This window comes from Nicotiana tomentosiformis, chromosome 6 (genome assembly GCF_000390325.3).
Source record: "Nicotiana tomentosiformis chromosome 6, ASM39032v3, whole genome shotgun sequence".
Taxonomy (NCBI): domain Eukaryota; kingdom Viridiplantae; phylum Streptophyta; class Magnoliopsida; order Solanales; family Solanaceae; genus Nicotiana; species Nicotiana tomentosiformis.
Window position 1 is genome coordinate 102,557,035 of NC_090817.1, and position 72,089 is coordinate 102,629,123.

At 37.8% G+C, this 72,089-nt stretch overlaps 4 protein-coding genes across 5 annotated transcripts; 3 read left to right on the forward strand and 1 right to left on the reverse strand.

Moving 5' to 3' along the window:
* The first annotated feature begins 1,219 nt into the window (after window positions 1-1,219).
* LOC104111618 (uncharacterized) lies at window positions 1,220-2,092 on the forward strand. The gene has a single exon (XM_009621355.4). The coding sequence runs from the start codon at window positions 1,470-1,472 to the stop codon at window positions 1,839-1,841; it is 372 nt and encodes a 123-aa protein (XP_009619650.1). The 5' UTR covers window positions 1,220-1,469; the 3' UTR covers window positions 1,842-2,092.
* Window positions 2,093-7,572: 5,480 nt separating this feature from the next.
* LOC104111619 (uncharacterized) lies at window positions 7,573-18,499 on the forward strand. Of its 2 annotated transcripts, XR_011408773.1 has the most exons (7): window positions 7,601-7,780; window positions 8,067-8,172; window positions 15,128-15,172; window positions 15,871-15,979; window positions 17,534-17,564; window positions 17,695-17,777; window positions 18,125-18,204. XR_011408773.1 is itself a non-coding variant. In XM_009621357.4 (6 exons), exons 1-6 carry the CDS (start codon window positions 7,730-7,732, stop codon window positions 18,314-18,316), a joined length of 747 nt encoding a protein of 248 aa, XP_009619652.1. In that variant the 5' UTR covers window positions 7,573-7,729; the 3' UTR covers window positions 18,317-18,499. The 2 variants fall into 2 exon arrangements, 1 of the variants encoding a protein (XP_009619652.1); XM_009621357.4 differs by having other exon boundaries at window positions 7,573-7,780; window positions 17,534-17,777; window positions 18,125-18,499.
* Window positions 18,500-47,114: 28,615 nt separating this feature from the next.
* Window positions 47,115-47,832, reverse strand: LOC138894507 (uncharacterized). Its single transcript, XM_070179208.1, has 2 exons — window positions 47,601-47,832; window positions 47,115-47,515 (listed from the first exon to the last, which is right to left on the reverse strand). The coding sequence occupies exons 1-2, from the start codon at window positions 47,830-47,832 to the stop codon at window positions 47,115-47,117; spliced, it is 633 nt and encodes a 210-aa protein (XP_070035309.1).
* A 20,045-nt stretch (window positions 47,833-67,877) lies between these two features.
* Window positions 67,878-68,564, forward strand: LOC117280400 (secreted RxLR effector protein 161-like). Its single transcript, XM_033660117.1, has one exon. The coding sequence runs from the start codon at window positions 67,878-67,880 to the stop codon at window positions 68,562-68,564; it is 687 nt and encodes a 228-aa protein (XP_033516008.1).
* Window positions 68,565-72,089: the final 3,525 nt, after the last annotated feature.

Genomic DNA, 72,089 nt, shown 5'->3' on the forward strand with positions numbered 1-72,089 from the left:
TCAACACGTTAAATATAAGTTAAAGAATTGAGTAGAGCGTACCTGTTTCAAAATTTAATTACAAAATATATATTCATGCATTTTGATTTGGTTCATAAATAGATCCCTTGAAGGATAGCCAAACGATAACTAAAAATTCATATCAGACGTCAAGAAAGAATAAGCAAAAACTATACTGGCCAATGCAGGGCTCACACACTTTCAAGCTATAATAAAATGGAAATAAAATACTGAAAGCTTATTGTGAGTTATCATGGCAAAATAGAAAAATTTTGAGATTAGTGGAAGATAAAAATAAAAATATGAATAAGCTAGAAAGATGAAAACTTATCTTTTATTAGTATCCAGTCCATTGGTTTCTATCTTTATTTTGTTTGATAGCCACAAAATTGTTGGTATAAGGATAGCAAACACAAAGCACAGTCTATGCCTATATGGAGGTGTACGAAAATGGGAGCATAGTCGTGCTGATAACGTGTTATGAAATAAAAGCAATTTAGTAAATCATGAACAAGACATGTTGTTATGAAATAAAAGCAATTTAGTAAAACATGAACAAGAAATAGAGATAGAGAGAAGGAAGAGATTTTCTTCTTCAATTGTGTGTATTTTCGTATCTATTACAAGGCCTTTATATAGACATGAAAAGTGAAGAAAAATATGTCATTGAATATGTCACTAAGCACAGAAATATGTCATTGAATATGTCATTAAGCATTTGAGAAGATCATGGAGGAAGAGTAGACATCCACCATAATTTGATTTTTCTTATAACAATTCTAAATATTTTTCTTAAAAATATTTTTCAAGAAAATACTTTTGAAAAGAATTTATTTCATTTTGCTTTTCAAAAACTGTTTCTGCTTTTATTCAGAAGTATTTTTTTCCTTCTAAAAGCTTGACTAAACACCTTAACTTTGAAGAAAAAAACTTTTGGCGAGAAAGAAGCTTGGCCAAACAGCTATAAATTGAATTTACTTCGATGCAAAAATTATACTGCACAAATAGACCAAGCAAATTCTTTATATATAGAAAAGTTATTAAATCCCCTTTACTTGAGGAAAGTTTGCAGTGCAGTTGCAAATATTATTCAAAAGAGCTTGAGATTGTAGGATTGAATCTCTTTATTTGAACTTGAGCTTGAAATAGAAGAAAATGACAAGGGCAAGTAGAAAATTATATTTGCTGTTGTTTTTTAATGTTAGAAAGGGCCACAACTTAGGGACCCTCCTAGACCAAATTGTCTCATTTTTCCACTGCCGTATGTCCCTTAGAACATGGAGTAAATTATGGCACCTTTTCCTTACTACTATAAGTTCTCTACTTCCTCCCTCTTCTTTCCCACTAACCCTTTTCTCTTCCTTAATTTGCCACAAATTAGCATTTCAAGAAAAACACATAGTAACAAATCCTAAAAGGGATCAAAACTTATAATAATCCTAGAAAGAAAGTCAGGTTTGATTCAAGATATGGAAATCGAGTTGGTAAAGTGCGATTGTTGTGGGCTGAAAGAAGATTGCACAAAAGACTACATTAGTGAAGTGAAGGGGAATTTTGAGGGAAAATGGCTATGTGGATTGTGCTCAGAAGCTGTTAGATATGAAGTTAACAGAGGGAATTATAAGAAGCAATTTCTTGGGATGGAAGAAGCTGTAAAAGCTCATATGTCATTTTGTGGGAAATATAAGTCTAATAATCCTGCAGTTCATGTAGCTGATGGGATGAGGCAGATGCTAAGAAGAAGGTCAGGCGATTTGTCAACAACTTCTCCTTCTAAGAAGTATACAAGATCAATAAGCACATCCCAAGTTAGAGATGAATCTTCTTTCACCTATTATTAGTTAGACAAGGAAAAAACACAAAAGAAGCTTAACCTCAACTTATATTTGAACGGAGAAACTTATAGTAGGGAGCGTTTCCTTTTGTCCCATGAGTACAAAGTCGGATTAATCGCGCCAATAAATTTCGGATAATCTCAATCACATCTTTATCTTGTACAGAGAATGTTATTAATTTCAGTGGAGGCTACTTCAGATAGTTTTGTTTTATCTTTTGATATATATGCGGATATGTGAAGTTATTTTCCATTTCAGTCACTGAACTATAATATATCGTCTAGGGGAAAAGTATATCGTCGATTTTCCCCCATGGTAATGAAGTTTTTAATTAGCCTAATGGTCCATTAACATAATATACATTCAGAATAATGTTGCATCTTTCTTTGTGTAAAAGGATATTTTCTCTGGACTTCTTGCTTTACCGCTCAAGAGCCTAGTGCCAGATCGTGCTCTTTAAAATATGAGAATATGTATAGTCAACTTTCCGCTAAAGCTGCAGAAATATACTTTTAGAAGCATGATACATGCATATTACTAATAAGATGAATTAGTAACACTTATTTACAAGATGTGAAAAAGTTTAAAATATTATACTTCCACCATTTTAAAGTCTGGTTCAAGAGATTAAGCTTAGCTCTATATATTCTGATATATCAAACGACGACTTGGATGACTCATCACAACACTTTCTGCTGTAAAATATAATTAGTTCACCAACTTTGTTAAAAATCTACAAAATGGTCTATGCGACTCAACTAGCTCACCACTATGATTACATGATTTCAGCAACTATAAATTAATCAATTTAATACGATTTTTCTTGCTCGAACCTGAGACGAACCTTGGTGATGTTTTGGTTCCTTATGTACAACACAAATAAAAAAGTTCTAGAGGTGTGTGATCAACAACAACAATCCAGTATAATCTCACTAGTGGGGTCTGGAGAGAGTAGTGTGTACACAGACTTTACCTCTATCCTGGGATAGAGAGGCTGTTTCCGATAGAAACTCGGCCCCCTCCCTCCAAGAACTCCCCACCTTGTTCTTGGGGTGACTCGAACTCATAACCTTTTGGTTGAAAGTGGAGGGGGTTTACCACTAGAGCAACCCACTCTTGTCTAGAAGTGTTTGATCAGTTGATCCAAAATGAAGTATGAAGGCAATCATTGGTTGACAGTTTGCAGAGTCTAATTTTTGGACCTAAGATAATCTATCTATATCTATCTATACTATATTAAAATCACAAGACTCTTAGCGAAATATCGTTCGTCTTTTTTACCCTTTTAAAATAGAGTTAACACGCGACAAAATGATCATTTGATTATTTTTCTAATTTTTAGGAGTTTATAAAATTAACTCAAATTTTACTTCTTAAGTATTTCCTTATTTGACTAAGTAATAAATCATTTAATTTTGGACTTTAATTCATTAAAAAATTCACCTTATATACATTTTACAATTAAACTATAAGTGTATTAGCGTATAGAACAATTGTATAGTATTGCAATTGTGACGATGCAAAGATATAATGTATCCGTCCTCTTTTAGGTTTGGCCAAGCTTTAGTTTAGATATCTCAACGTTCGAGTTCCTAAACTAACAAAATATAAATATAAATCAACCAAGATGCTAATAAAAAAATTAAAAATAGAAGATACTTAAGCAAATTTGTGGGGAAAAAAAACACAATTTCAAACTAAAAAAGTTATCTTGAATATTGCATAGTCTTAGGGTCGCGTGATGCTTGTGTATCAGTTTATTGATGAGCATAAACTTCTAAAAATATCATACAAATAATATTGAAAAATATTTTTGAGTTATAAAATAAAACCTATAAAGAAGTAAATCGTAAGTTTCTGAAAATGATAAATATTGAATTGATGATCATGTTTAGCTAACTCCTTAAAGAAAGAAACCATGCCTTACAAAATTATGCAACATTTTTGGGTTGTAAATATTAATGAAAATACGAAAAACAAATCAAACAAAATATACATTAGCACGTCAACCAAGGTCACCTAAGCCACCCTTTTTAAATAGGAGCGTTATGAGATTCACCTGAAATATTAATTAAGTATTTGAATTAAATAATGAGCAGAATAGTTCAATTTTATCTTTTCGAATTCATCATACATATAAAATTACTTTTCAAGTTTACATAAATTTTAGAGTACATAATTTTTTATCCATAAAAGGGAAGAAATCAGAAAATAGAACAAAATCGATTATAGTATAACATTAAGAATTAAATTAGTTAAACTGTAAAGTTGGAGAAATACGGATGAAATAATAGAAGACAAAATATATTCATTAAGAGATGTGAGGTAAGATACAACTTAAAATATTTGTATCTCATATTATAAAATATGTATAATTTCAAAATATTATACACCTAATTTAACTAAATCATCATTTTTGCATTCAAAAGATATTGAATTCAACTACTATGTCATTGTAATAATATTTACTTTCATCATTTATATAAATACTAATATATATATATATATATATATATATATATATATATATATTCCAATCGATTGACGCTACACACACGTTCATCGACAAGACTAGTAACTTATATATGTACATAAGCTATTATCAACTATCATATTTAATTAATATTTATTTTCACTTTATTTTTTATCACTAGTCATAATAAATTAATGTAATTTAATATAAATAATAAGTGGGGTAAGTTTTCTTTCTTATCATATCGCATGGCGATACCATATCGCTAGAGTACACAACTTCACACGTTCCACCAATTTGTTTTGGAATTGCCTATATAATATTTGAAATTGCTCATTTTGTGCAGCTCATTTTGAAATTGGTGGCCTAAAGCAAATCTTAAAAAAAGACTTTAACTTTAATTACTTTGATTTCTGTTCTTTTCGTTTTGTAAAAATGGTGTGGGGAACCATTTTATACATGTCTTAACTATGCACTTGGCTTCTTACTAGCAACTATCTTCAAATGTATCTAATAACTCTATTTATTAAAGTTTCGGCAAATCTTAAAAATCATTTAATATACTTTTTTTTAAGTTCTCATCATTTAATGATCTTAATTTTGTATTACTAAGTAGATGTTAAAATAATTTCATATATTTGGAATAGTTTAAGTATATTTTGAATTGAAAAAGTTGCTTTGATCCATTCTTTATAAGAAATAATCAACTCTAAAAGATACTATAAGAGACTTTATTTTATTTTTTATTATCAATATCGTCATCAAATTAATCTTTTTTTTACATATAGTGCGTTTATTATAAAATTCAAGTATTTATCTAAATAGCCTTTCTTTTTAACTAACCTCTATCACATTTCAAACCGAAGCATAAATTTAGTATTTTTTTTCAAATAATAATAATAATTGTACAATCTATGCAATACTACATAAGATAAATTTGGGACCTCTAATTTGGGGCCTAAAGCAATTGCCTTAGTAACCTTCCCCTATAGCCATTACTTGTTTGACTTTTGGATTATTCATATCCTTTTTCTAGCAAATCGTCTCGTATTTGCCCTTGTCATCAAAAAACTCTTACGTGAAATAGGTAAACTCTATGTAGTCAAATTGAAAATATTCAAATTTTCTTTAACTTTATCTGGCTTAAAATTATCCTCAGGATAAAATTTCATTAGGGATTAAGGACAAAAAAGAAGACTTTTACCTTACTCAATTTAAATTTACGAAAAAGGTCCAAATTGTCCTTGTATTATACAAACTAGTCTTTGTGTACGCGCGTTGCACGTGTACCTCGCGTCAATAAATATTAAATTTTATTTTTGACTTATAAAATAAATATTAGTAAAGAAGAAAGTATAAGTTCTAAGAAGTATGAGTGTTGATCTCATTTAGTTTGATCTCATTTAGTTAGCTCAATAAGGAAAGGAATCACGCCAAAAAAATTCTTATAATTCTTATATACTTTATAGTGATTTCTGAGGATTTCTGCATGAATATCTTATGCAAATTATTTTTATTTTTATGACTTAATATCAGAACAAATAAATATTATAATTTTTTTTTATCAACAAGTAAATAAAACAAATTAAAAAATTCAATCTTTTGGTCTTTTGGAAAGAAGAGGGTTTGCCTTATAGCTCATAGACAAAAATTAATAAGTAACAATATAAAGTTTAAAAATGACTAATGTTGAGTTAATATTTTACAACAAATAACTTAACATATATAGATATAGGGAGTTGTCGTTTGTTAGAACAAATGCAAATACTATTACTAATAATAATAATTAATGACAAGTCATATAAAATATATATTTTCTTCTACTGTTTTATCCTTATCACTTCAAATTTACGTTTTTAACAATTTGACTATTAATACTATATTATAAATAATTTTGCTCTATTTATTTTAATTTATGTCACAATCAATGCTCTTTCTATGTAGACAAATAATGTATCCTAAGAGTTTTGTCGGCCTGAAAAATAACGTTACTTATATGATGAATTTGAAAACTAATTAAATTAAACTCTTCTATTACTTAGTTAATTCAAATTAATTATTTGTTCTCAACATTAAAGAAAATAGTTTATTATTTTTCATTCAAATTCTTCATAAATTAGTTCATCCGTATTTTTAGTATATTTAACTTTAATTATAATTTTATCCAACAAGAACTGCATTCTGAAAGGATAAAATATTGACATAATATTTTACTTTTGGATCTTTATATGTATATTTACTATTGGGTAAAATATCAGTGTCATTGACTCTTGTCAACCACTTTTCATTTGCACTTTATTTTTTGTATTCTTAAATATATTTTCAGTAATTTTTTTTAAACTAATGGTGTACTTTTAAAAATTATATAAAGGAGATATCTAAGAAACTAAAACTTGATAGGGATTAGAATTTCAAAAGTAGGTATGATGTGTATTCTCGTTGAATAGCATAAGGAATTATAAAATGCTAATTCATTAGCGTTATATTCGTTAGCTTTGTTAGGTTTTCATGCTCAATATCCTTAAAAAAATGCATATATTTAACACTAATTGTAATTACAATATTAATTGTTGGTCTTCCTGTTTTTTGCCTCATACTTTTGTAATAGTGAGTAGAATAGATTAGTTGAATACGAATATTTTCTTCCAAAATTAGGACATAAACAAAACCTTAAGTTTTTTTTCCTCAGAAAAGGAAATTGTTACGATATATCATGTTATAGCTTGCGTGTAGGACTCATTATATAGAAGTTCAACTAGGGAGATATTATTTATGTAAAATTTTAGTTGATTTCAAATTTCTAAATATCAGAAAAATAATATTAAAATTTAGCTAATTTAAAACTTTTAATATTAGGAAAATAATTAAATAATTATTTTATCCAGTGTGAAATTTATTTTTAAAAGATATAAAAGGCGAGTAATATTTCGCTAAGGGCCTTCACAATTTTATATTTTTTAAATTAAATTAAGTAAATGTAATATCCAATTCAAAGTCTTTTTTTAATTCTTTTTTGCTGTTAAATTTATTGAAGGATATCTATCAATTGAAGTTTAGCTTTGCTTTGGATGATAAAATATCCACGTTACAGCTGAGGTATTAGGACTTTTTACATAACCCAAAGAAGGAAAGCTATAATAAGTACAATTTTAGTTGATTTCAAAATACTAAAAGTTATGAAAATAATTAAATAATTATTTTGTCTAATTTAAAATTATTGTTTTTAAGAATATAAAAGGCTAACTATACTTCGCTATAAAAGGTACTGTTTTGCCTTTGTACTTTTAATATTATACCCTCCTTTTTTCTTTTTTCTTTTTTTTCCTATAGAAAGATAGCTGTTGATCACCGGACTCTGGTTCAGAAGCCGTCTATATGCCGCTTCTGCAAAAGGATCTATGATTCGGGGCACAGCTGAATAATGGCGGCGGAAGCTCTTTTGGAGCTGCAAGAAATTCTCACCTCCAGAAAGGTAGTGGAGTAGTTTTTTTTCTTTAGCTGTACATTCCCACTAATTTCAAATGGGCTTTCTTCTTTACCCTAAATTCCCACTTCTTTTGTAGCTGTACATTTGATCCTTTTTTCTTTCCTCTGTTTAGTTAGGTAGTAGTAATTTATCATACTCTTATTCTATTTTCTCTTTCAATTTCGGAATTTTTATTTCCGTTAATCAGGGTGCATTTTCTTTTCAAATTTATTGCGTTTTGATTTTTATTTGCTGGTGTATTTAACTTTTGTGTAATGATGTATATTTGTAGGAGCCTCTGACAAGAGAAGAAGCTAAACTAGTTAATTCATTACAGCAAGATGCTGTGAGAAATTTTGGAATTGGGGCCACCGGTGCTTCCATTGCCACTTGGTTTGGTACATTTCCTCACAAACTTATACTATTACATTTTCAATATGATTGTGTTTGGCTGGATAATAGTGTTTTAGTTAAAATTAGTTTGATAGAGAAAATATAACATTAAAGTTTATAATTGAACAGCTAAATGGATTTCGAATGCTATTAGAGGAGTGTTGTCAAACATTTGGGACGTGCCGAAATAAAATGACATAATACAAAATGGGATGAAAAAAGGAGTAATATGGGAGTTTCACTGAAGCTTTTCTGTGAATTTAGTTTTGATGGAGAAGGTTCCCTCTTCTACTTGTCATGCTTCCTGAAATTATTTATTAGAAGCTGAGATCATAAGGTGCATACTGTGAGTAGAAAATGGAATTAATGCAGTGGATTTGAAAGTATCGAACTTCTCTGTTGGAAAAAATAATATCCCGTCCAGGAATAATATTCACGATAAATAACAATAACACAAGAGAGTAACAAAGACACCAAATCTTTTAACGGGGTAAAATACAATACCCGAGTGAGCAATATTACCACTATAATATTACAACTTAGTAGTGTCAAGAGACTACTACAACTTCGAAAGAAATAACACTTTTTATTTTAAACACCTCACTACAATATTACTCATACTCACTATTTATCTCACATACTACAATCTGTGGATTACTCTCTCTAATTTCAGTTGCTTCTCTCTCGTTTTGGTGTACCGAAATGAAAAATGAAGACTTCTATTTATAGTAAAAGCTGCCGTCCAAATAGCCAATGAAATTGGCTTGTTGCCGATTTGGTTATGCAATTGCTTTGCAATTTGCTTACAAGTTGTCACGAAGTCAGGCGCCCACAATTGTCTTTCCCTCGCCCAATCACTTTTTTTTTTTTTTTAAATTTTATTTTATTCAATATGGTCCCCACAAATCTCTCCCTTAATTTTGATTTTTCCTCTTCATTCCAAGATATGATCTCAATATCTGGAAATCTTCAAACTTGAGAGGCTTTGTGAAGATATCTGCAACTTGATCATGAGACTTCACATATTTGAGCTCGACTTCCTTCTTGGCAATGCATTCTCTGATGAAGTGATACCTTGTATCAATATGCTTGCTTCGATCATGATACACTGGATTCTTCGCGAGTGCCTGTGCTGATTTGTTGTCAATACAAATCTCTGTAGCTTCAATTTGTGGTAAATTGAGCTCATTCAACAATCTTCTCAGCCAAATAGCATGACATGTACATGATGTTGCTGCTATATATTCAGCTTCACAAGTCGAGAGAGTGACAATGTATTCTTTCTTTGAACTCCAAGAAATAACAGAATCACCCAAGAAAAATACAAAGCTAGTTGTACTTTTTCTATTATCAATATCTCCCGCATAATCACTATCACAAAATCCCACAAGGTTGAAATCATTAGAAGAAGAATAAAATAGCCCAAAGTCAATTATACCTTTTTGGTAACGAAGAATTCTTCTAGCAACTTTCAAATGAGTGGAGGTAGGAGTTTCCATGAAGCGACTTACTACTCCAATTGCAAAGAGTATATCTAGCCTGGTACAAGTCAAGTACCTAAAACTTCCCACAAGACTTTTGAAAAATGTGGGATCCACTTTTTTTCCTTCATCAAACTTGAACAATTTTGTCCCACACTCCATCGGTGTGTTCACGGGGTTGCAATCGAGCATGTTGAATTTCTTTAAGATCTCCTTCGTATAGCTTTCTTGAGAGATGAAAATTCCATCTTCCGTCTGCTTCACTTCTAGGCCCAAGTAGTATGACATGAGCCCTATGTCCGTCATCTCGAACTCACGAGACATATCTTTCTTAAAAGCTTCAAACAAATTTGGGTTATTACCCGTGAAAATAAGATCATCAACATAAAGACAAATGAGGAAGATATCTCCATTAGTATGAACTTTAAGGTAAAGAGCATATTCATGGAGATAATGAGTAAACCAATTTTCTTGAAAATACTTGTCGATGCAACTATTCCATGCCCGTGGGATTGCTTTAACCCATATAAAGCTTTGTTCAACTTCAACACTTTATCTTTATGGTTTTTGACCACGAAGCCCAATGGTTGTTCAACATAGACTTCTTTTTCAAGATAGCCATTCAAGAAGGCTGACTTGACGTCTAGTTAATGGATCTTCTACTTCATTTGCGCCGCCAAAGAGATCAACAAACGAATCGTCTCCATGCGGGCAACAGGTGCATAGACTTCTTCATAGTCAATGCCTTGCCTTTGCTTGTAGCCTTTAGCCACAAGTCGTGCCTTGTATCTCTCCACATCTCCATCAACATTCTTCTTTGTCTTGTATACCCATTTTACTCCTATTGCGCGATAACCCTCGGGAAGAGTTGTTAACTCCCAAGTGTGTTCTTCTCTATTGACTCGATCTCCTCTTCCATGGCTTGTCTCCACCTTTTGTCCGTAACAGCTTCATCAAAGTTCATTGGTTCACTATCAGCAAAGAGACAATATAAAAAATCAAAATTAGTAACTTCTTCCGTGCTATCATAGAGCTCTTGAATGCTCCTTGTCCTTTGCGGTTGCTCATTTGAACTTTGTTGAGAAGAAAGAGATGCAACATTGGTTGGAGAAGAGGTGGAGTTGTATCTTGCACAAGTTCCACGGTCTCTGGTTCTTCTTCATCACAAAAGTATGGGAGAAAATCATATCAAGTTTCTTCCTGAGCTTCCCAATTCCATGCCTATTCTTCATCAAATTCAACATCACGACTCACCACCACCTTGCCGCTACTTGGGTTGTATAGCTTGTAGCCTTTTGAACTCGTATCATAGCCAACAAACACATGCTTGACACTTCGATCGTCAAGCTTCGCTCTCCCTTGATGTGGCACATGAGCATAGGCTATGCTCCCAAAGATTCTCAAGTGCTTGGTTTTCTTCCACTCCATGATTCTTGAGGGGTTTGATCTCTAACATTCCTTGTTGGAGACCTATTGTTCAAATAAACTGCATAAGAATCAGCTTCGGCCCAAAATTCCTTTGGCATACTTTTAGCTTTCAACATACATGTAGCCATATTAAGAATTCTCTATGCAACTCCATTTTGTTGGGGTGAATAAGGTACCGTTAGAGGGCGACGAATTCCATGAGACTGACAGAAGTCATTAAATTCTTTTGAAGTAAATTCGCCTTCTCTATCGGACCTTAAAGCTTTTATTTCATAGCCACTTTCTTTCTCCACAAGTACTTTGAAATTTTTAAAAGCAGCAAAAATTTCAGATTTTTGGTTCAAAAAATAAATCCAAGTCTTTCTACTAAAGTCATCAATGAAGAGAAGAAAGTATTTACTTTTACCAAAGGAAGGTGGATTGATTGGCCCACACACATCAGTGTGAACAAGTTGGAGTGTCATGGTTGCTCTTGACATGGACTCCTTCAGAAAACTCCTCCTTGCATGTTTTCCAAGAAGACAAGCTTCACACAATTGATTGGGATGGTTGATTGATGGTATCCCATGCACCATGTTCTTTTCTCCCATTGATTTGAGCGCTTCAAAATTCAAGTGCCCAAATCGCATGATTCATCTTGCACATTAGCCTTCAAACACTTTGCATCAATTGTTTTAAGATTCAGAGAAAATAATTTATTCTTTACCATATGCACTTTAGCAATTAGAGTTCCACTTGAATCTCTAAGCCAAAGATGCATATTTTTCATGTGGATGTCATATTCCTTTTCAAGAAGTTGGCCCAAACTCAAAATATTAATTTTTAATTTTGGCACATAATAAACATCTTGAATTAACTTGTGGCCAACATTTTTACAGGAGATTAAAATCGTACCTATCCCTTCGATTTGAATCTTTGAGGTATCTCCAAAAGACACATTACCTCTCACTGACTTATTGATCTCTGCAAACTTGTCTTTGCATCCACATATATGATTGCTTGCTCCATTGTCCAAATACCACGAGCTACAATCATCCCTATCTTCTTCTTTGAGTGCCAACATCAATGTTGACTCATCTTCTTCTTTCTTGTCGTCAACAAGGTTAGCTTTCTCTTCAACATTACTACGACATTCCCAAGAGTAATGGTCAAATTTATGACAATTATAATACTCAATTTTTGATTTGTCATATCTTTGTCCATTATTTTCTTGGTAGTAGCCACGTCCTCTTCCTCCTCTTTGTCCACGACCACGACCTCTGAATGTTTGGTGGATTTTAACTTCATTGTTGAAGTTGTTACCATTACTTCTTCCTCTTCCATGACCGCCACGACCTCGTCTTCATCCATTCCCTCGATAGCTCTTTTCACCTCCATAATCCTTAAAGGATGCCTTTTTAAGAAGTTGCTCTAATTGCACTTCTTGTCTCCTCTTGATTTTTTCTTCATGGGCCTGTAAAGAACCCTCCGATTGCTCTACCATCATAGAGTCTAAATCTTTAGACTCCTCAATAGCACACACCACAAAATCAAATTTAAGTGTTAAAGTGCGAAATTTTTTTTCTACCATACGGACATCTTATATGTCCTCCCCGTATCTTCTCAATTGATTTACAACAGCCTTCACTTTTGAACAATAATCCGAAATGCATTCGGATTCTTTCATTTTTAAAACTTCAAAATCAGCCCTTAGAGTTTGAAGTTTTACCTTTCTCACCTTGTCAACTCCTTGGAGAGAATTTTGTAAAATCTCCCAAGCTTCCTTTGAGGTGGTAGCATCTGCCACCTTCTCAAACATGGTATCATCCAAACATTGGTGGATGAGCGTGAGGGCTTGATGATCCTTCTTCCTTGTCTTTGCCAAAACATCTTTTTCATTTTGAGGCAGAGCTTCCTCATTATCAGGTTTTGCATACCCTTTGTCTACGATTTCCCACACATCCTGAGAGTCAAAAATGACTTTCATACGTAGACACCATTTGTCATAATTTTTTTTTGTTAGATGGGGTACTGAAAAGACAACGGACCATTGTTCGCCATGGCTCTGATACCACGTTGTTGGAAAAAATAATATCCCGCCCAGTATTGAGAAGAGCGTTAAGCGAGGAAAAGTGACAACCCCCATTTCGCTTAAAGCGAGAAGCGAAAAGCGAAGCGCTCGCTTTTTTGAAGTGAAGCGGAATTTAAAAAATAATAAATTAAAATCAATACTGCATAGGCAACACATGTAATTGTAAGCAAATGTTCAATACTTCAATGTAAAAACTAAAGAGTAGCATCAATTAAAGCACAAAATGAGCATCCTATTCTTCTACAAGATTGTCAAATTCTTGTATTTCACTATCATTATTATATTGCTCGTCATCTTCTTCAACTTCTTCTTCTTCATCAACTAGGGACAAAGTAGCTGCTTCTTTTCCCTTCCTTTGTGAACTTGAAGTTGAGGTACTCCCCCTCAAACAATAAATCCTCTCTCCAATTCCACACGCCTCCGCAACATCACCCCAAGTGAAATCAGAAGTTTCCTCAAGTATTTATTCATCTGCATGATCTTCCGGGACTCCAGTTAGCCATTCATTAGCATCATCGATGTTGTCCAAACTAATTGGATCAATTACATTGCGAGCGTTGTAACGACGCCTCAATGTTCTATTGTACTTAATGAATACTAGATCATTGAGAGGCAATAAGAACTAAGAATAAAGAATATAAAAATAAGAGGAAGGGCAGTATGATTCTGTTAAAAACTGGGCAGCATAAAAACAATGAAAGAAAAACTGGGCAGCATTTTAACGAAGAGGAGAAGACTGAGAAAGAAGAACCGAAGGTAAAAAAAAAATTCGCCAGCATTTCGCTGTTATTTGGACGTTGAAACAGTGAAAGAAAAAGAAAAAGAACCCTAGTCTTCTCCTGTTGCTGCTGAATCTCTGTTGAAGACTTGAAATTGAAGAACCCTAGTCGCCTCTTTAGACTTTCAGATGCTCTGCTGGTCGTGTTTAATAAAAGAACACTGAAAATGCTTCTTTTTTAATTAAATAGCCTGGCAGCTCTTTAAAACAAAGAAGCGCTCGCTTGCATCGCTTCGCTTCGCTTGGTCGCTTCTCGCTTTTTAGTGGGAAGCGCTCGCTTTTTTCTACCTGAGTTGTTTCACATGGAAGAAGTGGGTAAAGGGTCGCTTCGCTTCTCGCTTTAAGCGAGGAAACGACCGCTTTTTACAACACTGATCCCGCCCAGGAATAATATCCACGATAAATAACAATAATACAAGAGAGTAACAAAGACACCAAATCTTTTAACGAGGTAAAATACAATACCCGAGCGGAGCAATATTACCACTATAATATTATAACTTAGTAGTGTCAAGAGACTACTACAACTTCGAAAGAAATAACACTCTTTATTTTAAACACCTCACTACAATATTACTCATATTCACTATTTATCTCACATACTACAATCTGTGGATTAGTCTCTCTAACTTCAGTTGCTTCTCTCTCGTTTTGGTGTACTGATATGAAGAATGGAGACTTCTATTTATAGCAAAGCTGCCGTCCAAATAGCCAATAAAATTGGCTTGTTGCCGATTTGGTTATGCAATTGCTTTGCAATTTGCTTACAAGTTGTCACCAAGTCTGGCGCCCACAATTGTCTTTCCCTCGCCCAATCACTTTTTTTCTTTTTCTTTTATTTATTTTATTCAATATGGTCCCCACATTCTCTTGTTTGAAAAGATGAAGCACATTGAAAACGGTATTAGCCTTATTAAATAATAGAAAAATTTAGCAGAAATATGTAAAATACCCTCCTAGAAAGATCATTGCCGAATAAATGGGCAATGGTTAGAAGAGGTGCTCCAGCGGCTAGAAGAAATAAGGTTATTTGATAAACCAGAAAACCGGCTATATCCAGACATGCGTGAAGCGGTAAAGGTGGTGTTCTGTATTACATCCATTCTGCTTGCATAAAATTATATGTTTTGTTTCTTTATTCTTGTTTTCTTCGATATTTAATTGAACATCTAATAAAGTTCTCTCAATCTGTTTCTTTGCAGTGACCAGAAGGCTGAATAACCTAATGCGCATCAATCTCACAGCAGGTAAGGTCTAGCTGCAATATCATTGTAAATCTTTTTTGAGATTGAGTGAGATTGTTCTTCATGTTTTCCATTTCCACCTATATGTTTGTCACCCTTGATTCCCTATCTGGTTTCTGTCCAGTAAATTTGTGGATCTGGTCGATAGTGATGTATTTTAGGATGCCTTTCGTCGACTCGAGTTCAAGTTCACAGTAAGTTTGTTTTTAAACATTTATGATAAGGGAGTAAAAACTGAAGCGAGTCAATTTCAAGGGACTAAAATATTAAGCAGGTCATGTTAATTTCTTTGTTGCCTCACATTATCTTGTAGTTTGAACGAAGGATGTTGATAAAATTATACAGTAAATTGTATGATGGCAAACTTAAGTTGACAATTTCTTCTTTGCCCTTTTCTCGAAAGTTGTTAATTATTGGATTTTAATGGTGAAAAAGCTATTTTGGTATTTCAAGCTAATATGCACGTTCCTGTCACGTGCTCACCTGCTTGATATTCAGCAAGTCATTGTTGTTTAAGAGACTTGTAATCTCTCTTCAGCTGTATTTTACCATTCTTGTAATGGTGCACAATGTTCAAAAAACTCATATGGAGCTCAAAGTTTTTATAGAAGAAATATCGAATTTTATACCAAAACAGAGAACATTTTGGTTTACTTTTGATAACTCTATTACTTTAGTCTTTTGAACTTTCCTCCTTCCAGGTGTTGGTTTCTTTTACGGTGTCAGAAGAGTTGGCAAGTTTTTGGATTCAAGAGCTGAACATATTCTCTCTCAGCATGAGACTCGTCTGCAGAGCGAGTTGGCAGAAATGTAGGTTATTGACCACATTAAACTTTTTGATTTTTGCAAAATACATTAGTTGAGTTGTTACTCCTTAGAGGTCGTTTGGTAGAGTGCATTAGAGAAAATAATGCATGCATTACCTTTGTGTATTAGTAAAACCTTGTTTGGTACACTTTTTCAACATATGTATAACTAATACAAGCATTAGTTATACACCCTATTTGGTATTATCCTAATTATAGCTAATGCATAACAAACCATGGCATTAGCAATATCAAAACTATTAATGCATGCATTAGCATGGTTAAAGGCAAAATTATCCTTAAAGTTCCTCAAAGCTAAATAATATTGAGGGCATTTTTGTAAACAGACAATTTTTTAAAAAATTATGCAATGAATTTTAATTTTTAATACATCACACCAAACAATGGATAAGAAATGATATCTGCATAGCTAATGCTTGCTTTACATGCATTACTAATACACCTTATTCATCATTATTCTTATATACTCTACCAAACGACCCCTTAGAGTTAAGGCGCTGCACAGGCACATGTACACATGAACTTAGTAAAAATAACCTTGGGCTCTTGTATTCTCGTTCTCCATCTTATATTAATTGCTCTACTTCCCTCTTGATTCTAAAAGATTCGGGAACTTATCCAAACTGAAAATATACCATTCATTATATAATTTCGACAAGAGTGGGTTGCTCTAGTGGTAAACACCCTTCACTTTCAACCAAGAGGTTGTGAGTTCGAGTCACCCCAATAGCAAGGTGGGGAGTTCTTGAAGGGAGGGAGCCGAGGGTCTATCGGAAACAGCTTCTCTACCTCAGGGTAGGGGTAAGGTCTGCGTACACACTACCCTCCCCAGACCCCACAAGTGGGATTATACTGGGTTGTTGTATTATATAATTTCCTTTAATATCTTATTCTTAAGAAGATAATAAATGACCCACTTTTTGCACAAAAAAGTTCTTCAAAGAGTTTATCCTACTCCCAGTTTTGGACCCAATTCTAGTTTAATGCACCAAGTTCAACCCTTGTCGGATTGTGCAACAAAGTATGATACCTAAGTTACGCTGAGGTTGTTGAAAGAATTTGCGAGAAAAGTAACGCTTTTCTTTTGGATATAGGTTCTATTCCATGTACAATAATTTATGAATTAGTTCTATCAAAGCACTAATATTTTTTGTTCAGTATACATGCTAAGTTTGTAACTTAAGGAAAAAAAAACCATTTGTTTCCTTACTTTCTGCAATGAGTCAGACTGATAATCTCTCCTCTTGATTTTTCTTCAACTTGCATGAACTCAAGAGTAGACAATTGTTAACTTGAAACCTGTTGCTATCATTGAGGGAATATATCTTGTTGAGAATTAAAGAAAAACAAATTGAAGGAAGGAGGTTGTGGGGGTTGCTCAACAATTGTTAAATTGAACATAGTTAGATTTAATAATTATTTTGGAATGATTTGGGCCCGATTTGCCGAGAGGGTAACAGAGAACTCATATAATTGTTACAGCTCTGTTTTCTTCCCCAACATTAATTACGTACTGATATATATTTTTACATGATAGAATGTTGAAGAAGTATCAGCAACATCCACAGGTATTGCAACGCGTCTCGAAATATTTTTTCTGTGAAAATGTTTATGATGATGATTCAGCAGACCGGCCAAAACCAAGGTGGCGCTTTCGGAATCTCTACAAGGAAGATTTAACCTCTGCTCATATGAAAGGTGATGACGACTCTTACAGTAAGAAAATAAATTCAGAGAAAACTGATCGGAGGAAGACTGATATACAGCGCAAGCAAATTAATGTGAGTATACAACTCTGCCTTTAAATAAATTTGAATAAGAATCAGAAAACACTGGGGATGTGGGAAATCTGTTATACAAGGATTTACTTGCTATGCCAAGATGATCAAATTTCATTCCCACTACCGTACAAATTAGTAGTAAAAAGTATAGTATAGTGATAATATATATCATGTAATCGTGCAAGCTACCCACTCCATAGCACTGTGTAGTGTTCACTGGGGCTTTCTTCTGCCTAAATGAGAAGGGAGGAAGCAAAATCCTTTCTTTCAATCCTCGCTGTGTTATAGCTGAATATGCAACTTTCTTAAAGTTATATATTAACTAGACTGTTTGCTTATAAATGTAGACAAGTGCAGCAGCTGTTGTTCTGGAGGCTATTGGAGACCCATTTGACTGCATATTCGGGCCTCCAAAAAGTGTCGAAAATACTCATCGCCCTGATGCATTTAGCACACCACCTAGAAGGCGTAGCCATAACCAGAAAAGGTCTCATCGCAGGCACAGGATGCGTCACAAGGAGAACATGGATCGCAGATGACCCTCTCACGTAGTAAATTTACTATCTATTTCAAAAAGTATTACTACTATTCAGGTGCCCTTCTTTGATGTTGCTCTCTCCTTGAGACACACAATCTTACATCTCTAGATGGAACTGATGTTACCTCCAAACTGTTTGTATAAATTGTTGGAAAATATGAAGAACACTAGTTTAGCCTTGAAATACGTTTGATATGCTTAACGAAAAGCGATATTTGTTCTCCCACCTTCGCGAAATTACTAAGGGGTTATGAGAAAGCATTTGAATTTCTACACTAAGCAAATAGTGGAGAAATTCTATTAGGACAGCAAGAACTAGACCTTGATCTGTCGAATGTGGAAGAAATAGTCTGGAGTAACATATAAGTGAAGGAAAAGTTGTTGTAGAGTAACGTTCAGGATGATGTTAAATTCAAAAACAATGCTACTTGTAGTTTTACATTGGCAAAAGAAGTTACTAATAATGAAGGGAACACCCTTTCATTTAAAGACTTCTTCTCGTTTATCAACATTTTTATTTATTTATTTATTTATTTATTTATTATATTTAAACATAATTTCTAACGAGAATTATGGTTTCATCTGCTTATTAATTATTCAGGCGTGATGTCTCAATTTAAGCATAAGCTAGTTTACATAAATTCTGGTAAACTATTAATCATGCTGCGAGTTCTTTTCCAAAAATAAAAAAAAACTCCTTAAAATGAATTTTTTTCCAGCTCCTTAAAATGATATGGCAAAATGTTTTACTTTCCCAATTCACCCTGCGAGCTATCCTAGGAAGGTCCTGTTGTATTTAATTTCAAATGGCCATCTTAAATCACCAATGAAGTAAATATATGTTGCTATAGCCAAATTATTCTCGATACAGTAAAAAAACCTTGATCCCTGAGATCCTATCAACTCTCAAGCAAGAGTTGGTTAAATAACGATTTTAACGAAGCTGTCTGAAAATGATATTCAGAACCAACCAATTTAATCTGAAAGGCACATCATACAACGGACCTACAATTGAAATAACATTTCGCAAAGGATGTTGAAGACACAACATTTCAACATGGTATTATAGTCACACATTTCAACATTGTATCATAGCAGACAAATGTGTTGTTCAAATCTCACTACCATCCATTATTGAAATGAATTTTCACGTGGCTGACCCATGGAAAAAAATTAGTATCACACGTGAGGGGGCATTTTGGAGATAAAAGTTAAGTGAATAAAAGTGTGCTCTCTGTAACAACTTAAACTTTTGAATAAGTTGGTCACACAATTTAATAAATTAAAGAATACCTCAAGACGAGAATTAAAACGTTATTTTAGAACAAACATATCCCATTCATTGTTTATTTTGCACTACGTTAGCTGTATAGGCCAAAATCTGCCCTAAGGATATTTAGCATAATACGACATTAAGGAAAGAGTTGGTCGAGCTCGACCAGGAAGGAACAAGATACGTGGCCGAGATGTCAACCATAACCGAGGTCGAGCATCATGTAAAGAACAGTAACCACTAGTTTTCAAAATAAGATATTAGAGTGAATATTCTCTGCATTTGTACTATTAGGGTTATCTAAGGATATGTGTCAAAGATATAAGTGAAAAAGAAAAGGGAATAGGGGCATGTAATATTCATTTGATAAGAACACTTTTAAGAAGAAGATTCTCTCTCTTGTAAGAATACAAAGATTACATTTTTATCAAGATTCTTGCTCATATTATTCCATACCTTTCCACCAGATCCGAGGATTGATCAAGCAAATCTTGGATCTATCTGTCATTCATCATTGTCAGGAGAAACATTCGTCCAATCCATCCATTATGGGGTGAATCATTCCTCCTATTTACTTAAATGTCATTTATTGTTATTTATTGCTAGTTACACCTCAATTATTACTCACACTTTAAGAATATTTTGTACTTATTATCATCAACCTTTTTACGACAAGAGGGGTTGCTCTGATGGTAAGCAACCTCCACTTCCAACCAAGAGGTTGTGAGTTCGAGTCACCCCAAGAGCAAGGTGGGGAGTTCTTGGAGGGAAGGATGCCGATGGTCTATTGGAAATAACCTTTCTATTTCATGGTAGGGGTAAGGTCTGCATACACACTACCCTCCCCAGACCCCATAGTTTAGCTAAAAGTTAATACTTTTTGGTCAAATAGTAACAATCTTCACCATGGGGTTCATTTTCCGGATAAGATCTCTGAACAAACTTATTGCTTCACCCGAAAGCAAGTCAAGATATGCATCCTCAAGCTTTTGGGTGTTTTGTTCAAAGAATTTGTCGAAATTTTTTGCTTCAAACTTCTTATAAATCATTACCTCAGTTATGGCCTTATGTACACTGATGCATCTTCTGCAATTAAACCATTGGCTCGATCTTGATGTTTCCTTTGGCAGAATCTCCAGTTTTTCTATGCTGAACTTCCTATTCTTCTAGTAGCTTCTTCTACTTTAGAGGGAAATGTGATGTACAATGGTATATTAAAATGAATCCACATTTCATATCTTCGTCAATATCATCCTTCAAATCTTCTACGATCGTGTTTATCTCAATGAATCTCTTCATATTGTCAACTGCTCTTAGAGTCTCCGTTTCCTTTCAAGAGTTCCAAGCGAGATTGAACACAAATTCACTTGCTTGGAACAAAGGAAACTATATAATCACATGCTAAGAAAGGGGTAATTAGGGAATATTCAAGACAATATGAGAAAGATATGGACTCGTTCTCGAACACTAGGGTACAAGAGCTAGTTTCTTGAGGGTTAGTGTTTATCACTGTTAAGGGTGTCAAATGGGCAGATTGGACTGATTTTGGGTTGGATCAAAATGACCCGCCCAAAACTAACTAGTTGGCTAAAATTTTGGTCAAAGTCTAAATCGCCCAACTATTACCAAACTTTAATTAATGTGTAATGTTTTCTTATAAATTATTTAATTATCAAATAAAACTTCTTTTCTTTTGTTATGGTCATACGTAAGATATAAAGCCAAAAAAATACTCTCTGTTTCAATTTATGTGAACTTATTTCCTTTTTAGTCCGTGCCAAAAAGAATGACCTTTTTCCTTATTTGGAAATAATTTACCTTTATGCCATGATTTATAGCCACACAAAATATATGTGATTCATTCTATACCACAAGTTAAAAAGTCTTCTCTCTTTTCTTAAACTCCGTGCCCAGTCAAATGGGTTCACATAAATTGAAACAGAGGGAGTATTATTTTAAATAATAGTAAAGTTACTCATAAATCAATTTGAACTAAAAATCAGTTTAACTTTACATGGACCGAAACGAGTTGAATCAAGATGAGCTGAGTTCAACAAATGGACGGGTCAATGACCAGTCCAACCTTGAATGGATTGGACAGGTCAAATAGATTTGGGCTCAAATTGACACCCCTAATCGCTGTCATAGCTAAGAATGAGGGGTTCCATCTGGACAAGGAGGGATAGCAATACACACAAACCCACCCGAAACTAGCTCTTATAAGTTATACCCTAGGGTTCAAGAAGGGATCCATATCTTTCTCATATTGTCTTGAACATCCTAATCACCTCTTCCTTAACATGTGAATAGTGTCCTTTTGTTCAAAGCAAAATGAACTTTTTACTTTTGTCTTCAACCTCACTTGGAGCACTGGAAAGGAAATAAAGACCATAAGTGCAGCTGACAATACGGAGAAATTCTTTGAGAAAAACACAATCGTAGAAAGATCCCATAGCAGCAACTACAACACAATAGTGACTTATTTGCTGGGAGAGGTGTAAAACGGGTATTGAAATCATTATAGAGGTGGTCATAAAAGAACACGAATTTTAGGTATTTCAGTATCACTTGTCATTTTTGCACAATACTAGTAACTGAAATTAATGTGTTAATTAGGTTCAATTGAACAACTCATATATTAGTGATATTGAAGATTTCCCGTTGTGTACTATAAGGTTTTCTGTCTTGAAGATTGTCCACCATCACTGAATGCATGAGCAGCTTGGTAGCATAAACAACACGCAGAAATATCATTATAATTACAATCAAAATTAACTAATGTATTGATAATATAATTTTTTTTTCACCAAGTACAATATAATTTGTTCTCATCGGCTTGTAAATATGCCTTATTTTGCATGTATTATTAATACATGCTTCTACAGTACAGTCAACCCTCTCTATAACAGTTTCGCTTGTTCCGATATTGTTTGGTTTTAAAATGAATGGCTGTTATACATCTATAATATAATTTGACGTTTAAATATTTTTTGGCTGTTATAGATAATAATTATCCAAAAATTAATGATGTTTTCTTTTTTTAATGTTACATATAAAAGATAAGAAAACTATTCAAATTTAAAATCTCAAAAGATATGCATATTTCACTAGTTAAATATTGAAATAAACTAAATATTAATAAATTCATAACTAAACCTATACATATTTAAACTCTAAGACAGACATTTTAAAGCTACCTAGAAAAATAAATTCTTTCAAGATTGATGGAAAAACTTTGTAATTGTAGCTTGTTTTGTAGATTTCATTCTCTTAGTAATATAGCACTTGAATTGGCGAAGGTTCGTGTCTAAATTTTCAGCAAAAAGGTATCCAATTATTTTTTCTTGAAGACAATCTAAGAGCTTAACAATTCAATTTTCTATCTAATATATTTTTTGGAATTTGTCCAATGGAAAAGATATCAAATGCAAATCTTCAAATCTTTTATAATATGCAAGATAAAAACTTTGTTTAATGGAAAAGATTGTGTACATAATAGTAATCTCAAAGATTCTATATGACTGTTATAGATGAGTAATTTTACAAAGAGCGTTCTGTTATAAATATGGTCCTTGAATGAAAATAAAGCTGTCTGACAGAAATACACAGCTAAAATAAAGTAGATGGGGATTTCAGAGCTGCGAATGCCGTGCAACTATATATACCTCAAGTCTCATGTGGATAGCTGAATCCGAGCAAATCTATTGTACGCCGCTGGGACCAACTCCGGTATCTGCACAAGAAGTGCAGAGTATAGTATGAGTACAACCGATCCCATATACCCAGTAAGTGCCGAGCCTAACCTCGACGAAGTAGTGACGAGGCTAAGGCAGGTCACTTACATTAACATGTACGCAATAATAATCATATCAACAATCAAGCCAACTCGGCAGTCATAATCAATTATTACTTAAATCACTTTCCGTTACGGCGTGCAACCCGATCCCATGATATATTCATGTTCAATTCCGTTGCTGCGTGCAACCCGATCCCACGATATATGCATTTTCATTTAATTCTGTTGTGGCGTGCAACCCGATCCTCAATATATCTTTTTAATCAATTCTGTTGCGGCGTGCAACCTGCTCCTCCAATATATTCACTTTCAATCAATTCTATTGCGGCGTGCAACCCGTTCCTCCAATATATTCACTTTTATTTCTGTTGCGGCGTACAACCTGCTCCTCAATAATATAATTTACCAATTCTTATAAAAGAAATTATTTCAATAAATGCAACAATTAATATGAAATTGTAAGACAACATGCATATAATAATTATGATTTATTTAGAAACAAGTGATGACAAATAGCAATTAATTGTGGAAATTAAGGAAAAAATAGGCAATTTAGTATTTAGTATGCTAAATGTCAAGTAATAATTAAGTTACATAAATGAAATAAAGAAGTAGCAAATATAGCATGGATTCAAGGCATAATATTGATTAAGGAATATGAGAGAAATAATTAATATAATAATTAATTCATGATTTAAAATAATTTATGATTTCCAGATAAATGTGCAAACAATCAATTTGACGATGTATAGGCACTCGTCGCCTCGCTTATACGTAGTTACACATGAAATTCACGTAACAATAATTCAAGGGTTCTATTCCCTCAAGTCAAGGTTAACCACGATACTTACCTCGCTTCGCAACCAAATTCAAGATTCCAATAAACCTTTGCCTCGCGAATTGATGTCTGAAAGCTTCAAATCTAGTCACAAATAATTCAACATTCTCAACACGAATCGTAGGAATTAATTTCATATGAAATTACTATTTTTTCGGATTAAATCCGAAATTCATTTTAAAAACCGACAGTGGGACCCATGTCTCGAATCCCAGAAAAACTCAAGAAATCTGAACACCCATTCCGATATGAGTTCAACCATACAAAAATTATCGAATTCTGACATCGGATTAGCTTTTAAATGTTAAATTTTCGTTTTTTGGAAGATTTTATAAAAATCTAATTTTCTTCCATAAATTCACGGATACGTGATGTAAATGAGTATGGAATCATGAAATATAACTAATTTCGGATAAAGAATACTTACCCAACTCAAACTCGTGAAAAATGCCTTTGAAATCGCCCAAAACGGAGGTCTAAAACTCTAAAAATGAACAAAACTGTCTGGCTCCAGACATATATATTCTGTCCAGGAAAGTCGCATCTGTGAGATGCGACTTGTCTCAAAATTTTCAAGCCAAAAATTACAGTACTAGCCTTCAGTTAATCGATCATAACTTTCTGTACAAATGTCCAAATGATAAATGGTTTATCTTTCTGGAAACTAGAATCTAAGAGTTACAACTTTCATGTTTTGATAAATTTTAGTTTCCTTATATATTGTGAGATATAAGCTTCTAAAGCCAGCCCTATGCATCAGAAATTTTTGGCGATGCACACTGCCAAGCAAACAAAAACTGCATTACTAGCCTTCGGTCAATCGATCATAACTTCCTGTACAAATGTCCAAATGATGAATGTTTTATTTTTATGGAAACAGAATCAAAGGGCTATAACTTTCATGTTTTGATAATTTCTATATTCCTTATAGATTGCGAGATATAAGCTTCCAACGTCAGTTGTGCGCATCAGAAATTTCGCACACTACTGTCAAAAACTAGTAGTTAAAAATGATCTGAAACCACTCCAAAACTCACCCGAGCCCTCGGGACCCGTCTGAATACACCAACAAGTCTAAAAACATATTATGGACCTACTCGAGGTCTCAAATCACACATAACAATGGCAAAACTACAAATCGCGCGTCTATTCACACTTATGAGTTTATGAAATTTTCAATTCTGTAACTCGCGCCAAAACATGCCAAATCAATTCGGAATGAACTCAAATTTAGCATGCAAGTCATAAATGACATAATGGAACTGTTTCAATTTTAAGAATCAAATTTTGACCCCGATATCAATAAAGTCAACTCCCGGTCAAACTTTCTAAATATCTTCTATTTTTCAACTTTCGCCAAAATGTGCCGAATTGTCCTACGGACTTCCAAATCCAAATACGAACATGCGCCTAAGTTCGAAATCACCATACGAAGTTATTGGAATCATCAAAATTCCATTACAGGGTCGTTTGCTCAAAAGTCAAATCTCCGGTCAAACATTAGAAATTCAAGCTTTATAAAATCAAATATTTTATTTTTTTCAAAAACTAATGGAAACGTGCCTACGTACCTCGGAATAACTTTAATTTTTTTACATAAGTCATAAATATTGTTATGAAGATGATCGAACTCTCGGAATCTAAATCGGGACCCGGTATCAACAAAAACCCAATTATGATCAAATTTAGGAATTCTTAAACCTTTAAATTTTTAGTTTCCGTTAAATGCCGATAATTTGAGCTAGGGACCTTCGAATTCGATTTCGGGCATACGCCCAAGTCCCAAATCACGATACGGACCTACCAGAACTGTCAAAATACTGATCAGGGTCCGTTGGCTCAAAACGTTGACCGAAGTCAACTCAATTAAGTTTTAAAGCTCTATTTCACATTTTAATCAATTTTTCATATAAACACTTTTCGAAAAAATGTAAGTCGAGGAATGCTGAATAGTTCTTTTCGATGTCTCAGAACACAGAAATGAATATTTAAAATTAAAGATGACATATTGGGTCATCACATTCTCCACCTCTAAAACAAACGTTTGTCCTCGAACGGAGTTAGAAAAATACCTGAGCTGGTGAACAGGTGGGGATATCTAATCCGCATGTCCGACTTGGACTCCCATGTAGCTGCCTCAATTGGCTGACCTCTCCATTGCACCCAAACTGAGGGATAACTTTTAGACCTCAAATGTCAGAACTGCCGGGCTAGGATAGCTACCGGCTTCTCCTTATAAGTCAAATCTTTGTCCAATTGGACTGAGCTGAAATCTAACACATGAGACGGATCACGATGATATTTTCGTAGCATAGATACACGGAACACCGGATGAACTGTTGATAAACTAGGCGGTAGTGCAAGCTTGTAGATTACTTCACCCACCCTTTCAAGAATTTCAAAGGGCCCGATATACCTAGGGCTTAACTTGCCCTTATTTCCGAATCTCATTACATATTTCATAGGTGAAACCCGGAGCAATACTCTTTCTCCAGTCATGAATGCAACATCACGAACCTTACGGTCGGCATAACTCTTTTGCGTAGACTGAGTTGTGCGAAGTCGATCCTGGATAACCTTGACCTTATCCAAGGCATCCTGTACCAAATCAGTACCCAACAACCGAGCCTCTCCCGGTTCAAACCAGCCAACTGGAGAACGACATCGCCTCCCGTATAATGCTTCATACGGAGCCATTTGAATGCTCGATTGGTAGCTTTTATTATAGGCAAACTCTGTAAGTGGCAAGAACTGATCCCAAGAACCTCCAAAATCTATAATACAAGCGCGAAGCATATCTTCCAATATCTGAATAGTGCACTCTGATTGTCCGTATGTCTGTGGATGAAATATTGTACTCAGCCCAACTCGCGTGCCTAACTCACGCTGTACAGCCCTCCAGAAGTGCTAGGTGAACTGCGTACCTCAATCTGAAATAATAGACACGGGCACACTGTGAAGGCGGACAATCTCACGAATGTAAATTTCAGCTAACTGCTCTGAAGAATAGGTAATTGCTACTAGAATGAAATGTGCTAACTTGGTCAACCTGTCCACAATGACCTATACTGCGTTGAACTTCTTCTGAGTCCGTGGGAGTCCAACAACAACATCCATAGTGATACGCTCCCACTTCCGCTCAGGAATTTCTAATTTCTGAAGTAAACCACCAGATCTCTAATGCTCATACTTAACTTTCTGACAATTCAAACACCTAGCTACATATGCAACTATATCCATTTTCATTCTTCTCTACCAATGATGTTTTCGCAAATCTTGATACATTTTGGCGGCAACCGTATGAATAAAATACCGGGAACTGTGGGCCTCTTCAAGAATTAATTCACGAAGCCCATCCACATTAGGAACAAAAATACGACCCTGCATCCACAGAACTCCATCATCTCCCACAGCAACCTGCTTGGCACCACCGTGCCGCACCGTGTCCTTAAGGACAAGCAAATGAGGATCATCATATTGTCGCTCTCTGATGCACTCATATAAAGAAGACCGAGCGATTGTGCAAGCTAGAACCCGATTGGGCTCCGAAACATCTAACCTCACAAACTGATTGGCCAAAGTATGAACATATGCAGCTAGCGGCCTCTCACCAACTGGAATATACACAAGGCTGCCCATATTCACAGCCTTTCTACTCAAAGCATCGGCCACCACATTGGCCTTTCCCGGGTGATATAAAATGGTGATATCTTAGTCTTTCAACAGCTCCAACCATTTTCTTTGTCTCAAATTGAGATCTTTTTATTTGAATAGATACTGTAGACTACGATGATATGTGAATACTTCACATGACACGCCATAAATTTAGTGCCTCCAAATCTTCAGCGGATAAATAATGACTGCCAATTCTAAGTCATGAACATGATAATTCTTCTCGTGAACTTTCAACTACCGCGATGCATATGCAATCACCCCTGCCATCTTGTATCAATACTGCACCGAGTCCAATATGAAATGCATCACAATACATCGTGTACGATCCTGAACCTGTGGACAACACCAACATTGGCGCCGTAGTCAAAGCAGTCTTGAGCATCTGAAAGCTCAACTTACGCTCGTCTGACCATCTGAATGGAGGACCTTTCTGGGTCAGTCTGGTTAATGGGTTTGCTATAGATGAAAACCCTTCCACGAGCCGGCGATAATAACCTACCGGACCTAGAAAACTCCGAATCTCTGTAGTTGAAGTAGGTCTAGGCCAGTTCTGAACTGCCTCAATCTTCTTAGGGTCTACTTTTATGCCTTCTGGCGATACAACATGCCCCAAAAGGCAACTGAGTCTAACCAAAACTCGCATTTTAAAAATTTGGCAAATAATTGATTATCCTTCAAAGTCTAAAGCACAATCCGAAGATGTTGCTCATGCGCCTCTCGACTGCTGGGGGTAAATCAAGATGTCATCAATGAATACAACCACAAAAAAATTCAGATAGGGCTTGAACACCCGGTTCATCAAGTCCATAAATGATGCTAGGGCATTTATCAGCCCAAATGTCATCACTAGAAATTCATAATGCATATACCGAGTCTGAAAAGCTATCTTAGGGACATCAAATGCCCTAATCTTCAACTGATGATAGCCAGACCTCAAGTCAATCTTCGAAAATACCTTGGCACCCTATAGCTGATCGAATAAGTCGTCAATTCTTGGCAACAAATACTTGTTCTTGATAGTAGCCTTGTTCAACTGCCGATAATCTATACACATCCGAATTGAACCATCTTTCTTCTTCACAAACAACACTGGTGCACCCCAGGGCGAGACACTAGGTCTAATGAATCCCTGATCAAGCAAGTCTTGTAACTGCTCCTTCAATTCTTTTAACTCCGGCAGGGCCATACAATATGGTGGAATAGAAATGGGCTGAGTGCCCAGAGCCAAATCAATACAGATGTCAATATCTCTGTCGGGTGGCATCCCCAATAAATCTACAGGAAATACTTCTGAAAATTCACGAACAACTGGTACTGAGTCCATAGAAGGAACATCCACACTGGGATCGCAAATATAAGCCAAATAGGCTAGACACCCCTTCTCGACCATACGCCGAGCCTTCATATAAGAAATAACCCTGCTGGTAGAATGATCAAGAGTTTCTTTCCACTCTAATCGAGGTAACCTCGGCATGGCTAAGGTTACCATCTTGGCATGATAATCCAATATAGCATGATAAGGTGACAGCCAATCCATACACAGTATGACATCAAAATCTACCATGTCGAGAAGTAGAAGATCCACACTAGTCTCTAGGGGTGGGCATATTTCGGTCCGAACCAAAAAAATCGACCGAACCGAAAATATTTTTATTTCGGTTTTGGTTATTCGGTTTTTTCAGTCGGTTTCAGTTAAAATTTTTAAAATTTCAATTTTTCGGTTCGGTTTTCGGTTATTAGTTTATTTGGTTCGGTTAACCGAAAAACCAAATTATTAGCAAACCAACAAATTTTTGGTTGGTTTCAGTCTAATTTACCGAAATTTTGAAAGAAAACCAACAAATTCATCAGTCCAATTATTACATAGAGAGAGCCCAATATGATAATGGTCAAACCGAAAACCAAACCGAAATAAACCGAACCGAATTTCTTAAACCAAACTGAACCGAACTTATTTCAGTTCGGTTTCGGTTACTACTTTTACAAAACCGAAAACCAAATAACCGAACCGAATTTCTTAAAACCGAACCGAACCGGCCGAACGCCCACCCCTACTAGTCTCAAGACTCCTAATAGTAACTACACACGAACGATAGACATGATCTAGCATAACAGAATCTCCCACCGATGTGGACACATATACAGACACACTTAGAGAATCACGAGGCATAACCATATATGAAGCAAAGTAGGAGGACACATAGGAGTAAGAAGATCCTTGATCAAATAGAACTGAGGCATCTCTATGGCAAACTGGAACAATACCTGTGATCATGACGTCAGATGACTTAGCCTCAGGCCTAGCTAGGAAAGCATAGAATCGGGGATGGGCCCCACCAATCTAAACTACATCTCTGGGATAGGCCATAGCTCGCTGGCCTCCACCTCTAACAGTCTGACCTTCACCTCTAACAGTCTAACCCCTACCCCTAGCTGGTCGGACGGGCGTTGGAGCAACCGGTGTCGGTATGATGGCTGGAGAATTCTGCTGAGATCTATTGCCTAACAACCTAGGGCAATGCCTCCTGATGTGACCAATGTTCCCATACTCATAACACCTATCCTGCTGTCATGGCTGCTGAAGCTGAAGCTGACCCGAACAGGTCGGATAGCTACCATAGTGACTCTAGAGTGGTGGTGCACTAATAAGAGCTGAATGTGCATTGAATGCTGGTTGTCCAGGGTAAGGAACATAAGGACCTTGACTCCCTGAAGCACCGTGACAAGTCTGAAGTGCTAAATAAAATGGCCTGGGAGGATGACCCCTACCATAAGTACTTTTGCCTCCAGATGAGTCGCCTCTGAAATTGCCGGAATGACGGGGCCTCTTATCTGACACTGGCCCTCTCTCATGTGAAAGAACCATCTCGATCTGCCTGGCGACATTAGAAGCCGTCTGAAATAAAATCTCACTCCCGGTCTCCTTGGCCATCTGTAGCTTGATAGGTTAAACGAGTCCATCAATGAACCTCCTCACCCTCTCTCCCTCGGTAGGAAGCAGAAGAAGAGCATGACAAGCTAGATCCACAAAACGGGTCTTATAGTGACAGACTGACATACTGCCCTGCTGGAGACGCTCAAACTACTTGCGGTAATTCTCCCTCAGTATGATAGGAAAGAACTTCTCCAGAAATAGCTGCGAGAACTGCTCCCAGGTAAGTGTAGGCGAACCAACTTGTCTAGTAAATACATAATCTCTCCACCACCTCTTGGTGGAACCAGTCATCTGAAACACAGCAAAATCAACCCTATTGCTTTCGACTATCCCCATGTTCTGCAATATTTCATAGCAGCGGTCAAGAAAATGTGGGTCCTTAGAATGTGTACCAATGAAATAGATTGGAAATAGCTTGGTAAACTTGTCCAACCTCAACAAAGCCTCAGAAGACAAAGCAGGCCGGTCGGCCTGTGCTGCAACAACTGGTTGAACTACCCCAACTGGATGGGCTACTGGAGCCTGATACTGGGGAGTTGTCTGCCCCGGAGCGAGAGTAGTGGGAGTTTGTGCTCCTTCCCCCGCCTGTGAAACGGTTGGTGCCACTGGAAATGTACCATTTTTGGCCACACCCTCCATAAGACTCACCAAACGGACTAGAGCGTTCTGAAGTACTGGAGTAGCTATGAATCCTTCCGGAACCTGAACTGGTCTAACAGGTACCGTCTGAGCTGGAACCTCCGCTTCTAAATCCACCTGAGGTTCTACAACAAGTGTTGCTGCTCGAGCTCTAGATTGAGCTCTGGCTCTGCCTCTACCTCTACCTCGGCCTCTGGCATGACCTCGGCCTCTGCCCCTAGTCGTAGTTGTCACTGGGGGCTCTAGCTCCTGTACGGTTGTAGACGCAATGCGTGTTCTTGCCATCTGCGAGAGGACACGAATAGAAGAGTTCAATCGTCAATGATAGAATAAAATCGCACGACAGAGTAGAATAGAAGTGAAATTGTTCCTAAACTCCATAGCCTCTGAAAGATAAGTACAGACGTCTCCGTACCGATCCTTCAGACTCTACTAAGCTTGCTCGTGAGTCGTGAGACCTATGTAACCTAGTGCTCTGATACCAACTTGTCACGACCAAAAATTCTCAACTTCGGGACCGTGATGACGCCTAACATTTCACTTGCTAGGCAAGCCAACATTAGAATAATTGTAACCATTTTTTTTTAACAAATTTAATTTAATTAATAATAAAGAAACTAATAACTGAAATAAAATCAGAACTAAAGTGAGTAAACCATAATAATAGTGATGTCTAAATAGCATCCCATAACTGGCATCACAAATGCACGAGCTACTAGAATAATACAAATAAGGGTCTGAATGAAAATAAAGTTGTCTGACAGAAATATACAGCTAAAATAAAGTAAATGGGGACTTCACAGCTGCGAACACCGTGCAGATATACCTCAAGTCTCCTGTGGATAGCTGAATCCGAGCAAATCTACTGTACGCCGTTGGGACCAACTCTGGTATCTGCACAAGAAGTGCCGAGTGTAGTATGAGTACAACCAATCCCATATACCCAGTAAGTGTCGAGCCTAACCTCGACGAATTAGTGACGAGGCTAAGGCATGTCACTTACATTAACCTGTACGCAATAATAATAATAATAATAATAATATATATATAATAATAATAATAATAATAATAATAATAATAATAATAATAATAATAATAATAATAATAATAATAATAATAATAATAATAATAATAATAATAATAATAATAATAATAATAATAATAATAATAATAATAATAATAATAATAATAATAATAATAATAATAATAATAATAATAATAATAATAATAATAATAATAATAATAATAATAATAATAATAATAATAATAATAATAATAATAATAATAATAATAATAATAATAATAATAATAATAATAATAATAATAATAATAATAATAATAATAATAATAATAATAATAATAATAATAATAATAATAATAATAATAATAATAATAATAATAATAATAATAATAATAATAATAATAATAATAACAACAACAACAATATAGGAGAACATGAATAGAAATTAAACCGGTAAATCATATTAACAATCAAGCCAACTCGACAGTCATAACCAATTATTACTTAAATCACTTTCCGTTGCGGCGTGCAACCCGATCCCACAATATATTCATATTCAATTTCATTGCTGCGTGCAACTCGATCCCACAATATATTTATTTTCATTTAATTCCGTTGCGGCGTGCAACCCGATCCTCAATATATCTTTTCAATCAATTCTGTTGCGGCGTGCAACCCGCTCCTCCAATATATTCACTTTCAATCAATTTTGTTACGGCGTGCAATCCGCTCTTCTAATATATTCACTTTCATTTCTGTTGCGGCGTGTAACCCGCTCCTCAATAATATAATTTACCAATTCTTATAAAAGAAATTATTCCAATAAATTCAATAATTAATATGAAATTGTAAGACAACATGTATATAATAATTATGATTTATTTAGAAACAAGTGATGATAAGTAGCAATTAATTGTGAAAATTAAGGAGGAAATAGGCAATTTAATATTCAGTACGCTAAATGTCAAGTAGCAATTAAGAGAAATAATTGAGCAAATATAGCAAATATTGAGCAATAACATAAATCAAATAAAGATGTAGCAAATATAGCATGGATTTAAGGCATAATACTAAGCAAGAAATATGAGAGAAATAATTAATATAGTAATTAATTCATGATTTAAAATAATTTATGATTTCCAGATAAATGTCCAAACAATCAATTTGACGACGTATAGGCACTCGTCACCTCGCCTATACGTCGTTACACATGAAATTCACGTAACAATAATTCAAGGGTTCTATTCCCTCAAGTCAAGGTTAACCACGACACTTACCATGCTTAGCAATCAAATTCAAGATTTCAATAAACCTTTGCCTCGCGAATCGATGTCCGAAAGCTTCAAATCTAGCTATAAACAATTCAATATTCTCAACACGAATCGTAGGAATTAATTCCATATGAAATTACTAATTTTTTGGATTAAAATCCGAAATTCATTTCAAAAATCGACAGTGGGACCTACGTCTCGAATCCCAAAAAAACTCACAAAATCCGAACACCCGTTCCGATACGAGTTCAACCATACAAATATTATCGAATTCCGACATCAGATTAGCTTTCAAATCTTAAATTTTTATTTTTGAAAGATTTTATAAAAATCTGATTTTTCTTCCATAAATTCACGGATTCATGATGTAAATGAGTATAAAATCATGAAATATAACTAATTTCAGATATAGAATACTTACCCAACTCAAACTCGTAAAACATGCCTCTGAAATCGCCCAAAATCGAGGTCTAAAACTCTAAAAACGAACAAAAATGTCGAACTCTAGACATATATATTCTGTCCAGGCAAGTCACATCTGTGAGATACGACTTGTCAAAATTTTCAAGCCATAAATTGCGGTACCAGCCTTCAGTTAATCGATCATAACTTTCTGTACAAATGTCCAAATGATGAATGGTTTATCTTTTTGGAAACCAGAATCAAAGGATACAACTTTCATGTTTTGATAATTTTCATATTCCTTATAGATTGCGAGATATAAGCTTCCAACGTCAACTCTGTGCATAAGAAATTTTGCACATTGCTGTCAAAAACCAGTAGTTAAAAATGACCTAAAAACGGTCCGATACCACTTTGAAACTCACCCGAGCCCCTCGGGACCCCGCCCGAACACACCAACAAGTCTCAAAACATATTATGGACCTACTCGAGGTCTCAAATCACACACAACAACGGCGAAACTACAAATCACGCGTTGATTCAGACTTATGAGTTTATGAAATTTTCAATTCTATAATTCGTGCTGAAATATGACAAATCAATTCGGAATAAATTCAAATTTTGCATGAAAGTCATAAATGACATAATGGAGCTGTTCCAATTTCAAGAATCGAATTTTAACCCTATATCAATAAAGTCAACTCCCGGTCAAACTTTCCAAAAATCTTCTTTTTTCCAACTTTCGCCAAAATGCGCCGCATTGTCCTACGAACTTCCAAATTCAAATTCGAACATGCTCCTAAGTCCGAAATCACCATGCGAAACTATTGGAATCATCAATATTTTATTCCGGGGTCGTTTGCTCAAAAGTCAAATCTCCGATCAAACTTTAGAAATTCAAGCTTTATAAAATCAAACCTTTTATTTTTTTCAAAAACTAACAGAAAACGTGCCTACGTACCTCGGAATAACTTCAAATTTTGTACATAAGTCATAAATATTATTACGAAACTGATCGAACTCTCAGAATCTAAATCGGGGCCCGGTATCAACAAAAACCCAATTATGACCAAATTTAGGAATTCTTAAACCTTTAAATTTCTAGTTTCTGTTAAATGCCGATAATTTGAGGTAGGGACCTTCGAATTCGATTTCGGGCATACGCCTAAGTCCCAAATCACGATACGGACCTACCGAAACTATCAAAATACTGATCCGGGTCCGTTGGCTCAAAACGTTGACCGAAGTCAACTCAATTGAGTTTTAAAGCTCTATTTCACATTTTAATCAATTTTTCATATAAATACTTTCCGAAAAAATTTACGTACTACGCACGCAAGTCGAGAAATATTGAATAGTGCTTTTCGAGGTATCAGAACACATTAATTAATATCTAAAATTAAAGATGACATCGAGTCATCACAGAAAGAAAACAAGATATGCAGAATTTATTCCGTAACTGAAACGGCTTGCTCCACTAGCCATTTGAAATTCATGAGAACTGGAGCCATTCATTTTGACAGCCATTTCCAAACCCTTGACTTAAAAGAATAAATTATATATGGTGTGTGATTATGCACGAATTTTAAAAAGTAAGATTTTTCAATTTAGAATCTAAAATAAATCATATATCTTTGTATAATTATTGATTATCTCATTAGAAAAAGTATAAAACTAAAAAGAAAAAAAATTAACGTATGGAACTGAGGGAGTAAATGAATGGTGTGCGTTTGTGTGTGATGAATGGCTTGGCGATGGTCACTATTTATAGCACATAGATGTGTAGTTTTTAGTACCCCTTTCGCGCAAGTTGCTTTAATTATTTAATCGAATGTAAAAGGTTCTTGTATTAAATTTGTAAAATAATGTCTACTAACCACGTTTAAATAACAGAATGGCTAAAGGTTCTTGTTTAACCATGTGTGCTTTTTGTTTTTTTTGTTCATCACTTGCATGCGTAACTTTACCCGTGAGAGAAATAAGCTAAACGGTATAGATACATAACCATGTGGAAGAATCTTCGTGGAAGAAGAAGGAGAAGTGGTTCACCATCCACTAAATCCGTAGATTTCACGAAATCACTAAAAGATAGCTCACATATCTTTCGGGCCTAGTTATTTAATAATCACTATAACCTTTTCATACTTTTGAGTTTGGACGTCTACTCATCTTGCTTGGAGTATTAAAATACAGTAAAAATAGAATATATATATATATATATATATATATATATATATATATATATATATATATATTCATACTTGATTTGGTTCAATTTTTTTAATTATTTTTTGCTGAAAATAAAAGATCAAGCCAAATTTTATCGATTTTAGAATTCAAAACCAAATCAAATTTAAAAAGTATGGATTATTTTATCAAATCAAATCAAAACTGATACTTAAATCAAATAAAAAATTGAATAAAGTCAAATCAAATAAAAAATGATTCGAAAATCAAAACTGAAGATACAATCATTAGTATATTGCAATTCTTGGCCCGTTTTTCTTATATCTCAGTCCCTGTTGGCTTTCAAATTTTGATTTATTTACCCTCAAAATCATATAACAATTAAATTTGTAAGTGATTTTAAAGATACACGGATTTATTTGATACAAAGAGATAAATTAAGTCAAATTTGAACAAACAAAGATAAAATGGATTCAAACCACACAAGGAGGATAGTTTCAGCCTTAATGAAGTATTCGCCTTCGATCCGGGCTCACTACGGCCAGCACTGATGAACAAGAGAAAGAGCTAATAATAGAGAAAACAATAATATATTGCTCTAGAATGCGTGTTACAGTGTGTCCTTTGAATAAAAATTATCTCCTTTCTATAGTAGGAGAGTTTCATCCCTAGTACAATTCTAAAAAAGGTAAAAATCTTCATTTTCGTTAATCATTGATCTGCTGCCGATACGGGCCGAGATCCGTGCCGTGAAATCTGGTCGGGCGCTGATATCACGGTCCTTCAATAGTTGTGTGCAGCCAATTGGTAAGGCATTTTCGAGGTCTTGGAGCTTGAACCGAATCCGGGGGCATGGTCTCAATGGCTCTGGTGGTAAGCGATCTATTCGAGCCTTGGCACGAGAGGTATATCTGTCCGGTCCAGGACATAACGAACCTTCATTAGACGTGCTTGATTGCCCGACAATGTTCTTCGAAGTCTTTCAAGGCTAGGACCGATTTCGAACCATGACTCGAAGAGACTCTTTGCCCCAATTTCGGCCCCCTGTCATTACGTCTCGAGCTTGGCTTATTTTGTTTGAGACCGGGGTGTACCATGAGTCCGATTTTAACCGTATACAGATAGTCTCCTCATTTCTCGGAGAGTAAATGACAAGATACGACATGAGCTTCCGATTCTTACTTCGACGCATCGCAGCAGAAATGACAAAACATATGAAACGTCTCGTCAGTCATGTCATAATGGCATTATATGTATGTCAGTCGCCGGTCGGCCGTTCCTGGACGCGAAACGTTGCGAAATTCCTATAAATACCCCTCTCTTATACATTTTTCACTTTGCACCAAATCTTCTACCCTCGTACCTTCAAGATTTCAATATTCTCTAGCGTTTTTACCCTCGTTACCCAAGGTTCTTCAGTAATTTGCGAAAATATTTACTTATCTTTTACCCAAGCCAACAAGTCTGATCTTTCAACTTTCACTCTTTCTCCCATCTTTTCCAAGCTTTTTCTTCCATAACAATGGCAAAAACCTCAAAATTTGTTCCTCAGAAGGATGCTCTTTCTTCCTCGCGACCAACCACTGAGGTCAAGGAGACCGTCCCCGAAATGATTTTTGATGAACCGGCGGAAGAGCCTCCCTTGAAGATGTTCATTCCCGGTGGCTGTTCGGTCACCGACGACTTTAAGGTTGAGAAGCCTTCTTCTGTACATGGTCGGTATGAGGAGGCCTCGAGATACATCTGCTTAATTATCGAAGAGGTCCTCCCCACGGTCCGTAAAGACTGCAACTGGGACGACAAAGACATAGTGGTCCCCGACCCCGAAGAGGCCATTACCACCCATGTCGAAGGATATCTAAGTGTTTACACTTATGCCTTTACATTGGGCCTGGTAGAACCGGTCATTTTAGACTTCTGCAAGAGGTACAACGTGTGCCCAGGCAAGATTCATCCATCACTGTGGAGGATTGTGATCCTCCTCTGATTTTTTGTGAACAAAATCGATGGGTGCTCGTTCACTATCGATTATCTACTGTGCTTATACGGTCCCAAAATCTTCCGGGGGGGACTGATAAAGCTAGTACGCCAGGCCAACAAAGCCCCGTTCTCGAGCATTGACGAGGATCAGTATCGGGGTTGGGAAGGACTATTTGTTCGAGTGAGGACCGTCGACTTGGTACCTGCCGAGTGGAGGTCGTTCCCCGAAAGGTGGAATGCATCATGTAAGTATTCCCTTTAGTAGTCGATTTTATGACTTATCTTCCCTTTTCTTATCGGTTCTTGTTATGTTGTAGCCCTTGCTCGTGTTCCGAATGCTATCCCTCGACTCAAGGAGTAGATCGAGGGCATCGTATCATAGATGCCCTACTCCGAGCGCTCATGGCGCAAACTTTCAAAAGGCCGTTAGGAGGCCCGTTCCCATGGTAAGGTTCTTTTCCCGAACAAGTCGTAGTGAATCATTTTCTTCTAACATCACGTCCTTATCTCCTTTACTTTCCTTTACAGGTTTGCCTAAGAACTCGATCTTAGGCCTTTGATTTGGGACGAGGGCTTACCTGTTGAGTCTCCTTCTCTGGGGTAAGACGAAGAGAAGAAAAGGAGGAGGGCTCCGAATTCCCCGAGCTCGGAGAAAAAGAAAAAAAGGAGAAGGCTGGTAGGCAAGCCAAAGGAAAACACCAGCTCCCAAGTACCAACTTCAGACTTACTTTATCGGCTAAGGGACAAGCCCGATGAGGAAGAGCCTTTTGTTTTTGTGACCCGCGAGCCATCATCCCTCGAAGAACAGGGGGATGTCGTCCCTCGAAGAGTAGGGGCTGTCGAAACAGAGACCCGTGAGGCCGATCTGTCTCAGGTCACGGAGGCTGATGAGGAGGCCGATCTGCCTCAAGCTAGGAGGCCAATGAGGAGGCCGGGGCTGAGGCTTCCCGGGATGCAGGTAGTGCCCCAAAGGAGACACTTGGCATGATAGACATCACCGAGTCACCCTCATTTACCGAGTCTATGTACAACGAGGCCTAAACTGCGAAAGAACGACACAACAAGGGGGCCCACGAAGCGGACGATCCCCTTCGTTGTTTTTTTTCATGGCTTGGATTCCACCTCCACGGAGGACGTCACCTGGTTGGGTGACTTAGAGGTCTAGAGAAAATGTCCATCCTCGGGGACGGGGAAAATTAAGGAGCTCCAATCTCAACTGATCTCGGCTATTGCCGATCGAGAAACCCTCACCAAGTAGCTTAAAGTAGCCAAGTCAGTGGTTGAAATAGCCAAGGCCGATGTCGTTGAGATGATGCCCCAGTACAAAGCCGATGCTGAGGCTGCTCAGGAGCGCGTAAAGGCCATAGTCGATCATGCAAAGTGGCAGTCCCGGAGGGAGGCTCTTGAAGAGGTTCATACCCGGGTGTTTGATTTATCTACCGAGCTTGAAAATGTTAAGAGACTCGAGGCCGAGGCCAAGAAGTCGGCATACCCCGAGGATGAGCAAGATTCCGAGGGTTCGAACAGATCCGAGGACGGGGAGGATTCTGACGGACCTGGTGATGAGGCGGGCTCTGGTAAGGATTAGGCTTTTTAGGTGCCTTTTAATTTTTTGCTTTTGTACCTTTGTATTTTGTTGAGGCCGTCTGGCCTTTGTAAAAATTTGCTATATATATATATATATATATATATATATATATATATATATATATATATATATATATATATATATATATATAAGGATTGTTTTCCTTCTGCAATTTTCAAGCTTGTTTCTTTTTTACTTTTTCTTTATGATTGCAAATATTTCGGATGCCTTAGCATGTAATAATTAGGTCTTATTCAGAGGTTCGAACATTGTTCATTTTCAATACTATTTTGCTTAAGGCTGGTGGGGAGAGGGCTCAGTATGACCGGAAGCTTTCCCCGAAATGTTCACTTAAGATTTATTATAATTTTGCCGAGTGTAAATGATCTCGCCCAAATCACACCTCAGTTTGGGGTTGTGAAGCAATCGATTGCAATAATAATACCCAACTAGGAGTCGGGATCGAATCCACAGGGAGCGTAGATGGGATTAGGTATATATTCGGACTAAGCACGTAAAGTGTCTAAGATGCACTTACACAAACTGTGTTTTGATTCTACTTTTAAATTATGCTACGGTTTGCAAATGTAAAGCTAGAGAATAATATTTTTGGTGTTGTTTTGCAAGTATGTAAAAGATCTAGGGCTGTGACATCCACCTAGGTGTTTGCCTAACGGGGTGTGGGCTTTATATCGGGTTTTATTGGTCGGGGTGTATTATAGTAATCAACACACAATTACCCACTCAATACCTCTCGGTAATTGAGTGGTTTTGCCCAATTTGGCTTTCTCAAGTCCAAATGGGTAATGCATAAAACAATTGATAGATGCTCAAGTCGGGTTTTACTATCTCTAGATTCAACCCTTTAATTGGGACTATTAATTTCTTGAGTTCATCCCAATTTCTTGTTGGCCAAGTTTTCCTAGACTAAGTCTCTCTTTCTCAAGTAGAGCCTAAGTCAAATAGGCTTGAATCAATGTTTGCAATCATTAATTCTACAATTATAACAAGAACTAGGCTAAATATTACACACCCAACCATAAACAAGCCCTAAATCAAACACCCATTAGGTACCCACACTAGGGTTGGGTCACAACCCTCGCCAGCGTCTAGGAGACTCGCAGCGCAGAGAGTGGATTAGTTGAGGAGGAAGGCACTGATACCGATGCTGATGGCCTTGAAGACGGAGGTGGTGGCATGGCAGTTGTCTCAGTGGAAGGCCCGGCTGTTGTGGAAGGCATGGAAGCTGTAGAAAGCACAGAAGCAGAATCTGCAACTACCGCCGATAGCTCATCAGACTGGCCTACGGTAGTAGTTGACTTACCCTTATTTTTCGGGTTACTTGGGTCCTTCAGATAGTACCAGGAGAAGGGTTGCTTCACCCTTACCTTCGTATCAAAGCTCTTGGGCTCCACCCCTGCATCCGTGAGATACTCCGTGATAGTGTTGGGATATGGATAGGAGCTTTTACCCTGCCTGACAACCAGAGACATGTTGGCCGACAGGATGGCACCCACATTAATTGGGTACCCGACCATGATAGATGCAACTAAGACTGCCCGGGGGATTGGAAGGTTGTTTTCATTCCGGCTTAGGTCTATGCGACTGCATACAAATGTTTGCCACCCATTTTCTCCAAAGTTGAGGGTGTTCCGCAGAATAGGAACCACTGCTGTGATCCATGGTGGTGGTGGTCCTGGAGCTGCCAGTATCTCAGCTAGCCAAGGGCGAGCTGCGTCACCAAGTGCGAACTTCTGTAAATACTACACCGGCTCCATATCCTCGAACCCCAAATAAGTATTTAGGGTGCTCTAATCAAATCGTACTTTCAAATTCCGCACCTTAGTCCCCTTCTTGATGTGCGCCACATTGGCGTAGAACTCCCGGACTAAGTGCTACTTGGCATCCAATATGCTTTTCGTGAACCATTTCCACCCTTTTCTTTCCTAAAATTGTCTTAACACATTCTGGTTGTATCTATCCAGATCTTTCAACACAAACTGTCGCTCAAGAGTGAGCGATCTCTGTGGCCACCACTCTCGGAACCTATTGAATGCAGTTAGGCTCACAAACCTATCTTCCCAAACTTCCTTATTCTTTGACCTCTCCAGGCCTGCAACTCTGGTATCACCCCCCCCACCCCGACCGTTATCCGGAATATCATCATCAATTGTGACTGGTACGGCGAAGTCATGAGTAGATGAGGGCTCCGTAGCCTGACTGCTCTCGTCCGATCTCTCAGAATTACTCTCAGAAGAGGTAGGCTCGTCTCTCAGTCGGTATCTGTCTTGGGGCATCTGTGGCTGTGATGGCACAGCAGGCTGCCGTTGCACTGAGTCGCCCTCTGATGTAACCCTAGACAGGGCATATGAACTTGACTCGGAGGGCTCTGGCTGTCTACCTCGGCCTATGGTTTATTTCTTACTAATCACTCTTTGCACCGAGAGTGGTAGGGTACCCCTGCCTCGGCCTCAGGAGGGTTCACCCCTCCCTTTGGAAGTATCACCACGTCCTCTTGATCTCACCATTTTCTGCAATACATAGCAACACGAGTCAGTTAAAGTTCAAACACATACTATAAAATAGTTGCAGATAAAACAATGGGCAAGAGGGGGAAGTGTGGTCCGCACAATTTTGAGTGTGACCACAGACTGCCTTGTGCGGACCGCGCAATTTTGAAGTGCGGCCGCATAGTTTTGAGTGTGCTCGCACAATTCCATATCCAGTAAAACCAGTTCTCTGAAGTTTGGATCTGTAGTCGCATAAATTTTTCTGCGGCCGCAGATCATTTTCTGCATGAATGCATAGACTTACCCTAAAACTAAGGATCTGCGGACCGTACAATTTCATGTGCGGACGCAGACTTCAAAATTAGACGGCACTGGACTTAGGTTTTTCAATTGTTTTGCACAATTTAGACATGGTATTGGCAAAGTAGACATGATACATGATTTAGCCAACCCCCAATGAGTACATATGAAATTACCCACACAATTTTAAGCACACATGATGAATCATCTGACATTTAGACCTAAAAATAACTATACTAATTAAGAACAAAAACTAAGAAAATTTGGAAAATTTTAAACACGAATTGAACATACCAGTGATGAAGGATGCAAGGTAGAATCTAGGATGATGAAATGAGTGTGATGTTTGAAATAATTTTTGTGCACTGTTCTTGCTTTGGTGTTACGACTTCTAAGTGTATAAAGTTTGGAACAGTGAGAGGAAGGTCTATTTATAGGTGCAGTTGAGTGCGGCCGCACAATTTTGTGTGCGGTCCGCACTCTTTACCTGGTCCTTCTGAAGATCTACGGTCCGCACAAAATTGGGTGTGGATGCAGATATTTGTGCGGACCGCACAATTTCAAGTGCGGCCGCAGATTGGCCAATTCTCTACAATTTCAAAATTCAAAGAGTTGCATTTTTGGGTCTCCAGTTGTGCGGCCGCAGACTACTTTCTGCTGTGGCATGCAAGATTATGCGGTCCGTACAATAAGTGTGCGGTCCACACTTTTTCAACACTTAGCCATTTTTTCGAGCATAGTTCCTACAAAGCAAACTCATTCTTGTAATTCACTTTAAAACCAGTTAGCACAAAACAAAACCTATCTAAAAAAAAGAAAAGGAGAAATAAAAAGAAACATGGGTTGCCTCCCAAGAAGCGCCTGATTTAACGTCGCGGCACGACGAAGATTACCATCAATCACTTGAAATGAATTAATGCCACGAACGTGGCCATCATCAACTTTTCCAAGATAATGCTTCACCCGGTGACCATTGACTCTAAACACTTCATCATTTTTATTCTTCAAGTCGAATGCACCAAAGGGTGTCACCTTCACAACCTCAAACGGACCACTCTACTTAGACTTCAACTTTCCCGAAAACATCCGTAACCGAGAATTGAACAATAACACAAGATCACCTTCTTTGAACTCCTTGTTTCGGATGTACTTGTCATGGAGGTACTTCATCTTCTCCTTGTATAAGGAAGAAATTGTATATGCATGGTACAGGAATTCATCAAGCTCATTCAATTGTGCCACCCTCAGGTTAGCGGCAGCATCCCACTGAAGATTAAGCTTCTTCAATGCCCACATAGCCTTGTGCTCAAGTTCCATCGGAAGGTGACAAGCTTTTCTGAACACCAATCGGTATGGAGACATCCCAATCGGTGTTTTGTAAGCCATCCTATAAGCCCATAGAGCATCATCAAGTTTCTTCGACCAATCCGTCCGGTTGGCATTCACGGTCTTTGAAAAAATACTCTTGATCTCCCGGTTAGAGACTTATACTTGTCCGCTTGCTTGAGGATGATAGGGGGTCGAGACTTTGTGAGTGACACCATACTTGGGGAGTAAGGTATCATAAGCTTTGTTGCAAAAGTGTGATCCCCCATAACTTATAATGGCCCTTGGAGTGCCAAATCTTGTAAAGACATTCTTTTTCAAAAATGCCACGACACTTCGAGCTTCATTGTTGGGAAGAGCAACAGCCTCAACCCACTTTGACACATAGTCCACAACTACCAAAATATATGTGTTCCCATAGGAGCTTACGAACGGTCCCATGAAATCAATCCCTCACACATCAAAAATGTCAATTTTCAAGATGGTGGTGAGGGGCATCTTATTTTTCTTAGAAATCCCACCATCCCTTTGACATTCATCACAACACTTGACTGGATCACTAGCATCCTTGTAGAGGGTAGGCCAACAGAATCCATAACTCAACACTTTCGGTGTCATTCTCGCTCCAACATGGTGACCACCATATGGTGAAAAGTGGTAAGCCTTAAGAATTTCCACTTGTTCTTCCTCGGGCATACATCGTTGAATCACACCATCGGTACAAATCTGGAAGAGATACGGTTCATCCCAATAATAGTCAAGGCAATCCCGTTTGAGCTTCTTCCTTTGGTTTGAAGAGAACTCATTCGGTATAATACCAGTCATAAGATAATTTGCTAAGTCGGCGAACCATGGCATCTCAGTCATTGAAATGGCTAGAAGTTGCTCGTCGGGGAAGGGGTCATTAATCTCAAGGCCGTCATGTGGCCTCCCCTCCTCCTCCAAGCGAGACAAGTGGTCTGCCACTTGGTTTTCACTGCCTTTGCAGTCTTGGATTTCGAGATCGAACTCTTGCAATAAAAGCACCCACCGCATTAACCTCGCCTTTGAATCCTTTTTTCTCATTAGGTACCAAAGCGCCGCATGATCGGTGTTGACAATCACCTTTGTACCCATCAAGTACGGACGAAACTTCTCCATATCAAAGACAATAGCAATGAGCTCTTTTTCTGTCACCGTGTAATTGACTTGGGTATCATTCATGGTCTTACTAGCATAGTAGATCAGATGGAAGATTTTAATGATACGTTGCCCCAAAACTGCTCCGACCGCCACATCACTTGCGTCACACATGAGCTCAAAGGCAAGATCCAATCAGGTGCGGTGATAATAGAAGTAGTAGTCAATTTGAACTTGAACAATTCGAATGCCTTCATGCAATCCTTGTTGAAATGGAATGTGGAATCCTTCTCCCAAAGCTTATACAAGGGGTTCACCACTTTGGAAAAATTCTTGATGAAACGGCGATAGAACCCCGCATGACCCAAGAAGCTCCTCACTCCCTTCACGGATGTAGGGGGTGGGAGTTTAGAAATCACCTCTATTTTAGCCTTGTCGGCCTCAATACCATTCTTTGAAATTTTGTGGCCAAGGACAATGCCTTCCTCGACCATGAAGTGACATTTCTCCCAATTGAGCACCAAGTTTGTCTCCTCATATCTTTCCAAGACCTTATCCAAGTTTGTCAAGCAGTCATTAAAGGAATTCCTAACCACAGAAAAATCATCCATGAAGACCTCAAGAAAATCCTCCACCATGTCGGTGGAGATAACCATCATACACTGTTGAAAACTCATCGGTGCATTACACAACCCAAATGGCATCCGCGAGAATGCGAAAGTACCATAGGGAGATGTGAAAGTAGTTTTCTCTTGGTCCTCCGGAGCAATAAGAATTTGATTATAGCCGGAATATCCATCAAGGAAATAATTGAAAGCACGGCCGGCCAACCTATCGAGCATCTGATCAAGGAAGGGAAGTGGGAAATGATCTTTCCTTGTAACTTTGTTGAGCTTGCGATAGTCCATACACACTCTCCACCCGGTCACCGTTCTTGAAGGAATCAACTCATTCTTGTCATTGGTGACCACAGTCATGCCCCCTTTCTTTGGGGCACATTGCACCGGAGAGGTTCATGAGCTATCGGAAATGGGGTAAACAACCCCGGCATCCAACCACTTTATGATCTCTTTCTTCACCACCTCTTGTATTGCTTCATTTAGTCTTCTTTGATGTTCCACGGAGGGTTTGGCATCCTCCTCCAAAATAATCTTGTGCACGCAAAATGCGGGGCTTATACCCCGAATATCCGCCAATGTCCATCCGATAGCTTTCTTTCTCTTTTGTAGCACCGCCAAAGTAGAGTCTACTTGCACGTTAGTTAAATAAGAGGAAAGAATAACCGGTAAAGTAGAACATGGGCCAAATAATTCATACCTTAGATGTGGAGGCAATGGCTTTAACTCCAAAGTGGGAGGCTTTTCGATTGAGGGCTTTGTTGGAGGAGTCTTTCAGTTTTCAAGATCTAAGGACAATTTGCGGGGTTCATATGTGTACAACCTCATTCCTTGCAATGCATTCACACATTCCACATAGACATCCTTCTCATCATCATCATGATTAAGCAATACGACCTCTAAAGTATCATCAATATTCATCATGGCAATAGCATCATCAACAATCACCTCAGTCACTAAGTCCACAAACTAACAAACTTCATTGCTATTCGGTTGCCTCATAGATTTGCACATATGGAAAACCACCTTTTCATCACCCACTCGGAAGGTGAGCTCACCGGCTTCCATATCAACAAGTGCCTTCTCCGTAGCAAGGAAAGGTCTACCCAAAATAATAAGCACCTCATAGTCCACTTCACAATCAAGAATCACAAAGTTCGACGGGAGGATAAACTCATCAACTCGAACCAACACATCATCAATAATACCTAATGGTTTCTTTATAGTATGATCCGCCATTTGTAGCCTCATAGAAGTGGGTCTTGGTTTCCCAATCCCCAACATTTTGAAAACTAAGTAGGGCATCAAGTTGATACTCACCCCTAGGTCACAAAGAGCTTTGGAAAAGTCGGCGCTTCCATTGAGTGCACAATTGCGCTCACTAGATGTGTCATCTTTATAGTCTCATAATTCATCGACCTCTTCTTTGTCACCAAATCCTTCATGAACTTTGCATATCTGGGCATTTGTTCCAAAGCCTCAACCAATGGCATATTAATAGATAAGCTCTTTATCATGTTAATGAACATTTTGAATTGGTTCTCGCCATTTTGCTTGGCAAGCCTTTGAGGGTATGGAGGAGGAGGCCTTGGCATTAGTGCCTTAGCCTTTGGCACTATCAGTTTTGGTATGTCAACAATGTGTTCCCTAGATGGGTTCACTTCTTCTTGAGTCTCCTCCACATTTTCATCAATATCAATTCTCCCTTCGTCATTTGCTTTATCTACACTGTTTGAAATCTCATCTTCTTGAATCACTTGTTCATCATCCACAATTTTTTTTTTGACTTGAGGTGGTTACATCCCCACCTTTTCCACTCCTTGTAGTCACGGCTATGACATGTCCCGTGTAGTTCCCACCCTTTGGGTTCACCACCGTGTCACTTGGTAGTGCTCCCTTAGGACGAGTGTTTAAATCTTGTGAGATTTGCCACAATTGAACTTCCAAATTGCAAATTGAAGTGTTGTGAGAAGATAGTTGAGAATCGGAGTCGGCATTCTTCTCCATCATTTGTTTAAACATGTTCTCAACTTGCCCCATCTCATTGTTGGAAGAGCTAGGACCATGGGAAGGATAAGGAGGCGAGTTGCTTGGTTGTTGATACATCGGGGGCCTTTGAAAACCCGACCCCCGATTCCCTTGATTATTGTCCCATCCCCCTTGGTTGTTGCCTCCCCAACATCTTTGACTATTGCCATCCCAATTGCTTTGGTTGTTTTGATTGTTCCAATACCATTGATTGTTTTGACCATTCCAATTACCTTGGTTGTTTTGATTGTTCCAACTCCCTTGATTACCTTGAGATTGCCATTGTTGTTAATTCGGGCCTTGAGAGTTGTTTCTTTGCCCTTGGAAGTTGTTCACATATTGTACTTCCTCCTCTTGTTCATTGTAATATTCATCTTGGTCAAACCCACTATCTTCTTGCACATATTGTTCCGCACGGTTTTGCACTTGTTGACCATTTTGCCTTCACTTGTTCACCATCATATTTACTCCTTCCCTTGCATTTACTTGCTTGGGACCTTGAACTTATTGAAGTTGAGCTTTGGCTAATTGATTCATTGTGGTGGTCAACTCGGCAATTGCTTGCCCATGATCGTATAATTCTTTATGTAGTTAAATCACATTTGGATCACCTTGAGGAACATTTGCTCTACTTTGCCATGCCGATGAAGTATTCACCATTTCATCTAAGATCTCACAAGCTTCGGCATATGGGGTTGTCATGAAATTTCCACCGGCAAGTTGGTTGACCACGCATTGGTTGGTAGTATTGATCCCTCTATAGAAAGTTTGTTGAATCATAGCCTCAGTCATGTCATTGTTCGGGCACTCTTTCACCATAGTTCGGTACCTCTCCCATATCTCATGCAAAGGCTCATTGGATTCTTGTTTGAATGCTAGAATCTCATCTCTAAGAGTAGCCATATGCCCGGGAGAAAAGAACTTGGAAATACATTTCTCTGCCAATTCATCCCATGTATGGATGGAATGGTTTGGCAACCTTTCTAACCAATCCAAGGCTTTCCCTCGTAGTGAAAAGGGAAATAGCCTCAACCTTAAAGCATCCTCGGAGACGTTTGTCTATTTACTCCCCCAGCAAGTGTCCATAAATCCTTTCAAGTGTTTGTACGCATTTTGATTCGGAGCCCTAGTGAAGAATCCTCGCTGCTCTAGCAATGTGAGCATAACATTTGTGATTTGAATGTTGCCCACCCTAATGCAGGGTGGGACTATGGCACTTGCATACCCTTCACTCGGAAACACCCGGTGTGGATCCGCTATTGGTGGAGGTGGGGGTGGAACGGGAATGTTGTCTAAATGCGGTCGGCCTGGTCTATTTGCTTGAGGTTCAGGAGGAACCTTTTCAAATTGTCATATTCCACGTCCACGTCCACGTCCCCCAAAGGCATGTTTCCGAGAGGATCATTGTTGTTGAGAGCCATTATTTTACCTACAATTATTTCACCAGAACGATTAGTAACACGGAAGAAAAAGAAGACAATTCACAAACAAAATCAAATATATAGCTAAATCCGTCTTTTATGCTCCCCGGCAATGGCGCCAAAAATTGATCTCGCCCAAATCACACCTCAATTTGGGGTTGTGAAGTGCTCGATTGCAATAATAATACCCAACTAAGAATTGGGATCGAATCCACAGGGAGCGTAGAAGAGATTAGGTATATATTCGGACTAAGCACGTGAAGTGTCTAAGATGCACTTCCACAAACTGTGTTTTGATTCTACTTCTAAATTATGTTACGGTTTGCAAATGTAAATCTAGAGAATAATATTTTTGGTGTTGTTTTTCAAGTATGTAAAATATCTAGGGTTGTGACTTCCACCTAGGTGTTTGCCTAACGGGGTGTGGGCTTTAGAGCGGGTTTTGTTGGTCGGGGTGTATTATAGCAATCAACACATAATTACCCATTCAATACCTCTCGGTAATAGAGTGGTTTTGCCCAATTTGGCTTTCTCAAGTCCAAATGGGTAATGCACAAAACAGTTGATAGATGCTCAAGTCGGGTTTTACTATCTCTAAATTCAACCCTTTAATTGGGACTATCAATTTCTTGAGTTCATCCCAATTTATTGTTGGCCAAGTTTTCCTACACTAAGTATCTCTTTCTCAAGTAGAAACTAAGTTAAATAGGCTTGAAACAATGTTTGCAATCATTAATTCTAAAATTATAACAAGAACTAGGCTAAATATTACACACCCAATCATAAACAAGCTCTAAATCAAATACCCATTAGGTACCCACACTAGGGATGGGTCACAACCCTAGCTAGAAATTAAGCTACTCATAGCGGGTGATGAAGAAAATAAAGAAGAAAAGATGATTAATGATAAATAGATGAAAATCCAATGTAAAATTTACAAACTATGATAAAGTTTCCTAAAACAGTAAAGAAAAACGGCTCCCAACTTTCAAATATTCAAAACTTAACCTAATTTCGTGAAAGTAGTCTATTTATACAAAGCTGGAATTTTCGAACAAAATTGCCTTTTATGAGATTTTGCGGCCGCACAATTTTGTGTGCAGACCACACTTTGCTGCAGCTCTTGACAAGAGTGGTCTCTGCGGCCGCACTTCTTGAGTTCTGCGGACCACACAATTCTGGGTGCGGCCGCACATCTTGAGTTATGCGGACCGCACAATTCTGGGTGCGGACGCACATTTAATTTCTGCGGCCGCAAATTATAGTGCGGTCCGCAGATCTTGATTGTCTTGAATTCCCAACTTTCCGAACCTTTACTTTGTGGTCCGCACTTTGCATTGCAGCACTGACAAATTTTCTTCTTGTTCTGCAGCCGCAGATAAAATTTCGCGGTCCGCACTTTAGCCTTTGTGCTTGATTTTTGTTCTTGTTCAAAATCACTCCTTCTTGAGTTGAATTTCATCACTTTGGCTCATTTTCCAATACTCCGGCAAGTAAGCATATTTCATCAGTTTTCGGGAATACGTTTAAGCATTTTTGAACTAAAACGAAAGTCAAAAGGCGCAAATAAGTAGTTAAAATCCCCACTTATTAGTAACCTTCGAATCAGTTTAGAAATTTTGAAGGCCTTATGTTTTGGTTACGGATATCGGACGTCTCTGAGCAGTTCTAGGACGGCCATAGCCTTTTAAGTTCGGGTATTACCCAATGTGCTCGTTATCCCGAGTTATCCCGGCTTGCCCACAATGATAGTTTTGAATGGGGAAGGGCATGGCCTTTAGAGTTCAGGCACTGCCTAATCAGCTTTGTGCCTCCGGGCTTCGATACCCCGGGTCGCCCGAGCCTGTCTTGGATGACGGTCCCCGAGTGAGAGTGACCTCTTGGGTCCGGACAGAGATTTCCCTTGGGCTCGATATCTTTAGGGGACCGAATGTAGAATTTTTTAAGGGACAAAACATTTATCCGCAAGGAGAAACTTTGTTTCATTTCTATATAAGGTTACAAATGTGTACATGCTTTGTGTCAGAGATTGGGTAGTCTATGTGGGCATGGTGCATTTGACCGTTTGGACCTTATAATAAATCCTATCCACCAAGCCTAGGTAGTTCGAGCATAAAGTCTCTCTCCTTGCCAAAATTATTATCCGAGGGTGATAGCCCCCAGTATTGGAGGCCGATCATAGGGAGGCCTCAGATACTACTGATGTGGTCCTTGACTCCAGTCTTCGGTTCTAAGTTAGCACGATCCACTGTTGCCTCATTAAAAACCTTTCCGGAAAACCCATTTGGGACAAAAACGGTCTAAGAAAAAAAGAGTGCAACGCGTGATTTCGGGCCTAATAGTCGTATTTTCCATTGATCGTTACCTACAAGTGTTAGTCTAATATGTAAAGAAAATAGATGAATGGTGTTGTACCTCAATAGTAGTATCATTTTAAGTGGGTCACGTTCCAGTTGTTTGGTAGTCGTTCACCTTTCATTGCTTCGAGTTTGTATGATCCTTTGTCGGTGATCTCGATAATTCGATATGGGCCTTCCCAATTCGGCCCCAACTTCCCCTCGTTTGGGTTCCGGGTGCTCAACGTCACCTTCCTTAACACCAAGTCCCCGATACCGAAGTGTCGAAGGTTGCTCTTCGATTTTAATCCCTTTCAATTCGTTGCTTTTGGGCGGCCATCCGGACGAGGGCGGCCTCGCGCCTTTCATCTAGCAATTCCAGGCTTGTATTCATGGCCTCGTCGTTTGACCCTTTGGTCGCATATCAGAACCTAAGACTTGGTTCCCCTACTTCAACCGGTATTAGAGCTTCAGCGCCGTGAAACAATGAGAATGGGGTGGCCCCGGTACTAGACTTCGAGATCGTACGGTATACCCATAAGACTTTTGGGCAAAATTTATTTCCATTTTCCTTTGGCGTCGGTCAATCTCTTTTTGAGGTTTTGGAGTATGATTTTGTTGGTGGACTTTTCTTGCACGTTCCCACTAGGGTGGTAGGGTGTTGATAGGATCCTTTTGATCATATGATCTTCGAGGAACTTTCTTACTTTGCTGCCAATGAACTGTTTTCCATTGTCGCACACGATCTCAGTCGGCATTCCAAAAACGGCATATTATGCGGTCCCAAATGAAATTAATGACTTCCTTCTCCCTGCCTTTCTCATACACCTAGGCTTCCACCCACTTTGAAAAATAGTCAGTCATAAATAATATAAATTGAGCCTTATCGGGTGCCCATGAAAGGGGGCCGACGATGTCGATCTCCCATTTCATGAACGGCCAGGGTGACAAGACCGAATGCAATAGCTCCCCGGGCTGATGAATCATCGGAGCATGCCTTTGACATTCGTCGCATTTTCGTATGAACTCCTTCGCGTCCCTTTCATGCCGATCCAGTAGTAGCTGGCTCTGATTATTTTCCGAACTAATGATTCGGCGCCCAAATAATTTCCGCAGGTGCCTTCGTGGACCTCCCTCAGAACATACTTGGTATCTCCCGGTCCTAGACATATTGCGAGTGGGCCATCAAATGTTCTTCTGAACAAGGTACCATCTCCGGACAAGCTGAATCAGGTCGCCTTCGTACGTAGAGCCCTCGATTCTTTAGGATTCGAGGGCAGTTTTTCAGTCTTCAGATACTCTATATATTTGTTTCTCCAGTCCCAAGTTAGGCTTGTTGAATTTATCTCAACATGACCTTCTTCCACTACCGATCTCATGAGTTGCACGACCGCCCCCGAGTTGAACTCATTGTCATCGACCGACGATCCCAAATTGGCAAGGGCATCGGCCTCACTGTTGTGATCTCGAGGTACATGTTGTAGAGTCCACTCTTTGAACCGATGTAACGTTACCTACAGCTTATCCAGGTATCTTTTCATTCGTTCCACTCTGACCTCGAACGTCCCATTAACTTGGTTCACCACAAGGAGGGAGTCGTACTTAGCTTCGATCACCTCTGCCCCCAAGGTTTTGGCCAGTTCGATACCTGCAATCATGGCCTCATATTCGGCCTCGTTGTTAGTCAATTTTACAGTCCTAATAGATTGTCTAACTATATTTCCTGTTGGTGGCTTCAATACGATGCCAAGTACAGATCCTTTTGTGTTTGAGGCACCGTCCGTAAAGAGGGTCCAGATTCTCGAAGAGGTCCCCGAGTTTAACAACAACTCTCTTTCCACCTCGGGTATTAGGGCCGGCGTAAAGTCGGCCACAAAGTCTGCCAAAATTTGAGATTTAATGGCGGTCCGGGGGCGATATTTGATATCGTACCCGCTGATCTCTACGGCCCATTTGGCCAATCGTCCCGAGAGATCGGGTTTATGCATTACATTCCTCAATGGGTAAGTAGTAACAACACATTCCGGGTGACAATGAAAGTATGGTTTCAGCTTCCTAAAGGCGCTTAGCAAAGCAACCTCCAGTTTTTCTAGGTGAGGGTATCAAGGTTTGGCCTCGCCTAGAGTTCTGCTAACATAATATATTGGAAATTGTGTACCTTCCTCTTCCCGGACCAGGACCCCACTTACCGCTATCTCGGATACTGCTAAGTATAGGTATAGTTGTTTATCTGTCTTCGAAGTATGAAGCAGAGGTGGGATCGAGAGATACCACTTGAATTCCTCCAAGGCTCGTTGGCACTCCAGGGTCCATAAGAAGTTATTCTTTTTCTTCAACTGTGAGAAGAACCGGTGGCTCTTGTCGAAGGACCTCGATATGAATCTCCCCAGGGCGGCTATGTGTCCGGTTAACCTTTGAACGGCCTTGGCATTGTCCACAATAGTGATATATTCGATGGCCTTGATCTTATCGGAATTAATCTCGATTCCCCGGTTGGATACCATGAACTCGAGGAATTTCCCGGACCCGACTCCGAATGCACATTTCTCCGGTTTCAACTTTATATTGTACTTCTTTAATATGTTGAAGGTTTCCTGCAAATGTTTCAAATGGTCCTCTGCTCGCAGGGACTTAACCAATATATCGTCAATGTAAACCTCCACTGATTTGCCTATTTGTTCTTCGAACATCCGATTTACTAGGCGTTCGTAAGTGGGACCGACATTTTTTAGTCCGAATGGCATCACGTTATAGCAGTAGGTACAGTTCTTAGTGATGAATGAAGTTTTTTCCTGATCGCCCGGGTCCATCCGAATATGGTTGTAACCGGAATAAGCATCAAGAAAACTGAGGATCTCGTGGACGGCCGTTGCATCGATCATGATCGATGTTAGGCAAAGGGAAAGAGTCCTTGGGACAAGCTTTATTCAAGTATTTATAGTCTACACACATTCTTAATTTGTTTCCCTTTTTAGGGACTACTACTACGTTTGCTAACCAGTCCGGGTATTTAACCTCCCGGATGGACCCTATTTTAAAGAGTTTAGATACCTCGTCCTTGATGAATGCATGCTTGACCTCGGACTAAGGTATCCTCTTCTGCTTGATCGGGTGGAACTTCGGGTCCAGGTTTAGCTTGTGAGTGGTTATTTTTAGCGTGATCCCTGTCATATCAAGGTGGGACCAAGCAAAACAATTTATTTTAGCTATAAGGAATTGAATGAGTTTTTTCCTAAGCTCGGGACTCAACCCTGTGCCCAGGTATACCTTTCGATCGGGCAAGTGCTCGATCAGTACCACTTGCTCCAGTTCCTCGACTATCGATTTGGTAGCATCGGAATCGTCAAGGGATATAAAAGACCTAGGAACCAGTAATCGTCATCTTCATCAATCCCCTGTTTCTCTGGTTGGGTTGGGGCTGGGGGTAGGTAATTGCTATTTGGCTTCTTGCTTGGCGGCTGAGCCCAGACCTTTTGTCATTGTAAGTGTAGGTATTGGGACCACCTCATCGACCACAAATATCTCCTTTGCAGCCAGTTGTTCTCCGTAAATTTTTTTTATCCCTCCCGGCGTAGGGAATTTAAACACTTGGTGCAGAGTCGAGGGTACCACCCTCATGTTGTAGATCGATGGCCTTCCGAACAGAGCATTGTACCTCATGTCTCCTTCGATTACATAGAACTTGGCTTCTTGAATGGTCCCGGCGACGTTCACTGTTAATGTTATCTCCTCTTTAGTGGTCTCACATGCCATGTTGAATCTGTTTAGAATTCAGACTGCAGGCACGATCTGATCTTGTAGACCGAGTTGTTCTACGACCCTCGATATGATGATGTTGGCCGAGCTACCTGGATCAATTAACACACGCTTAAATCGAGATTTATTTATGAGTACAGATATGACCAGTGCATCATTGTGGGGCTGAACGATCCCTTCAGTGTCCTCGTCGTTGAAAGACAAGGTTCCCTCTGGCACGTAATCTCGAGTCTATTTTTCCCTTGTGATGGATACTTTGGTGCGCTTTAGCATCGGCCCCTAGTGAACGTTGACCCCACCGATGATCATGTTAATGACGTGCTGAGGTTCCTAAAATGATTTTTGGCTCGATTGCTCAGGAACTTTTAGAGATATCCGTTGTTGAATAGCCAGGCTACTTCCTCTCTTAATTGTCAGCAGTCCTCCATTCTGTGGCCGTGAGTGCCATGATATTTGCACATTAGGTTAGGTTCCCATTGGGCTGGATTGGACTATAGAGGTCGAGGCCACTTGGTGTCTCTGATGCTTCCGATGGTATTTACGATAGCAACAACATTGATGTTAAAGTTGCACTCTGATAACCTCGGTGCTTCCTTAGGCTCGATGGGCCTGACAAAATCGTTTTTGCTCATGAGTCCCCAATTATTTGGACTCTGATCGCTTCTCCTTTCATTTCTCATAGGGTTTCATCCAGATCCGTTACTCCTATGATCACTGATATACAGCTGATATCGGTCCCTACTTGGCCTCGGTTTACGATCATATCTCTTTTAGGTCTATCACTGGCTTGGATAGGATAAACTGATATCGGTTATGCACATTGGCCCAAGTTACGGCCAGATATTCTACCATATTTTGCTTCAACTACTGCAAAAGCCAACGAGCTTCGAGTATTGATTCCTTGGGTGAAGGCTTGAATGGACCAATCGTTCGCGACCAGAGGCAGGTCCACCCGTTCCATCTGAAACCGGGACACAAATTCTCAGAGCATCTCTTTATCCCTCTATTTCACTTTGAAAAGGTCTGACTTCCTGGTCTCGACCTTGATAGCCCCGGTGTGTGCTTTTACGAAGGAATCTACAAGCATAGCAAACGATTCAATAGAGTTAGGAGGTAGGTTGTGATACAATATCATAGCTCCTTTTGACAAGGTCTCTCCGAATTTTTTCAGCAAGACAGATTCGATCTCATCATCTTCTAAGTCATCCCCTTGATGGAACACGTGTATGAGGTCAAATGTTCATTTGGGTCAGTTGTCCCGTTGCACTTAGGAATTTCAGGCATGCGAAACTTTTTAGGGATCGGCTTCGGGGCTGTGCTCGGAGGGAAGGGTTTCTGAACAAACTTCTTGGAGTCTAGGCCTTTCAATATCGATGGCGCTCCGGGGATTTGGTCGACCCTGGAGTTGTAAGTCTCCACCTTCTTGTTGTTGGCTTCGATTTTCTTTTCTCCCATTTCCACCCGCCTTTTCAATTCCTCGATAAATTTTATTATCTCGGGGTTGGTTCCGAGTTCAACTTCATTTAGCCTATCTGCGGCTAGTTCATTTCTGTGAGTATTTTCCTAGGATGATTCGGGCTCAACTCTACTGGGAGCGCGGCTTCAAATTTATAGTTGGGCTATCGCTGCCTGCTGAGCCTGCATCATTTCGAAGATTACCCGCAAGCTAATCCCATCTCCTTCACTGTCATGAGCATTTTGAGCTACTGATCGGACTCCCACTCGGATGTTATTCTCAGGATCGGTGGGCAAATTCGTGTTGATGGCCATATGTGAGCTGGCGTCGATCAGGTCCACGACCGGAATTTTGTTAGGATCGGCGGGGGGCACCTCGTTACCGGGCGCTATATTTTTGTTCTCGCCATGGTGGCCAGACTCAGCATCCGTGTTTAGAGGGGTAGATTGGGAGTTCAACATTTTAAACGCATACCGGAAATCAAAGGCACTTCAAAGAACATGTGTGAAGTAGGGTGTGTTATGGAAATTTGTATCAAATCGCCGCTATTATCCTTAGCCCCACTGTGGGCGCCAAGCTGTTTACCCTCAAAATCGGATAACAATTAAATTTATAAGTGGTTCTAAAGATACGCGGATTAATTTGATACAAAGCGATAAATTAAGCCAAATTTGAACAAACAAAGATAAAATGGATTCAAACCACACAAGGAGGATAGTTTTAGCTTTAATGAAGTATTCGCCCTCGATCCGGTCTCACTATGGCCAGCATTGATGAATAAGAGAAAGAGCTAATAACAGAGAAAATAATAATATATCGCTTTGGAATATGTGTTACTGTGTGTCCTTTGAATAAAAATCATTTCCTTTATATAGTAGGAGAGTTTCATCCCTAGTATAATTCTAAAAAAGGTAAAAATCTTCTTTTTTGTTAATCACTGATTTGCTGCCGATACAGGCCGAGATCCGCGCCGTGATATTCGGTAGGGCGCTGATATCACGACCCTTCATTAGTCGTGTGCAGCCATTTGGTAAGGCTTTTCCGAGGTCTTGGAGCATGAACCGAATTCCAGGGGACGTGGTCTCGATGGCTCCAGTGGTAAGCGATCTGTTCGGGCCTTAGCACGAGAGGTATATCCGGTCGGTACAGGATATAACGGCCCTCCGTTAGACGTGCTTGATTGCTCGACAATATTCTTTGAAATCGTTCAAGGCTAGGACCGATTCCGAACCATGACTCAAAGAGACTCTTGCCCCGATTTCGGCCCTCTGTCATCATGTCTCTAACTTGACTTATTTTGTCGGAGACGGGGTGTACCATGAGCCCGATTTTAACCGTATATATGGTTAATGTTGAAGTTTTGGCTTGTTGAAGAATTAATAAAGTAATTCATAAATTTGCATTGAGTTTGCTTATTAATTTTAAGCAAATTTATATATAAGTTCTTCTGACTTATGAGATCATCATATTTGTATGAAGCTTTGATAATTCTGCTGCTTTCTCGAGAATTCCTTATATTAGTTAGTTTAAATATAAGAGTTATTTTTCTAATGAGGCTATATAGGCATTCTGCTTATACTTCGTGTGCCCAGTTTGAAGCTGATCAACTTTTTATTTATTTATTTAAGTTGACAATTAAGGTTAATTACTTTGAGATGTCATTTTGAGTTTTCTTTTATGTCATGTTTGGAAAGTTAGATGATAGAAGGTCTATTTTAAAAATTAATAGACCTTCTCTCTCTTGGAAACCGTGCAATTTTGAAAAATTTCCCGATGACATTTTTCAAGCGGACCTTCTGATGGAAAAGAAAATCTTTTTTCTGGCAAGGGAGAAATCCTTCGAATTAGCAGACATCGGAGACTGTCTAACTCGTTGGTTCATCCTAATCGAGCGAGGATATCGTTTCACTAGCAGGTTGAAGATAGATGATGAAAACCTCATATGGGTTTGTAAAGCCCTCAAATTAGTAACGAGGAGTAAAGGAAACAGATGCAAGAGATGGGGATGGAAAATACAATTGTATGTGTATAGAGTGTACCAGAACTTCAACATCTATGGTCGTTTTGTGCGAATCGAATTTTGGTTGGGAGATAAAAAAATCAGCAGTGATTATCCCGGAGTCAGATTATAACTGGGGTTGGGGAGATGTGGCGGAGAAAATACTCAGGTTTTTGGGTAAACCACACAACCCAACTTTAAATCGATTTGTAAGCATTGATAGATCCTATGTTGTTGCAGCTGATAGGAACAAATGGCCAGAGCCAGCACAACGTTCGAAAGAGGAAGATAATACTGTCAGAGGTGAAAAACTCCAGTTCCTTTCTAGTTGTTTGGTCGAAACATTCAATGACCCCTTCAATTCGAGCCCAAGATGTGAAGTCATTCAACCCTGGTTCATTCGTAGATGGGGAATTACAGTAGGACTCAAAGTTATACCACTCACCCATAATCAGTTCCTCTTTGAGCTCCCTTCTAGGCAGGAGGCGAAGAGAGTCAAAACAGGTGATTGGTTTTGGAATGGAATGAGATTGTCTCTTAAATGGTGGTCACCAATGGTAGATTCTAGACCCAATATACAGCAGCCAGAGCAACGATGGATTAGGGTTTTTGGCATTCCCTTACATGTATGGTCAGAGAACACCTTCAAATCTATTGGTGATAGGTGCGGGGGATATATTGGTGCTGATGAAGATACCAAGGAAAGAACTCATTTTTTCTGGGCTCGAATCTGTGTAAAGATCTCAGATTTTGCAATACCTGAGAAGTTTGAGTTGAAGGTTGAAGATGGGATCTTTGAAATCGCCATTATCAATGACAGCCATACCAGTCCAGCAATCGGCGGAAAAGAAACAGTGGTACAGGTTATTGACCAGGTGTCTGTTCCAAAACCCACGCCTACATTGAGTCCCACAAAAATAGTAGCTGACCAACCTACTACTAGGCACGTACCTCAGCACGTGGGGGCCCTTGGAAGGCATCTTAAAATCACAGCTAGGTCCCTCTAACACTAAGACACTTCATAAGCATCATTTTATGGATCGAGCTTATTATAAAAAGGGCCCAATAAGGAGAAAGGCTAAAAAATAGGGCAATGGGAAAAAGAAAATGGAGTGGAGAAAGACTGGGCTGGCCCAATCTTTATGTTTTAGCCCTACTCTTTCCTGTCATATGGCCAGCTCACCACTGGCCTCCTCTATCCAGACATAGATGGAACAAACCCTAGAGCTCATCACTGGAGCATCCGAGGAAACTTCTCACGAGGAAGACGATGAAGCAGACCAGTCACAATGCATGTCAATATCATCGCTCCCACGTTTGAAGCTAGAATCTACTCTGGTTAGTGCTTCTGAGTCTGACCTCTCCTCTTGCAGTCAGTTTTTGCCACTTCCCTGGTACGAGGGTAGCTCTCAGAACAACTACTCTATTGATGATCCTTCTGTGATTGAGACAACACAGTGGACAAAAATTGTCATGGCCAAGGCTTGCAAAGCTTTTGGTATTAATGTCTCGGGTTTTGAACATGAAATCCTTGACATGATATTGAGGATGGAACAGAAGATGAGGGATCAACTTCAGCTTCAAAGAACCAAGGCAAGGGCAGATAAAAATCTAAAAGAAAGGGGAAAATGAGGTAAACAACCTTAGGAGTTTGATTAATTATGAAAGGGGGAGCTGCAGTTCAGTGGAAAGGCTTATGAGGGGTAGGAAACAAAATGCTCTTTTAGAATGAGAGTTAAAATTATCAGCTAGAATGTGTGGGGGTTACATGATAGTGGTAAAAGAAATATTATTAAATCTCTGGTGCAAACGTGAAAGCCAGACATTTTGTGTATACAAGAAACAAAATTGGAAGACTGTTCAGTTGCGATAGCAAGGAGCATTTGGGGTTCAAGATGGGTAGACTGGGCAGAACTCAAGGCAAATGGTTCTAATGGGGGAATAACTATCTTTTGGGACAGGAGATCATGGACTTGTACTGATGTTCAACAGGGTTTCTATTCTTTATCCACAATGCTTGAAGGGGTCCAGATGGATCTTAGGTGGTGCTTCACTGGAGTCTATGGGCCTCACTCCAATCGGAAAAGACCAGATTTTTTGGAGGAATTGTCTGCCATAAGGGGATTATAGAGTGAACATTGGGTGATAGGCGGATATTTCAATGTATGTAGATTTGAACATGAAAGGTTCAACTGTATAAAAAGATCCAGAGCTATGAGAAATTTTTCTGACTTCATCCAAGATATGGAATTGATTGATCTCCCACTCCAGGGAGCCAAATATACCTAGTTTAGGGGAGAAGACTCTGTTCAAGCATCTAGGATTGATAGATTCTTCATCACCAACGAATGGAATGACACCTTTGGCTCTGTGAAGCAATTAGCTCTCCCAAAGGTTATATCAGATCACAGGCCAGTAGTGCTGGAAAGTGGTGACTGGTCAACAAATCCTTCCTATTTCAAATTTGAGATTATGTGGCTACAGCACGAGGATTTCAGGGAAAAAAATTGCAGAATGGTGGCAGAGTTACATGGTTAATGGCACCCCTGACTTTTTCCTTTTTCAAAAGCTGAAACATTTGAAGAAAGACATATCCATATGGAACAAAGAAGTATTTGGCAAAATAGAAACAAGGAAAGCCAGAGCTTTGGAGGAACTAATGCTACTGGAGCAACTAACTGAAGGAAGGATCTTGTGCCAAGCTGAAAAAACAACAATGTTGAACTTAAAGATTGAACTACAGCAGCTCGCAAAGACAGAGGAGATTTCATGGAGACAAAAATTCAGGTGCTTGTGGCTTAAAGAAGGGGATAGGAACACAAAATTCTTCCAAAGAGTTGCTAACTCCCATAGAAGATACAACTGCATAGGCATGCTAAAGGTGGACGATGAAATCATTGAGGACAAAAATCTTATCAAAGGTGAAATACTCAAGTACTATCAGAATCTATACTCTGAGGATGAGGATTGGAGACCTACAACACATTTTGAGGGTCTAGAGCGCCTAACTCCTGAGGAAAGTGTGGGTGTGGAAAATGCATTTTCAGAAGAAGAAGTGAGAGACGCTATAAATATTTGTGCTCCTGACAAGAGCCCCGATCTAGATGGCGTCACAATGGCCTTCTATCAGAAGTCATGGGATACCATAAAGCATGATATACTTGCCGCCATTAACCACTTCCATCAAAACTTCCACATAGTTAAGTATTTCAACGCATCATTTATTGCATTGATCCCTAAAAGAAAAGGAGCTATAGAGCTAAGAGATTATAGACCTATAAGTCTCATAGGCAGCATTTACAAGATTATAGCTAAAGTGCTAGCTGAAAGACTCAAAGGGGTGATAGGGAAGCTTGTTTCTGGTCATCAAAATACTTTTATCAAGGGGAGGCAAATAACTGATGTTGCTCTTATAGCAAATGAAGTTTTGGACTGAAAAATGAGAACTGGGGAAGCTGGACTTTTGCTCAAGTTGGATGTTGAAAAAGTTTTTGACAAATTGGGTTGGTCTTATCTATTCTCAATTCTTAGACAAATGGGATTCGGAGAGAAATGGATCAAGTGGATTAGATACTGCATCACCACAGTCAAGTACTCCATTCTTGTTAATAGAAGCACAGTGAGATTCTTCTCTCCGAAGAGAGGGATTAGACAGGGGGACTCTCTTTCACCCTTCCTTTTTATATTGGCTATGGAGGGACTCAGTAGAATGCTTGAAAAAGCTAAACAACTACAATGGTTTGAAGGGTTCTCAGTGGGTAACAGTAGGAGCTCTCTTATTTCTGTGTCACACCTTCTGTTTGCAGATGATACACTCATCTTCTGTGGAGCAGAAAAGTCTCAAGTCCTCTACCTAAATATTACTCTTATGATAATTGAAGCTATGTCTGGCTTGCATATTAACATGCTCAAGAGTGTTATCTACCCAGTGAACTCGGTCCCAAATCTGCTAGAACTAGCAGACATTATGGGCTGCAATACATGCTCCTTCTCTACCACATATTTGGGTCTTCCTTTAGGTGCCAAATACAAGTCCACAGAGATATGGAATGCAGTAGTTGAAAACTTTGAAAAGAAGTTGGCTACATGGCAGAGGCAATACATATCTCTTGATGGTAGGCTTACCCTTATAAATAGTGTATTAGATAGCATACCCACCTATTTCATGGCACTCTTTCCTATCCCAGCAAAGTTTCAAAAGAAATTGGACAAAATAAGAATGAATTTTCTATGGGAAGGGAATAGCATCAGTCATAAGATTCACCTAGTAAAGTGGCACAAAGTCACACTTCCGAAAGCACTTGGCGGACTTGGAGTTAAGGACCTCGCCTTATATAATAAAAGTATGTTGATAAAATGGCACTGGAGGTTTAATCAAGATGATGCTGGCATATGGAAGGAGGTTATCATAGCAAAATATGGTAGACTCAACCATTGGTGTACCAATTGAATTAGAACCCCTTATGGCACAGGATTATGGAAGAGCATACACAATTTATGGGAAGCTTTCTCTAATAACATACACTTTCAGATTGGTGACGGGGCCACTACAAAATTCTGGACTGAAAAATAGATAGGGGACTCAACACTAAAGGAAGCTTTTCCTAATCTCTTCCTTATTTTAGGAAATCCAGAATCCTTTGTTGCTCATAACAGAGACAGAGAAGGCAACACGTGGAGCCCGATCCTCAGAAGGAACCTGCAATATTGGGAGGTAGAGGATTACATAGACCTGCTAAAGTTATTGGAGAGTTTCACTATAAAAACTCAGCTGAAGGACACACTGAAATAGGGAAACGCAAAGGATGGAACTTACTATGTCAAGGCAGGGTATGCTAAATTGTGCTCCAACAATATGATGATTGATTTATGGCCTTGGAAACTAGTATGGAAGATAAAACTGTCACCCAAAGTCTGTTGCTTCAGCTGGTTGGCCTTAAAGAATGCATGCCTCACCCAAGACAACCTTACCAGAAGAAACTTTCAACTGGCCAACAAGTGTTATATGTGCCAAGTTAACTTAGAATCTGTTAACCATCTTTTCCTCCACTGTTCAGTAGCCACAGACATATGAAACATGTTTCTCAGTATTTTTGGTCTACACTGGACTATGCCATTCTCTGCTAGAGATGCATATGTGAGCTAGACCTCAAGGAAAGTTTACTGAACCATCAAAAAAGTCTGGAATATGGTACCTGCAAGCATTTTTTGGTGTATTTGGGTCGAAAGGAATAGTAGATATTTTGATGGATTATCAACTTCAATAGGTTGCTTAAAGGCTAGAGCTTTGGTTAATTTGTTTCACTGGGCCAACCTTACTACTGTAAAAAACTCTGATGTTTTCTTGGACTTTGTCAACTCTCTAGTTTTGTAGCGCTTAATTGTAAATGAGCTGTCAAACTCACTTCTTTTGTAACTTTTGCATCTTCTTGATGCCTTTAATGATATATTCCACTTACTTCATCAAAAAATATTAAAATGGTAAATCGGCCCTACATGCAGGTAACCATTTTGGTGAGATTAATTGGAATGAGATAGTAAACCTTTAAGTTAAAAATTATCTTATGCCCACAGGTACAGATATATTTCTATATATTTTGGTTTACTAGTCTAATAAAGTAAAGTAAATTCTATGCATGGGTTGCAACCTCTGCCCACAGGAGAGTCTAGAATTTACTTAAAATTGGTATTTTACGTGATTCACCTTTGATGGATTGTACCTCATAGCTTATGTATGTTTATCCTTGTTTTGCAGTCTTTACGACTTTTCCTACCGCTATTTTTAATGAGAATGCTCGAATTCTAATGCTTTCTGGTGAAAATTATACTGAACGGAAGGAGAAAGTCCTTCTCACTTTAGGGTGCTCGGATCAAGACCTGGCACTCCGTGTGGATGAACCATTTATTCCCATGGAATCAAGTATGCCATCGACTAAGGATAGTTATGAGTGGTAGGAACGATCTAATCGCTTAAGTTTAATGCTCATTAAAGACCACATAAGCCAAAGAATTAGGGGTTCTATCCCTAATAGCGATAAAATCAAAGCTTACATGAAGGCAATTGATGAACAATTTGTAAGCTCTTACAAGGCATTAGCCAGCACCCTTATGAAGAGGCTCTCAAGTATGACTTTTGACAGAAGTCGTACAGTGCGTGAGCACATTATGGAGATGGGAGACATTGTTGTCAAACTCAAGTCCCTTGAGGTTGATATGTCTGAACCATTTCTTGTTCATTTCATTCTCAACTCTCTTCCTGTGAAATATGGTCCGTTCAAGATTGCTTACAACATACATAAAGATAAATGGTCAATCAATAAACTCTTGACCATATGTGTTCAAGAAGAAGAGAGTTTGAAGAATGAGAAACCTGAAAGTGTTAATGGTGACTCATGGTAAGAGAAATACAAAGAAGGGCAAAAGTGTTCCCATGAAGAAGAAAAGCATCTTTGACAAAGATGCTTGTCGTTTCTGTAAGAAGAAGGGACACTGGAAGAAAGATTGTCTGAAATACAAGAAATGGCTTGAGAAGAAAGGTAAATTTACCTTTGTGTGTTATGAATCTAATTTTACTGAAGTTTCTGATAGTACATGATGGATTGATTCTTGTGCTACAATTCACATTGCTAAAATCATGTAGGGCTTTCTAACTTAGAGGAAGCCGATAGAAAGTGAACAATACGTCTATTCTGGCAATAGGACGCGTTCACGTGTGGAAGGCGTGGGGACTTATAGGCTCATTTTGAAGGATGGTTTTCACTTAGATTTGAAAAATACTTTTTATGTTCCAGAATATTCTAGAAATTTAATTTCTCTTTCAAGATTATCAATTAGTGGATATGATTTGAATTTTCATTATCCTTCTGTGAAACTTTTGAAAGAAAATAAAGTTATTGGTTTTGGAAATGTATATAAACTTGAGCTAGATCCCACATTTGAATGCAATGTGTTAACTTTGCATGACAAAGAAATTGACACTAAGCAATGTATTATCAATGAGAACTCATCAAGTCTTTGGCACAAGAGATTGGGACACATCTCTATTGATAGAGTCAAAAGGTTGGTTAATGATGGAGTTTTAAAAGCTCTTGATTTTTCTGACTTTGCGACTTGTGTGGACTGCATAAAGGGTAAGTAGACCAATAAATCAACTAAAGGTGCCGAAAGGAGTTCTCAATTGCTTGAGATCATACATACAAACATATGTGGAACTTTTCCTACCCCTTGCTTGAATGGTGAGAGATATTTTATTTCATTTATTGATGACTATTCAAGATATATGTATCTCTATTTTCTATTTAACTAATCAAAATCACTTGATGCTTTTAAAGTTTACAAAACAGAAGTAGAGAAACAAATTGGTGCTCAGATCAAAATTGTAAGATTTGATTGGATTAGAGAATATTATGGTAGGTACACAGATAAGGGACAAGTTAAGGGTGCATTTGCTGAGTTCCTTAAAAGTGAAGGTATAATTTCTCAATATACCCATGCCAGGAATACCATGACAAAATGGTATGGCAGAAAGAAGGAACCGGACATTAATAGACTTGGTAAGAAGCATGATTAGCAGATCAAGTTTACCTTTATCCTTATGGAGTGAAGCCTTAAAAACTGTTGTGTATATTTTAAATAGGGTTCCATCCAAGGTTGTCCCCAAGATACCTTTTGTGTTGTGGAAAGGATGAAAACCTCGTTTAAATCATTTACAAATTTGGGGATGTCCAACTGAAGGGAGGGTTTATAACCCACAACTAAAGAAGTTGGATGAAAGAACAACAAACAGATATTTTATAGGCTATGCGGTTAACTCTAAGGGATTTAAGTTTTATTTTCCTTCTCATTCTCTTAAAATTGTTGAGGCTAGAAATGCTAAATTTCTTGAGGAGCATGAAGAGAGTGGAAGTGGTTTGACTCAAAGGGTGGAATTGGAAGAAATAAGGGAACCACATGTGGTACCTTTATATATTGGGAACTTGAATGTTGCTCAGAAAAATTCTCATGAATTATCTGAACAAGAACAAGTTCAAGATCCACCACCACTTGAGGAGCCACATGAAGATCAACCCGCTTTACCTGTACCCACTGAAGAAGTGTCTGAAATAGTGGGAGTAAGAAAATCCTCAAGAGTTCGAAAATCAGCAATTTCTAATGACTATGTTGTATATCTCCAAGAGTCTGATTATGATATTGGACTAAAAGATGATCCGTGCTTGTTTTCACATGCCATGAGTGGAGAAAATTTCACACTGTGGTATGATGCCATGAAAGAAGAGTTAGAATCTATGGCTAAAAATAAAGTTTAGGATCTCGTCGAATTACCAAATTGAGCCTCTACTATAGGTTCCAAATAGGTTTTTAAAACAAAAAGAGACTCATTTGGTAATATCGAACGATATAAAGCCAGGCTCGTAGCCAAGGGTTTTACTCAAAGGGAAGGCATTGATTACCATGAAACCTTCTCTCCAGTATCAAAGAAGGATTCATTGAGAATAATCATGCCATTAGTAGCTCATTTTGATTTAGAGTTACATCAAATGGATATGAAAATAGCTTTTCTAAATGGAGATCTTGAAGAAGAGGTGTACATGCGTCATCCTGAAAGATTTTGTGATAAGGAAAAAAGTCACCTTATTTGCAAGTTAAATAAATCCATTTATGGGTTAAAGCAGGCTTCCCGCCAATGGTATATTAAATTTCATAATGTTGTTTCTTCATTTGGATTTACGGAGAACGTCATTGATCAGTGAATATACCTTAAAATAAGTGGGAGCAAATATATTTTTCTAGTCCTATATGTGGATGACATTTTACTTGCAAGTAGTGATTTGGGGTTGTTGCGCGAGACTAAACAGTTCCTTATCCAGAATTTTGAGATGAAGGATATGAGTGAAGCCTCTTATGTCATTGTCATAGAGATTCACATAGATAGATCCCAAAGATTACCTGGACTGTCTCAAAAGGCCTACATTGAAAGAACTCTGGAAAGATTCGGGATGATGAACTGTCCACCTATAGCAGCACCCATAATTAAAGGTGACAAATTTTCATTGAATCAATGTCCACAAAGTGCATTGGAAAAGGATTAAATGAAAGACATTCCTTATGCTTCGCTTATTGGGAGCCTTATGTATGCATTGGTCTGTACTAGACCTGATATTGCTTTTGCAGTAAGAATGCTTGGCAGATATCAAAGTAACCCTGGTCTTGACTATTGGAAAGCTGATAAAAGGGTTTTGAGATATTTGCAAGGAACCAAGGATTTTAAGCTCACATACAAATACTCTGACTCATTGGAGGTGATTGGATATTCAGACTCTAATTTGGGTGGATGCAAAGACACTGATAAATCCACTTCAGGATACATTTTCCTTCTTGCTGGAGGTGTTGTATCTTGGAGAAGTGTCGAGCAGACCATTGTTGTAACATCCACAATGGAAGCTGAATTTATAGCATGCTATGACACTACATCACTGGCGTTATGGTTGAAAAACTTTATTTTCGGCCTTAGGATTGTCGATTGCGTTTCAAGGCCATTTAGAATCTTCTGTGACAATTCAATTGCAGTGTTCTTTTCTAAGAATAATAAAAGTGGTAGCCGAAGCAAGCACATTGACATAAAGTACTTGATGATTAGAGACTATGTGAAGAAGCAAGATGTGAGTTTTGAGCATGTTAGTACTACTTTGATGATTGTTGATCCTATAACTAAAGGTCTGCCGGCTAATGTTTTCAAGGATCGTGTAACTCATATGGGTCTTAGTAGCTCAATATAGCCTTGCTTTATTGTCTAACAGTTTGTCTGGACATTATGTTTATTTTGATATACATGACAGTGCACACTTTGGTTTTTCATGTATTATTGTGTGATCATTGGATCAATAAAGTTGGACTATGAATGACTTATATTAAGTTCATTCATAAAGTTGTTGACACTTTACATGGAAGGAACTGTTTGTTTAAGAGCATGACCGCCATGATTCATGTAATGATATGTTCTGGTTAAAGTGATTGTTGCATAACTTTTAGTTGAGTGATAAAGTCTATGGCCATATTATTATATTTATCTCTCATAAAGGATTATCTAATTTTAATATGTGGGCCATGTGGGAGAATGTTAGAAAATTTTTGTCTTTTCTAGAGACTTATAGTGTGGCCAACATATAAGGTAATAAATTATTTACCTTGTCTTCCAAGTAATAATATATCAGATAATATTCTGTAGTTATGCATATATGGTAATTTCTTTGATGGAAAGAAATTACCATATATTAGGAGTCCCTAGGGCAATTATAATTTAAGGAGAAGTCCTTAGAGATAAAGTATTTGCCTAAGAGTCCTTAGCCTACCTATAAATACGCATGTGACTCCATCAGTTTGGGATCCTACGATAGGCACAGGTTAGAAGGCTTCCTAGGTTTTCTGCTAAAAGTTTCAAAGGCGATTCCCTACAACGCTTGAACAACAATGGCTGAAGGTACGTTTCTAGATTAATTTTCGATGCGTCGGCTCTGTGTTTGTATTCGAATTTATTCATATATAACCTATTTTGCATAGATATCAACATATTTATTAAGATTTTTTGCCGAAACATGCGGGTGGCGTACCACCCCGACCTTATAAGGTAGATCTGCCCCTGATCTTAACTCGTCTAGCCAAATTATAGCTCTTCTATCAATCATTTGCCATTGCAAGAGTTTTTAACTATTAAATCAAAACTATTACAAAATTTACCAATTTGATAATTGTTGTATCGGTTTTTTATTTTGTTCGAATTATATTTACTAACTTAAAAATCTGATCGACAGTAAGAAACTTGACAACAATTGAGACAAGAACCTAATTTATTACTGCAAGATATAATATTGATGGTCTCATTTGAAGGTATTGCAGATAAACAAAGAAGGAAATAAGCCTTCATGGCTTTTTACAATATTGAAATTAAGAAAGTATCTTTTTTCAATCTTTTATGTGTAAAATCAAATATTTTATGTGTAAAAAAAATGGAATCATAAACTAAAAATAAGTTTGTAATGAGCCACAAAACCATCTAAACAAAGTCCGAAATACTTAATCAAGAGTGCGAGTCTTATTGAAAAAATATAATACCTGGAAAAAGCTAATCTAAAATTAGGAATTAGAAATCGATCTGAGAGATGGAAAGTGAGTTAGGGTAGAAGGCTTGAGTACTTCCTTGAGTGTTTCTATTTTTACTAGATGGATTATTATAATAGCTGAAATACTTACACTTATTTTGATTGTTTAAATAAGAGAATTAATTCATCTTGATAACTTTTGTATTGATACCGGACATACGAATTTGCAGAACGACAAAAGAAGAGACTGAAAGATGTACATAGTAACAATTCAAATATAAATAACATTGCACACTAATTGCCTCATACTATATAGCACATACATTTAGGAAAGAAGTTATCCAAGTTGTACAAAATTTAACAAAACATCGTTTTAGTGGGTGTTGTGTGCTCGCAAAAAGACATGAGAGTAATCTTTCTACATATATACAATCTACATAATGACAAGATAAGATTTGTTCCCTGTACTGTAATTTTTTTTTTTTTGTAGTCTGCTATAAAACTATTGGCACCTGAAGAAATCATATGTTAAAACTACGGCAAATGGCCAAATATACCTCCCTATTTTTGAAAACGGTCTAAAAATACCCCTCGTTATACTATTGGGTTATCTATACCTCTACATTCATACTTTGGGTTCAAATATACCCCTCATTTAAACGGAGGGACACGTGTCATCGTCCCGTTGGTCAATTCTAAATATCTCCTAATTAATTAAAAAGATTCATTACTCATACCTGAAAAATAAATTTTTTAAGTAATTTTTTTTTTTGTTAAAACTGGAAAAAACTGAAATTATTTTTACTAAAAACTAAAAAAAATGAATTTTTTTTCCAGTTTTTACAACAACACTGCTTTAGAAAAAACTGAAAAATATTTTCTAAAATAATGTTTTTGTAAAAACTAAAAAAAAAAAAAAAAAAGAGCTGAAAATCAATTTTCTAAAGCAATTTTTTTTGTAAAAACTGAAAAAAACTGAATTTTTTTTACTAAAAATTGAAAAGGATTAATATATTTATTTTTCAGTTTTTACAAAAAAAAACTGCTTTAAAAAAAGCTGAAAAATATTTTCTAAAAGAATATTTTTGTAAAAACTGGAAAAAAAAAACTAAAAAGCAATTTTCTAAAGCAATGTTTTTGTAAAAACTGAAAAAATAAATATTTTCTTTTTTTTTCAGTTTTTAATTAAAAATATTTTAGTTTTTTCCAGTTTTTAATTGCTTTAGAAAATTATTTTTCAGTTTTTTGTTTTTCAGTTTTTACAAAAATATTATTTTAGAAAATATTTTTCAGTTTTTTTAAAGCAGTATTTTTGTAAAAACTGAAAAAAAAAATATTTTCGTTTTTTCAGTTTTTAGTAAAAAAGAAAATTTAGTTTTTTCAAGTTTTTACAAAAAAAAAAATAATTTTTCGGGTATGGGTAATGGGTCTTTTTAATTAATTAGGAGATATTTAGAATTGACCAACAGGACGATGACACGTGTCCCTCTGTTTAAATGAGGGGTATATTTAAACCCAAAGTATGACTGCAGGGGTATAGATAACCCAATAGTATAACGAGGGATATTCTTAGACCATTTTCAAAAGTAGAGGGGTATATTTGGCCCTTTGCCGTTAAAACTATAATTGGCAAGCATGTTCTATGTTACAAGCTTTTCATGTAAATTCTCTACATCTAACACAATTCACTCATAAATATTTTGTCCCGCAAAATGAACTACCAACAGAAATAATAATATAGCCGGTGATAATTTCTCATCTCAAATGTGAATACTTCATCCTCAAGACCAAAACCTTCTGCTACCACTGCAATCTCAACATCATTGTTGTGTCCCTAACAAAGAGACCCGTGTTAGCTGATTCCAAATTTGATTTCTTACTAAAAAGATGTTCATATTAAATATTGCTAAGTAATGACATGTGATAGAAAGACCACAGTCCACACTATAGCTCTGCTGCAATAGCAAGTAAAAAATAAAATCATACAATTAATATAAGAAAATTTCAGTTCACAAACTACAGAGGTATAAGTAGGGAAAAAATGATAAGAAGTTCCTTAAGTACTTCACTTGAAATTCTTATTAATTAATCTTTTGCAGCTTGCTTGAAGCTAATAACCATGAAACTTAATACTATAATACACACCTTGAATTGTTAGCTTAGCATGAACCCCACTTCTAACAAGAACAACCAGAGGTCTAATAA

Coding starts and splice junctions, on each gene's coding strand:
- LOC117280400 (XM_033660117.1), top strand. CDS start 67,878: ATGAAAGACATTCCTTATGCTTCGCTTATTGGGAGCCTTATGTATGCA.
- LOC104111619 (XM_009621357.4), top strand. CDS start 7,730: ATGGCGGCGGAAGCTCTTTTGGAGCTGCAAGAAATTCTCACCTCCAGA. Junction 15,173..15,870: donor GCGCATCAATCTCACAGCAG/GTAAGGTCTAGC, acceptor TCCTCCTTCCAG/GTGTTGGTTTCTTTTACGGT. Junction 15,980..17,533: donor CAGAGCGAGTTGGCAGAAAT/GTAGGTTATTGA, acceptor TTTACATGATAG/AATGTTGAAGAAGTATCAGC.
- LOC104111618 (XM_009621355.4), top strand. CDS start 1,470: ATGGAAATCGAGTTGGTAAAGTGCGATTGTTGTGGGCTGAAAGAAGAT.
- LOC138894507 (XM_070179208.1), bottom strand. CDS start 47,832: ATGGGGCAAGTTGAGAACATGTTTAAACAAATGATGGAGAAGAATGCC. Junction 47,516..47,600: donor GACTACAAGGAGTGGAAAAG/GTGGGGATGTAA, acceptor CAAACAGTGTAG/ATAAAGCAAATGACGAAGGG.